The 58,715-nt window shown below is 53.3% G+C and overlaps 14 protein-coding genes across 14 annotated transcripts; 5 read left to right on the forward strand and 9 right to left on the reverse strand.

Moving 5' to 3' along the window:
- Window positions 1-326: 326 nt before the first annotated feature.
- Window positions 327-1,614, forward strand: N0V96_000336 (uncharacterized protein; the record flags this gene model as incomplete). The annotated part of the gene is made up of 2 exons (XM_053195472.2): window positions 327-533; window positions 601-1,614. The coding sequence occupies 2 exons, from the start codon at window positions 327-329 to the stop codon at window positions 1,612-1,614; spliced, it is 1,221 nt and encodes a 406-aa protein (XP_053047125.2).
- Window positions 1,615-6,059: 4,445 nt separating this feature from the next.
- On the reverse strand, window positions 6,060-7,619 carry N0V96_000337 (uncharacterized protein; the record flags this gene model as incomplete). Its single annotated transcript, XM_053195473.2, has 1 exon — window positions 6,060-7,619. One exon carries the CDS (start codon window positions 7,617-7,619, stop codon window positions 6,060-6,062), a length of 1,560 nt encoding a protein of 519 aa, XP_053047126.2.
- Window positions 7,620-8,521: 902 nt separating this feature from the next.
- On the forward strand, window positions 8,522-13,350 carry N0V96_000338 (uncharacterized protein; the record flags this gene model as incomplete). The annotated part of the gene is made up of 5 exons (XM_053195474.2): window positions 8,522-8,540; window positions 8,595-9,649; window positions 9,709-11,900; window positions 11,967-12,961; window positions 13,040-13,350. 5 exons carry the CDS (start codon window positions 8,522-8,524, stop codon window positions 13,348-13,350), a joined length of 4,572 nt encoding a protein of 1,523 aa, XP_053047127.2.
- An 833-nt stretch (window positions 13,351-14,183) lies between these two features.
- On the reverse strand, window positions 14,184-15,217 carry RPS2 (40S ribosomal protein uS5; the record flags this gene model as incomplete). Its single annotated transcript, XM_053195475.1, has 3 exons — window positions 14,184-14,441; window positions 14,514-14,771; window positions 14,948-15,217. 3 exons carry the CDS (start codon window positions 15,215-15,217, stop codon window positions 14,184-14,186), a joined length of 786 nt encoding a protein of 261 aa, XP_053047128.1.
- A 721-nt stretch (window positions 15,218-15,938) lies between these two features.
- Window positions 15,939-17,017, reverse strand: N0V96_000340 (uncharacterized protein; the record flags this gene model as incomplete). Its single annotated transcript, XM_053195476.2, has 2 exons — window positions 15,939-15,993; window positions 16,053-17,017. 2 exons carry the CDS (start codon window positions 17,015-17,017, stop codon window positions 15,939-15,941), a joined length of 1,020 nt encoding a protein of 339 aa, XP_053047129.2.
- A 993-nt stretch (window positions 17,018-18,010) lies between these two features.
- On the forward strand, window positions 18,011-18,462 carry APC11 (ubiquitin-protein ligase Anaphase Promoting Complex; the record flags this gene model as incomplete). Its single annotated transcript, XM_053195477.1, has 4 exons — window positions 18,011-18,152; window positions 18,205-18,236; window positions 18,291-18,354; window positions 18,419-18,462. The coding sequence occupies 4 exons, from the start codon at window positions 18,011-18,013 to the stop codon at window positions 18,460-18,462; spliced, it is 282 nt and encodes a 93-aa protein (XP_053047130.1).
- Window positions 18,463-19,002: 540 nt separating this feature from the next.
- Window positions 19,003-20,049, forward strand: N0V96_000342 (uncharacterized protein; the record flags this gene model as incomplete). The annotated part of the gene is made up of 1 exon (XM_053195478.2): window positions 19,003-20,049. The coding sequence occupies one exon, from the start codon at window positions 19,003-19,005 to the stop codon at window positions 20,047-20,049; it is 1,047 nt and encodes a 348-aa protein (XP_053047131.2).
- Window positions 20,050-21,327: 1,278 nt separating this feature from the next.
- N0V96_000343 (uncharacterized protein) lies at window positions 21,328-22,947 on the reverse strand (the record flags this gene model as incomplete). The annotated part of the gene is made up of 1 exon (XM_053195479.2): window positions 21,328-22,947. The coding sequence occupies one exon, from the start codon at window positions 22,945-22,947 to the stop codon at window positions 21,328-21,330; it is 1,620 nt and encodes a 539-aa protein (XP_053047132.2).
- Window positions 22,948-25,881: 2,934 nt separating this feature from the next.
- N0V96_000344 (uncharacterized protein) lies at window positions 25,882-27,371 on the reverse strand (the record flags this gene model as incomplete). The annotated part of the gene is made up of 3 exons (XM_065755910.1): window positions 25,882-26,195; window positions 26,249-27,031; window positions 27,107-27,371. 3 exons carry the CDS (start codon window positions 27,369-27,371, stop codon window positions 25,882-25,884), a joined length of 1,362 nt encoding a protein of 453 aa, XP_065615150.1.
- Window positions 27,372-32,194: 4,823 nt separating this feature from the next.
- MEMO1 lies at window positions 32,195-33,238 on the reverse strand (the record flags this gene model as incomplete). The annotated part of the gene is made up of 2 exons (XM_053195481.2): window positions 32,195-32,993; window positions 33,078-33,238. 2 exons carry the CDS (start codon window positions 33,236-33,238, stop codon window positions 32,195-32,197), a joined length of 960 nt encoding a protein of 319 aa, XP_053047134.1.
- Window positions 33,239-33,675: 437 nt separating this feature from the next.
- On the reverse strand, window positions 33,676-36,048 carry N0V96_000346 (uncharacterized protein; the record flags this gene model as incomplete). The annotated part of the gene is made up of 3 exons (XM_065755911.1): window positions 33,676-34,674; window positions 35,429-35,510; window positions 35,582-36,048. The coding sequence occupies 3 exons, from the start codon at window positions 36,046-36,048 to the stop codon at window positions 33,676-33,678; spliced, it is 1,548 nt and encodes a 515-aa protein (XP_065615151.1).
- Window positions 36,049-38,455: 2,407 nt separating this feature from the next.
- N0V96_000347 (uncharacterized protein) lies at window positions 38,456-38,962 on the reverse strand (the record flags this gene model as incomplete). The annotated part of the gene is made up of 1 exon (XM_053195484.2): window positions 38,456-38,962. The coding sequence occupies one exon, from the start codon at window positions 38,960-38,962 to the stop codon at window positions 38,456-38,458; it is 507 nt and encodes a 168-aa protein (XP_053047137.2).
- A 3,155-nt stretch (window positions 38,963-42,117) lies between these two features.
- Window positions 42,118-46,421, reverse strand: N0V96_000348 (uncharacterized protein; the record flags this gene model as incomplete). The annotated part of the gene is made up of 3 exons (XM_053195485.2): window positions 42,118-42,958; window positions 43,012-43,943; window positions 43,998-46,421. 3 exons carry the CDS (start codon window positions 46,419-46,421, stop codon window positions 42,118-42,120), a joined length of 4,197 nt encoding a protein of 1,398 aa, XP_053047138.2.
- A 9,634-nt stretch (window positions 46,422-56,055) lies between these two features.
- On the forward strand, window positions 56,056-57,325 carry N0V96_000349 (uncharacterized protein; the record flags this gene model as incomplete). The annotated part of the gene is made up of 4 exons (XM_065755912.1): window positions 56,056-56,073; window positions 56,142-56,211; window positions 56,259-56,744; window positions 56,808-57,325. 4 exons carry the CDS (start codon window positions 56,056-56,058, stop codon window positions 57,323-57,325), a joined length of 1,092 nt encoding a protein of 363 aa, XP_065615152.1.
- Between the last annotated feature and the right edge of the window lie 1,390 nt (window positions 57,326-58,715).

The following is a 58,715-nucleotide window of genomic DNA, read 5'->3' on the forward strand; positions in this document are numbered from 1 at the left end:
AATCTCACACGAGGAACTCGGTCTCGCATCATTTCGGCTTCTCATCCAGCCACAGTCACTCTTTTGCCGGACCCTGTTCGCTTTCAACACGCTCCTTCTAATACTAATATTCTAATCTCTCGGTTGCGCTATTCCACTCTTTCACAGCACCGATTCTGAAGACCTCTTTTTTTTTTTAACCGTTTCTTTTTTCACGTCCTTCCGTCTCCGACCACCAAAAAAAGCTTCCTGGAGAACTTAATCGTCATTCTTTCCCGTTTCGGAACTTCGACCCGTCAGCCAACCCCCCTTACACCCGCCCTCGTCTCACCACATCACAATTCAAAATGGCGTACTACCAACAACAACAGCAGCACTCCGATCCTACCTTCTTCACAGAGGACCACGACGAACCCCAACGGCCACGAATGGGCACTCGGGACGCCGCCAAGATGATCGCGAGGCAACGGCAGGAGATCATTGCCAGCGAGCTTTCCCGGATAGCTGGTGACGAGTACTTGGAGGATATCATGAAGCACATGAGGCACATGGAGGTAAGAATGAGAGGAAGGAGCCACACTGGTCTCGATTTGATTGAGCTTGACTGACACCCGACTTCAGGATGAGACGATGCCTGATGCCAATCTCATCGACATGCAAAGAGAGATCCAATGGTACATGAGACCCTACCTCATCGACTTTCTCATCGAAGCCCATGCCGCCTTCGCCCTCCTCCCCGAGACTCTGTTCCTTACTGTCAACCTCCTCGACCGGTACTGCTCAAAGCGTGTCGTCTACAAGCAACACTACCAGCTTGTCGGATGCGCCGCTCTCCTGATTGCCGCCAAGTACGGTGACAAGAAGGACCGTGTGCCCCAGATCCACGAGCTCAACAACATGTGCTGTGGCTTGTACGACGCCGGCATGTTCACCCAGATGGAGATGCACGTCCTCAACACCCTCGAGTGGACCATTGGCCACCCCACCGTCGACTTCTTCACTCAGCTCATCGTCGCTGAGGAGCATGACAAGGTCGAGGTTGAGCACATGGCCGCCTACATCTGCGAGATTGCCCTGTACCACCGCGACTTCGTCTCCACCAAGCCTTCCATCATGGCTCGCTCATCTCTCGCCTTGGCAAGAGCAATCCTTGGCGAGCCCGAGATCAACGATGGAGAGTGGGACCACGTTGAGAACGTTACCCTGCTGACTCTCTCTCAACACCTGCACAGCCCCTCCGTTGCCCTCGCGAGGAAGTACTCATCATCACACTTCTCTGGCGTCGCCAAGAAGCTTGCGTCCTTCATGGCTCACCAAGCTAGCATCGCGCGAGCCCAGTCGGGGGTCCCTCCGAGTCCGCCTTCTGAGTCCGCCTCAAAACACTCAAACATCTACAGCACCCCCCACAAAGGCCACGGAGCTGTCGCAGGAGTAGTGGAAGGATACATGACTCCCCCCATCACCCCCGATGGCGCCGCATACGGAGCCGTTAACAAGGACGCATACCCTATGCCGCCGAGATGTCCGGTCACCCCGACGCCGCAACCCAACACAGCGGCGTATGCGCAACAACAAGTGCAGCAGCAATACGCCCCCTTTGTACACCAACACACGACGGGCCACCACATGGCCTAAACGTCGACTAACACGAGTCGAACCCGTGACCGACTTGTCGGTCCGCCCCGCGGAGTCCCACACAGCGAACCAACGCTACGATACGGGCAATCGAAGCTTTCCCCTCATTATACCCGTGGCAGGGCAATTGAGCGACCTCCCAGGAAGTGGATTAAAAAGGAAAAAAAGATTGTTTGCCGCATGCATACAGAATGGTTTTTTCATCAACACGTCATGGCATCGAGCGATTTGATTTTTATGCAACAAAGTCCATTTTCACTCAGCAGAAGTGTCCCAAAAAAAGGAATACGGATCATACCCCAAACAACCCCCGAGTTATTTTTTTTTCCTCAACAGCATTCAGCGGCTTTTTATTACATACACAACACACACCCCAACGAAGAGTTTTTACGTTCGCGAGATGGTCACCCCAGGAAGGGTGAAGGATTGGAATCACAGCGGTCATCCTTCCCGGTAATTGAAGTTGGATCCGGGCGACGAGATATCGACACCCCCGACCCATTCACAACAAACCAATGAAGGGACACCAGCGAAGGTCAAATTGTAGGGTCTCAGGATGAGATTCGACCCGAATGGGAATTCTTGATGGAAGGAAAAAAAAAGAAGCAAAGTGGATTTTTTTCGACGGATTGGTGGGACCTCGATGGACTTTAACCTGATGGGAAAAGAACTCTCGGACTCGCTCAAGGAAGGGAAACATGCGGCCACTGAGCACACGAACACCTCCTGACCGGTTTGCTTTTTTCGCACCTTGGAATCAACCATTTCGAGAGTGGTGGACAGATTGTTTCCTTTTTCTTTGATCATTGTCGGCCGGATATCCCCTAATTGGCCGACAAAGAATACAGAGGGATACCCATGGAATCGGTTTCTGGTCCGCACGTTACTTTTGGAGACAAGGCTGGATTTTTTTCTCTTTCGATGACCAGAAGGAAATTTCTGGATGGAGAGAAGGAAATGGGGGACGACCATGATACGGTTTCCCCTACCCAGCTGGGGGGCGAGAGCCCTCGAGACTTTCGTATACCCGCATTTGGACTCCCTTATGTGTAAGGTAGTTGTACAAAGGCACAAAAAAAAGAGTAAAAATTCTCTGCTACTTTTTCGTCATATTCTCTGGTCTCAACTGTTGCGTGCCATGTCTCTGTGTTTGTGTCCTGTGATGAAGTCTCTCAATGATGAATATGAATATGGCTTGGCTGGTAGCCTGGTGCTGGGCCTCTGTGTGTGACACGGTCCGTGATGGTTACACACAATGGTGGGGGAGGGTCGAGCTCCCTGGAAGCCCACATGGGAAATGAATTGCCCACCCACATCCATCCCCCCTGCCCCCCTTCCCGGACTAATCATAGCTGTTGCATTAGTGGTTTTTCCCGCTGCACGCGGGATGGAGCGGCGGGAGGCCTACTATTGGACTTTTTTGTGATGATATAGGCTTATGCGTTGGGATAAGGCATGTCACTCATTATGCGAGTGATGTTGAATGGGGGGTTTTTTGTCACTTTTGTGTGTTGGGCTTGTTGGAGTACTCCGTACGCGATTATTACTTGAGTTGGGTGTAGGTGGTACGTGTCCGCCCTCGTGCAGGACCGACGTTCAACTCTTGACATGATGGTTTCCGTCAGTTGTGGATTATATGAAAATGCGTAGATAATCCATCGTTCACTCTGCTTTCCTCGGGAGAATCTTAAGGTAAGGTGTATGTTCATCTGAACCTGGGAAAAAGCTTGCTTTGATTGGATTGGATTGATCTTCGTCTGAAATTTTTATGAGTTAGCACATTTTTCGCTTGGTTGGGAGTGAACATGGCGAAGAGACATTCGAGGCGAGGGGCTAAGCCTTTTTTAGGGGGGAGGAGTGGGAGTAGATACCTGGTTGGAAGGTAAGGTAGGTTACTTTTGTACAAGATTACCTAAGGCGTTCAATGCAGGGAAATGGGAAGGTACGGAGGTACTTGTAGACTTTCCCATTGGGCTTAATTGGGGGCCGGGGGTCGGGATGTGAGCTGTGCATGGGGCATGGGGCATGGTTTTTCCTGGCTTCTGGTGTCTGTGAGGTTTGTTTGCTGGATGGGCTTACTTGGGTTGGGATTCTTGGTAGAAAGATAAAGGGGAGGTTGGAGATTTGAGGATACGTGGGATTTGAGTTGGGATTGTTAGGGTTTGCTTTGGTGTTGGTACCTAGTGGTGGTGGTGGTGGTGATGTTTCTCCCTTTTGTGTAACGGTTGGAAGGAACGTATGTCTCAGGGAGACCTTTTTTTTTTTGTCGGTGAGCGTTTTCTTCTGAAAAGGTTGGCTGAGGTAAGGATTGAAAAAAGCCCTTCGTATCCGTAAACTACTCGTGAATTCGATGGGCTGTGTTGCAAATGGTGAGAATTGTCATGGTTTTATCATTCCTGGGACTATCTTTCCCACTTGTCAGTATTGGACTCAGAAAGGACAACCAGAGGATATCCGTACAATGTTGCGAATAGTTACGAATACTGTAAACGCACCTTGACATTTCAATGTTCAAGATTCCAACCTCCCCCTTTTTTTTTCTCTCTCTGTCACCTTTCACGTCGTCGGGGGTTCGCCCTGCGACGAGAGAGCGGGATTATTGTTTGCGCATTGACGGCTTCTATGCAATGGGGTTGGGGGGAAGCAAGGGGGTGACTTTGAATGAGTGATGCGTTGGCTATGTGGCGCGGGATGTGCGCTTCGGGAATCCTTTGTATTCAGCCTGGACCTCTCATTGACTACCGACCGTTTTTTGGTCCTGGATCAACGCTGGGTTTGCGCCTTGAAAAATTTGTGGCGATATTCGAGGTTAGGTTAATGGTGGTGGTGAGTCACATTCGGGACATCATAGACATGACGCGGGATCCAGAAGTAAAAAATCTAATCCACCCGGGGCTGCCGGAGCGTGACGGCGGGAAGGGTTGGGGGGATCCCGGATTATGGACTCCTTTCCTTTTCGGGCCTTGGATCTTTGAGAGGTTGAGAGACTTTGCGGGACGGGGATATTCGTTGTTCAACGAGAGCCGTGCTGAACCGTTTTTACGGGTTGGACGCGCGTGAGATGAGATGAGATGAGATGATTGATGTGTATTTCCATATTTCACACATGGTTCGATCCCGTTCGTCTGATCTTATTGGACTTTTGTCTCTGGGTTGTTTTTTCATGCTATTGCCTTGAGAAGGCTGGGATCATCCAAGAAGTCTTGATGGTGGTGCTGTTTCTTCTTACTGGGAATGGTGTTTTGGGATTTTGACATGCTTCATGGGCATGGATCATGGGAAGACAGGAAAGCAGGGAAGGGGGGATTGGCTCAACTTGGTTTTGAGAATTCGATGTTGAAGGGATCGAGATTTCGTGATTGGGATGGGGAGAGATATTGGAGGGCTTGATATAGGGTGTGGTGGTAGGTGGTTTTTCGATAGATGGTTATGCGAGATTCTGCCTGTTTTTTGACGTCCAGCCGCGTTTTCACATGTCATCTTGGAACTTGGAGGTGAGAGGTTTGGACTTGATGCGGTCGAGATGTTTGTATTCGTCTTGATATTGTCTTGTAAGTTGAAAGTTGGTAGCACAGAGTCAAGTATGTCAAAACTCCCAGTCTTAGTTCGACAGTAGAGTTCTCAGCTGGCACCGAAAGATGAGGTAAAACATGTCGAGACTTGCGAAACTGAGCCTCGCGTGTGTCTTGACCAGGCTTCGTCAGCTTCACTGTCGTCTTCATCGCTGGTAATAAGTTGTACCTCATGTTGAGCGGAATATACGAGGGTTACGGGATATGGACGCTTCCAGCATCAACTTATCAAACTCTCCGTAATACTTACCTAAAGACCTACACAAACAATCTAACTTTCTTACGTTGCTTCTCTCGCTGCGAATCCAATGTCCTAGGCTCAATGACATGCCTCACCCTGACGCCCTTCTTATCCGTGACTGTAACCTCACTCCGTCCCTTCCACCCTTTCTCCTCAACATCAACCAAACTCGCCCCTTTCTCCCCATAACCAGAGACCACCACCGCCTCATCATGTTCCATACGAAGCACCGCGGGCCTCCCCTCATCATCTCGACAGAACGTCTTCCACACCTCCCTTGGATGACCCGGGTCGCACACCTTCCCCGTCCCTGGGGCCCACCGCATCTGCCCGGGCATCCGATGCGCACCCAAGACATCGCGCCGGTCCTCGCCCATCCAAATCGTCCGCAGACCAGGCGTACTCTGTACATAACACACTTTAAACGGCAAAAGCCCAGAAAGCCGGCCGTAATCGCGGCCCTCGGCGATATCAACCAAACTCGTCGCCTTTTCCAGAAACGTCGTCTTGCCGGCTTTGCTAGTCTCGGCTACCGCTCCCGCCTCCCCGTTCGGCGACGTGAACGACCCGGCCTTGGGTGAACCGCGCACCATCACCAGCGTGATACCACCGAGCATAGGCTCCTCCGCCGGCTAGACGGGCGACGACGCTGAGACGAGGGGCTCGCATGTGACCGTGTCCACGACGGCGACTTCCATCTCGTACAGCCAGGTCGCCACCGTGTCCGAGGCCGTCTCAATCGAGATGCGGGAGACTGCGGCGTAGGAGCCGCGCTCGATGCCCAGAGCGCGGGCGTCGCGGTTGTAGAGCATCGGCAAGGTGGCGCCGCTGTCGAGGAGGGTGCGGAAGTGGAGGGTTGGCGCGGACGGGTCGCGGGCCATGTGTGGGTGGCGCGAGGGGCGGTTGCGGCGGAGGGCGGATGGGGGTTTTATACCTGCCCGATAGGAGGAGGAGGAGGAGGAGGAGGATGGCGCGGGCGATTTGGGCCTTCTGACACAGCGAGGAGGGAAGCGCGGCAGGTCCGAGTCTGAAGCGGCGTCGAGGTCGTCGTATTCTTGGTTTTCGGCGACGACTGGCCAGTCTTTCAAGTTCACCACCGCCGCTTCTTCGTCGTTGTCGTTACGCTCCTCGTGCTTCCTCTTCTTGGACACGGCCATGCTCCTCAGCAGCGGCTTCGCCGCGCCACAGTACGCGAGGGACTTCATCCTGCGGAACGACATGGTGACGCTATAGTGGCCCATGTCGTATGCCGAGTCCGTCTCCGGGAGAAAGGTACTCTTGCGCGCGGAGAAGAACGGTGAGGGGCCGCCGCCAGCATCGCGGGCCAGGGGCGGCTCGATCCAGAGCCACCCTTTGCCGTGGAGGCAGCTATACCGGGCCAGGCGGTCGGCGCGGTCGGCAGTGAAGGAGGCGTAAGTTGGCGCAAAGTCGACGAGTTGGCCCGCGTAGATGAGGGCCCAGTTGGCCGAGTAGGGGATGCGGGAGGCGCGGTAGAGGGAGATTGCGGCGGTGATGTTGGCGCGCTCTGGCGGGAAGGAGGAGTCTGAGAGGGAGTCTGTGAGGAATTTGACTCTGGAGGTGATGGCTTGGTCCTTGTGTGCTTGGAGCGAGTTTAGGGGTGTTGTTGCTGAGTCTTCGTCTAGGTCTAGGGGAGGAATGTGTGTGTCTTCTTCTCCGTGATGCCGTTGTTGGTGAGCTGTGAGGGCATCGAGTTGGGCGCGGGCTTGTGTTAGTCCTTCGAGGATGGGGCCGGCGGCATCTGGGTTTGACGACAGTGTGGACTCGTGGATTGCTTCCCATTGAACGACGAGGCGGCGCGCGGCTTCTAAGACGGTGAGATTCTTGCCCAGCGGTGCGCCGATGACGAGAGGCGGTGTTTGGGATGGTGCTTGGGAAGTGTAGGGGTTGTTGAGACTCTCGGCTTGCATTCGGCGATGCCACATAGCCTCGCGTTCTTGCGTCTCCAGCTCTATGCGGATCTGCTCGTTGAGATAGCGTTCATGGGCTTCGACTTCCAAACGACGGGCAAATTCTTTCGGGCTGCACATATCGGCCTCCTCGTGATTGCCATCGTCGGCATGGGCTGAGCTAGGCTCTAGCTGTAAGGGCTGCAAAGTGGTGGCAGACGAGTCGCGAATAGGAGCATCCACGTCGTCGGAGCCAGAATCATCGGGACTCTGCTGACGAGACATTGTTCTTGTCGTCAAGGGGAGAAGGTTCCTGATGCGGAAGAAGGAACAAGTCTTTGCTGCATTGCTTTACTTGCAGAAGTCTGCGAAAGCCTTTTCTACTTTTGAGACTCTGCCATTTGGAAGCCCATTGCTCAGAGAAGATAGGAGAGAACTCAAATTTCTTGCCTAAACCATCCTCGGTAGATGCGACCTGTCAACATCCGAATGTCTGGCCTCAAAATTCAGTTCATAGTTGCCAGGGTTCGCAGCTTCGCGACAAGATCAGGTAGAGCTACTGTTGCGACAACTGCAAAACAGCCTGGCGACAAAGAAACAACCCATGTTGCTCTGTCGCAAATAGAAAACCCATTCTAGCGAGAGAGCACGACCGGAACAGGCAATGCAATATCACGTCCCGAATGCATTGTTGAAACATTGACCATTTATCCCTTTCCTCCCTCTGTAGGTTGCCTTTCTTTGTTGTCGCTGTTAGATATCTTTGTGGCCGCATGGAAAGCCCGCAATGCCTCCTTGTGATGCGCTCTTTGGGTCAGCCACAATGCGACGGGGTAAGTCATTGAGGAAATCCATCAGACTCTTTGGAAATCGTAAAATGGAAGTGTTTCGCATGTCTGGGTGGAAACTTGAGTCCCCCTTCAACTTTCTGCTTTCTCAAACTTCTTCGTTCCTTTTGTCAGGTTTTTCTCCCCAATGTCTCTGTCTTGTGCAAGGTGACCATTCTTCTCAAATAGTTGCGTTCAACGTCACAGCTCTTATTTACCTGGAAGCTTGGGCTTTTTTCTCTTCAGAACCGGCGTTCTAGTTGCCCCTCATCCTGGGTTGTTGTTCCCTTACCTTTACCGTTGTTGTTTCGATAAGTCTGACAATCGCGCGCTGAGTGACCACAAGCAACGGCAGCCAGGATGGCGCAAGCAAGGATGCGTAAGTGTTACCCTATGCCAGCATCATACTGTCCGCAATCTGACCATAATGTAGCTGAACTGGCCGATATGGTCAGGAGGCAATATCACAGGTTCCCTTCGGATACGTGGGAAGCTACACGGCTCGCACTCGAAAACCCAGAGCCCCATCGCCTCTTTGAACACATCGAGACGCTCATCTCCACACGCAAGATCGATGCGATTCTTCATAGCAATGTGGACTTCCGTGGGCTCATGGCAAGTCTGTACGGTCAACGCTACGAGTGGCTTCAAGATGCAGACCTCGGAGGCGCTCGTTGGGGTCTGGCCCAAGAACAGGGCGTCGAGGATCTCGCCGCGCAAGCCAAGGCAGCCGAAGAAGACAGCCGAGGATCAGAAGACTGGCAGAGAGATCTCATGCTCAGGAAGATTGTCGAAGGCGGCGACGATCTCGATAGGTGGGCCAAGGCCCTGGGCTTTGAGGGCGCCAACTTCTCCCGGGCCGAGATCGAAGCCGTCGCAGCAAAGATGAGAACCGAGTTTGGCTTTATGGAAGGCGAGGGCCGTCCCGCTTATGGTACAGGAGAAGAGAGAGAGGGCATTGGCGGCCCGGATCCCACTGGGTATCTAGACGGACCCCAAGGCACCTACGGTCCTTCGACGTACGCAGGTCAGTCGAGCCTCCTTGTCGACGAAGAGCCGGTCCAGCCTGAGACAGTACCACGAGCCCCTGCCGAGGGCGGAGAGGCACCCAGGAACCCCTTCACGACGGAGTGGCGTGCTCGCGAAAACCCTGGCAACTGGAAGTGGCCGCAAACCTTTGACCCTTATTACAGCAGCAACCAATTCATCAGGAGATCGAAGAAGTACAAGCATCCTGAACGAAACTCTGCACCAGACGACGAGGATGATGAAGAGGAAGACGAGGAGGAAGATAGCGAGTATGGCTCGGCTCAGGAAGGGGAAGGAGAAAATTCAGAGGGTGAAAGGATGCCCCCGAGTGCGTTAGCTGCCTTGGCCACGACTATTCGGACTCGGACAAAGTCTAAATCAAAGACAGTAACATCTACTCGAGGCGAGGGTTCTCGAAGCAGTCAGAAAGATAATGACCGAAAAGGTTCACGGTTACGCGTAAGTCGGATAGACCAAAGGAGTTGCCTTTGAGAATGAAGCTGACGCAGAGAGGTCAGCCACCCAAGACAAGCCGTCCGACTACCACCGAACGAATGCCTGGAGGCGATGAAGACGGACGAACTTCTGCTCGCTTCTCAGGAGTCACTGAGTCGCCTCCAAAGCCCCACGGTCCCGTGATACCTCCTTTCGTTCTCGACAGCAGGAGAACGCCTCCGCGCGATGAAACGACTGCCCCCTATACCACTGTCACCGACACATCATCATCCACCCCACATCAGATACCCGCAAATCGATCTGGAAGCGGCAGTCATCTCGTGAGAAAATCTGCCCTCGCACCGCCGTCGACACAACCCCCTCGCATCTTCACACCCGCTCGGGAAATCTATGTTTCCGAATCCACATCGCCTAGCACCGCATCAGAGGCCTCCGACGTCGATATGATCGACACCGAACCCGAAGATGCCGATAGTACTGCTGCCACTGCCACCGCCAACGACGGCGAGACCTCTGAAGACCTCCGCAGCAAACCCTACGACAGCCAGTGGCTCATCAACTGGTTCAGGCAAGACCCCGCCACCACGGAAGAGGACCTACGCATGATCGACTACAAGGGCTGGCGCGTCCACGCGCCCAAACTCCAGCTCGTCCGCATCAAAAACTTCCTCGCGGACGAGGACATTGACCGCACGCTCGGCTGGGAGCGCAAGTTTGCCGAGATTGGCGAGTTCCTGCAACACTGCATCCGCATGGACGGCGTCACCGAAAAGGACTGGTACGTTGACGTCCGCGAGGCGATTGCCATGCTGCGCACTCACGCGCTCTTCGAAGAGCACCACTACGGCAAGAAGAAGCTCGTCATCGATTTCCCCAAAATGAGCTCCGTCAGCACGCGGCTGCCGCCCCTGCTCGACGGGCGCGATATCGTCGTCGAGAAGAGGGCCAGGGATCCCGTGCGGCCTCGCTACCTCCTGCACCGCGTGCCCGAGTCCGTCCAGGACGTCGACTACCAGATCCCCGGACCGCTGCTGCGGATGGCGTTTCTCAAGTGGTTCCGCGAGGACGGCAACCTCGTGTGGGCGGCGGACCCGAACAGCGACGAGACGCCCGGCTCGGGAGACCGCGGACAGAGGTTCGGATACCAGCCAGACTTCAACATGGCGGTCACGGAAGACGAGTGGTTCGGCAAGTGCATGAAGGGAGGGCCCGAGACGACCTCGGACGAGCTCCACGGCGAGGCCAACTTTTACCTCCTCATGGACGAGTACGTCGGCGGCGAGGTCAACACGTACGAGTACGAGGGCAAGACGCGCAAGTTGCAGAAATTCTACCCCGAGGGCGAGACGCAGCAGCGCTTTGCCCGTTTTCGAGGAGCGAAGCGCGCGGCGCTGCAGCAGTGTCTCTCGCATTTCAATAGCGAGGAGAACGTGGCGCTCGCGAGCCCCTTTCGGAAACTGGTGCTGCCGCTCACCAAGAGGGAGAAGGCGGCTGCGCTGGCTGATGCGAAGCGGGATATTGTGTACAAGCCTCACTCCGTCAAGGCGCCGCCGCCGGGGACGAAGCTTGACCCGCTCGGTATCACGTACTGGCATAACCAGATGCAGGCGGCCCACCGCGACCGCGCGTATACGTTGTGGAAACAGACGGTGCGTACCCACGAGAAGATGCTGGAGGATATGGAGATCGACAAGGACTCCGTGAAGCTCCCCGAGCAGCTGTACGGTCCCGTCACACCCTGGAACTTCATGAGGAAGAGCGAGAGGGTGGTAATGACTGATTTCCATCACCTGCGCACCCTCCGCGAGAAGCTGACGAGGGCAAACAATAAAGACCCGCGGATGATGCTCGAGGGCGTGATCAAGAACATCGAGTACGGGTTCCAGGGGGCGCCCTCGTGGGACATGGAGGAGGTCCTCGCCGCGCATCGGGAGAAGAACGGCGGACACTGCCGTCCCCTCCAACATTGGGAGGGGAGTTGGCTGAAGTTCGTCTGTGGGCCCTCCACGACGGCCAAGGCTCAGCTGTTGGTGCTCCCGAAGCTGGGGCGCGACTTTGACGTGTTTGTCGCGCGGATGCAGACGTTGCTGGACGAGCCGAGCCAAGTGTGTCTCTTTGCGGCGCAAGATCGCAAGAATACGCTGCAGCAGGTTGCCGGGGCTCTTAATGCTGGGATCCGAACGGGCGATTATTACTTCACCGAAGATTTAGTAAATAAGTACAGTAAGGTGCTGGCCGAATATGGAAGACTCACGTAAGTTCAGCTCACCTCGTTTGAAGGCATGGAGAGACATGATACTAAGAGACCGAAACTTCTTAGGTACGAACGCTCAGAAATCGGCGAGGTCTCGATCAGCCGACCCAAAAATGACTGGCACCCAGAACACCGCATGAACTGGGACATAGGCACAGACTGGGCCCAAGAAACAGACTACAACAAGATCTTATACCACCGCCTGAACGTTCCAAACCCATTCGTCACGTGGGAATGGCCCTCGGCTTTCGCAAAGGTGGGCGAGATCGACCTGACGCGCACGCTGACAAAGGAGCTCCTCTGGTCCCTCGGCTACCGCATCGGCGTCGAGCTTGCCAGGTGTGTCGCGAACCTCCCCATCATCAACCAGCGTCTCAACCACGGCAACGACTGGAAGTACCGCAAGACGCAGCTGCAGGACATCTTGGGCATGTGGGGCAGCAGCTTCTCGCGGGACAGGGCCGGCGAGGAGGACACAGTCACGCCACGGGTGTCGTACAAGAGCGTCGTAAAAGCGGGCGAACCGGGGACATGGACGGAGGAGATGACGGAGGAAGAAGCGCGCGAGGTCGTGCGCAAGGGCATCATCGACGAGCTCTCGCGGGGCCACGGGACGCTGTGGCCCAGTCGGCCGCGATGGTTCCTCCAGCGCCAGGACGACAAGCGCTTCATGACGCTGCACCGCGAGCGGATCTGGGACTGGGCGTCACCCGGTAGGTGCGGGAAGAAGAAGCGGCAGTTCTTCTCGGTGAACCGGTGGCCGGTGCACCTGCAGAGTAGAGAGCGGCAGGAAGAGATCCGGCGGAGCGTGACGGACGAAGGGGTGCGGAAGCAGGCCGAGGCGGACGAGCTGCGGACGAAGATGGCGAGGCTCGCGGAGAGCGTGAAGCCCACTGCGGACGAGATCCGCCAGGCGCAGATGGCACAGATGCTTTCGGTGCCGTATCATGTTGGTGACGACCGGAGGACCGAGTTCTTCCCTGGTGTGACGGAGTACTGGGGCGGCGATACCGAGTCGCAGAGGCGGGATCTTGAGAGGCGTGTGGAGGCGATGATCAATGGTGAGTCCCCCTAATTGCGCCTACACTAATCACCGACATAAAAGTGTGATTCAATTTACTAATTGCCTTGTCTTGCAGAAGAGCTGTTTCCCAACGACGGCATTGCGCCTCGCGGAACTGGATGGATCAGTCGTGAGACGGTCCAGACGCCTGGCACCGAAACCCCTGAAGTGACGGAGATTGATCCGGACCTGATGCCGAGAAGCGTTCCGGCCCGGGTCCCCTCGGGGCGAAGGACGTCGTCGGCAGCAGGTGGGGCTGGCGTGGGGGATACTCAGCCGGCGCCGATGGCGGGCCGGCAGTCGCTGTTCCCGCCCCGGCATGCACCGCGGCCGAGACGAGTACGGTTCGACGTCGCAGCTCAGGAGAGTAGCGATGCTGAGAAGTAGGTTTCGTTGTTTGGGTCGGGACGTGAGGATACTTGTTCGTTCTTCGCTGGAGGCGTTTGGATGAGAGTTGGTTGAGTGTGCTGTTGTACTTTTAGATCCGGATGATCATGAACATATCCCATCGAACTTGGTTGAAGTGTGCATTCCAAACTGCGTTATGCTCTCCTCGGATGTTTTCAGTGAATCTAGGTATCGAGCGAGTGTTAGTACGCTGCATTGTGTATGCAGCGCCCATATTTGAAAAAAGAGCCAGGCTATCGTTCAATTCTGTCCCAGTATAGCTTAGACATTCTGGTCCGAAAAATGATGTTCTGCTGTACATCCGGAAGACTGGAGAACGTGGCCCAGTGAGGTGGTGTACAGCAAGGGACTTGCTGAGCAATTCGTCCAAGAGGAAGAGTGGTCGTCAAAATCTCACGCGCGGTCCCGCAGATCGTTGAAGTTCTTCATGTCTCTCAACCACGAGTCTTCGAAACGCTCAGTTGCCGGTGGTGCTACCGCCAGATCAATACTTCGATCCCTCCATTAGAATCGTGGATCTCTCTGCAAAATGGCGCTTCAACATGATATCACTCGGCCGAGGGGACGTTGTCTGGAAGGTATCGTAAAATTCATGCCCGTACTTATTGTTTTTTTGAAAAACCCGTCGGCTGCATTCAATGTTTGATCTTTATTTTCAGATCCGGAGCTAGTTTGCCCTTAGCCTTAATGTCATGCCCTGGCCAACCAACGATGCAGTGTAACACACGCAACTCCATGAAGAAATCCCGAAGCCGACACTTGTTCTTCTCATCTCCTCGCCGCCGACGTTCTCCCCATCATTCGCACATCCTCTAGTACTTCTTGCCCTCACGCAGGGTGTCCGCGTACTCCTCGAGAGGCGATCTGATGAGCTTGGTCTCCTTCCACAGGTTGGGGGTAAGGAAGCCGTAGGTGTTGGAGACGGCGGTGAAGGTGGCCTTGAGGGTGTTCTCGAGGGTCTTGGTGGAACCGGCGGAGGAGGTGTAGGCGTCCTCAACACCAGCGAGCTGGAGGAGACGCTTGACGGCGGGGGAGGCGACAAGGCCGGTACCGCGGGGGGCGGGAATGAGCTGTAGAATTCCATCTAGTCAGTTTTCCCCCTCTTCTTTTCATGCGCAGAGTCGATTTCGGGGTGTACATACACGGACGGTGACGGAACCGCACTTTCCAGACTCCTTGGTGGGCAGGGAGTGGGGGGCACCGAGGTTGGTTCCCCAGTAACCGCGACGGACGGGGATGACGCTAAGCTTGGCGATGATGATGGCAGCGCGAATAGCGGTAGCGACTTCCTTGGAGGTCTTGATTCCGAGACCGACGTGTCCCTCAGAGTCACCGATAAGGACGATGGCCTTGAAACGGGTGCGCTGACCGGCACGGGTCTGCTTCTGGACGGGCTTGATCTGCAATTGGGGAAAAGGAACCACGAATTAGCATTTCCCTCCCTCTCCAAAAAACAGAATTATATCCCAAATGACTCCCGAGAACCCAAATCTCATCTGCATTGGCGATTGTTGCGTCGTCGTCTGCGAAAATCGATTTCGGTTCCCGGTCGAATTGGAGTGTTGTGTGTGCGCACCTTCATGACCTCATCCTTGAGCTTGGGCAGGAAGAAGTCGACAATCTGGTACTCCTTGATGGGAAGGGAGTGAAGGTAGATCTCCTCCATGGAGCTGATCTTGCCGGCCTTCACGAGACGACCGAGCTTGGTGACGGGCTGCCACTCCTTCTCCTCGCTCTTGCCGCCGCGACGTCCGCGACCACGGCCACGTCCACGGCCACGGTCACCGCCACGAGCTCCGAAACCACCACCTCCACGGGCGGGGGCGCTTGCACCACGGTCAGCCATTTTGTGTCGTCGGGTAAGGTGTGTTGAGCGCGCGAGTGAAAGAGACTGCTGCTGCGGTTAGTCCGGTTGCGTGGTGTTTCGAAGGGGGAGGAAGTTATTTCGCGATTCGGGTACAACTTTTTTTTGCGGGGGTCTGTGGTGGCTGTCAGGGCCGGCTGAATATTTTGCGATTGTGCTCAAGGCGGGCTCATTGGACGGGTTTGGCGAGCCCTAAGAGGATGGCCTGAGCTTCGAGGCAGGAATTCAAGGTGAAGGGTGGGGGTCTCCACCTTGGTGTTTGCTCACCGAACCACACCGAACTGCAACACAGTGTGTCACGCGTGCAAGTTTACTGCGTTTGGGCGGTCTCGTACTTCAATTGGGGAGGGTGTTCTCGGCCATCAAATACGGGAGAAAATGCAGATTCGTCAGTTATCAACATACCCATAGTACCGGGACGTACCGATAATTCTTCTTCTCCTCACTCACATGCGCACTGCAAACTTTCAGACACAAGTTGTCCATAATCGTGATCCATTACCGTGGCCTGCTATGTACACCAGCCACCTACGCCCCTCCCCCAAACGACCAAAAGGCTGACGAACCTCTCCCATGCGCAATGCAAACTCCAAAGCTGTGATGTGCCGGATATCGTACATGAAAACCAGAGAAAACCAGAAGTGGGGTAGTGAGGGTATCGCAACTAGAAGCAACTCGACGCTGCACTCTCTCGCTCCATCTCTTACTCGTTCTTCCTGATGAGTGAGTCAGAAGGCTTGACCCGCTGTGCCCATTCACTATGAAATATGTCAGTTTCTCAAATGTTTAGGGATTGGTGAGAATCAATATAACTTACGTCCAGCTTCCATCGTAAACTCTGCGCGTCTCAGGAGAGCCCCATCCAGCCTCCTCGAGAGCGGTCTCAATAACACAGGCAGTCACGCCGGTTCCACAGCTCGAGACGATAGGTTTCTCAGGGTTGACACCCTTCTCCTGGAAGATTTGCTTGAGCTTCTCCGCGGGGTAGAACGTCTTGGTCTCGGGATCCAAGACGGCGGTCATCGGGATGTTGATGGAGCCGGGCATGTGGCCAGACGACAGGCCAGGTCTAGGCTCCGGGTCGGTGCCCGCGAAACGGCCGGGAGACCGTGCATCAAGAATCTGTACGCCCTCCGCGCCCTCCTTGTTGTGGTCCAGCGCAATCTCGCGCACCTCCTCGAACTCGGCGACCTTGCCCTCATCCAACTTGGGGATGGGGTAGGTACAGCATTCGACATTATAGAGCTCGCCAGACTCGGTAGGAAGGCCTTGCTCGACCCAGAGCTTGAAGTTGTTCAGGACGTGGACCTTGGGGTGGCCAAAGATCTTGAGGGTCCAGCCGACGCGCGGGGCGCTGAAGATACCCAGCTCCTTGGTGTCGTAGACGACGACGGTGTCCTCCTTGCGGATGCCCAGCTCGCTCATGGCCGCTGCAAAGTCCTTGGCAGAAGGCAGCATATGTGGGTACTCGCTACGGCGGTCAATGACCTTGTCGAGGTCGAAGAAACGGGCCTTGGGAATCCGCTGTTGACGGTAGACCTCAATGCCGGTGCGGCCATCGTTGGGAAGGAACCATGAGGCGCAGAGGGGGATGGTGCGCGGCTCGGGGCTGATCTTGGAGGGAGGGTTCTTCTTGAGGGCCTCGTCGAGCTCCTTGGGGGTGACGAGGTAGGAGGAGAAGGAGCGGCGCGCACCGAAGGTGAAGGTGGCCTGGAAAGAGCGCGCAGTGAATTGCGACAGCTTTGTGCCGCGCGCGGGTCGTAGAATAGCGATGGTAACCATCTTGACTGTGTCTGAATCAAATCAAACTGGTTCTGGTATGGGCGAGTGATGTCAGATCAGGTTGGGAGGAATTGCCGGGTCGGAAGGAGCGGTGTCGGTCGATATCAGTCGGTGACGACGGCAAAGGGCGGGAGCCCGGAACGCTGGGCCCTTTACCTTTCGGAAGGGTTAGAGGGAAAGAGGAAAATCACCACAAATGCTTGAGCCGCAGAGGCATTGCATGTGGTGGTTTTCAGTGCGGGGTTGGAGGTAATTGGAAGGTAATGTGGAAGAGGGGAAAGCTCTAAATGAGGCTTGCCGTCACTACCGTTTTTCCCTTTGGCTGATGGTTGTATGTTCTGTACGCCGCGGCCGGTGGTCACTGGTGGTGGTGTCGGACGGGATTTTTTGGAGAAGGAGCAATGTAGCCAGGCCGCAAGGATAGGATGGAATGGGAATGGGGTACCTCTACCTCGGAGCGATTGTCAGAGTCGCTGGAATTCGGGGGGCGTCCACTGGTTCCCAGTCAGTGATAAGCGGGAGGAGACAGAGGAGGTCGGGGTCCGGCCGGTCACCAGTGACTCCGTTTAAGTGGAGCATCGCTACAAACCGCCTGGGAAAACGAAGCAAAAATGACAAGGTGCGGTGGCCGACTGGCTGTACGTACTTCGTAAGTGGGAATGGTTGGCGCGAATGCGGGGAGCTTGGGCCATGTCGCCATCTGGTTTTGACATGATTGACTGGCTGCAGGGCCCTGTTGCCCCGCAGTTTTCACAAGGCCCACCTCACATGGGCAGTTGCCAGTCCGCCGTGGTCCCGCCTTCCCAACTCCAGCAAACAAAAGCACCAGGGCTAAAATCACGACAACAAGATTACCACTTCATGCAACTGGAGGAAACAGAGGGTCTCATTCAAGCATATCACTCTTTTTCGCAACTGCGTCTCTCTGAAAACACTGACGACAAACGAATCATATCCCCCAGATATCCAATCCTACCAACAACAACATCCCCGATGAAGGTCAAGATCACCCGGTGGAATACCGTCGCGACGTGGCGGTGGGATATCCCCGAAGACGATGTCTGTGGTATCTGCCAAGTCCACTTTGACGGCACATGTCCAACCTGCAAATACCCTGGTGATGACTGCAGCATCTGTATGTTCTTTTCCACATCCTACAACACCATTGCGTAACTAATAACAACTAGTGTCTGGCAAGTGTGGTCATAACTTCCATATGGTAGGTGCTTGTCTTTGCTTGTTACCGCATAGCCTTTACTAACACAGCTGAAAGCATTGCATCCTGGAGTGGATTAAGCAGGACTCAGCAAAGGGCCAATGCCCCATGTGCCGTCAAAGTAGGTTTCATCTCGTCTGTTTGACGACATTCTCTTTGAGTCAACACCAACTGATATATTCTAGAATTCGAGTTTACTGATCCAAAGAATGAGACAAATGAGAGCTAGGGGTTTCTCATGGAAATGATTTGACATGGTTGGCGTTTGGCGAACTGTTTTTTAGCGATACCCAAGGCCCTTGCGAAGGGTCTTTTGGACTGACGAACAGACCATTCGGTACTGTTGGCCATCCCGTCGCGAGCCGGAAAAAAAGATTTCCACATATGGTCTATTCTTTGGGTCAAGATTGAAAAAAATCATTATAGTGTTGATGGTAGTGACAAGCAAAGACTCTTTCAACAATCACGTCTCATTCCGTTGACCTGAGACCAATACCTGACGGGAAGAAAGTATGGCCCTAGCTTGACTGTGCATGCAAAGAAGAAGTCAGAGGATCATGAACTGTCATAGAATATCTTCTTATAGATATTTCTGACGGAAGCACCAAATTACTGTTGGAGGCAATGCGGTCTCTCGATCTTATTCCTTTACCTAAGGTATCGAACTGATGTTCAAAGTTGGAGGTTCGCAATCACATGCCAGATCAGGCACCCGCCGTCACGTGGCGATAGCGATAAGCCGTCCCCAGCAGCCTGGAACCGCTCCACCATGGCGCCCAACAGCTATCCAGCTAGCTCCCGTGCCACCCTGCAGCTCATCTTCGAGACCACCTCCGACCGCAGCTTCCATCCTACCCCCGGAAAAGATGACAGTCAGCGCGACGCGAGGGACACCGTCAATACCAACACCTCAACTCCCCGCCGGACGTCTCGCCCCCGACCACCCTGGGAATACATTCCCCCTCGAAAGGATCACGCGACTACGGAGGAACTATATCGTCTGACGATGGCCGACGTCCCGACGTCCCCGCGCCCCGAGGCCGAACAGCCCGCCCAGGCGCCTTTGTCTTCGTCCTTCTCACAAGGCCAGAAGGCCCCCCTTGCCGGCTCACCACCCGACAACAAGCTTGGCACCGATACAACAACGGCCATCATCCCCACGTTAGAAGCAGATGCCGCGGTTGAAAACGAGGCCGTCGACGAAGACCTTCTTCCGAAGCTCGATCCCGCCGGTTTCTTCACCCTTGTCTCCAACTCGACGGCCAACACCACCCATCACCCGACCGTCAAGTACATCTTCCTAGACGACGACCCGGATACCCTCACAACCGCGCTCGCAGCGCACCACTCCTCGAATCAAATCTCGACACCCTCGGCCTCGACCTCCAAGTCCGGGCCCGGAAAGAACCCGAACCCCAACGCGAACCGAGCCGTCCTCCTCGATGTCGTACCAGGCGAAGACGGCCAGTGGAAGGTTTCCTCCGTCGCTAGCCTCAGTGCAGACTTTGCCGTGACCGACGCCAGCATATCTCGTCAAGAGGGCGAGAAGGAGGGCGGGCTGGTGCTCAAGATTGAGGGCGTCGAAAGCGAGAGCGCCACGACGATGGTTGACAAGGAGAAGGATCGTGCAGAGAGCTTGCCCAGCTCTAATAGCGGTGTGGTCAAGTCTGGGAGCGAGGAGTATGGACCGCTGCTCGAGGATTTCGAGCGCAAGATGAGCGTCCTTCGACGGGTTGTCAAGGCCGGTGAGGGTCGCGCTGAGAAAGCGCGTGAGACAAGGCCTTCTGATGTTGAGGCTGAGCCGGCTGAGGAATGATGCTGCCATATGTGCACCTTTTGATCGAATTTCGGCGATTTACCAGCTACACAATTGGGCCTCTGATATGGTCCACGGAGGACTCGAGATTTGTAATATCAAGGTTAAAAGGTAAGAGCTCATAACACACGAGGACCAATTATGAATGCTGATCGCCTATATAGAATGACAGAGGATCGGCCTACTGTCAGCTCAGACTACGGCGACGGTGGTGGGGTAGCTGGACCTTTATACGATTCACGAATCACGAATCATGATGGGAACCCGGAGTATAGATGCTTTTCTCTACCAATTACCTTAGGATGGCAGCAAATATGCTCTACTTTTGAGACTGAAGCGACCATAGTAGTCCATAGCTTGGAATTTCCGTTAGTAGGCGACCCGAATACAAGATATGTATTGAAAAAGTGCATAGTGTTACACATGTTTTTCCCCAATTGATACTGCAATGGACTTTATATAGGCACCGGCATTCCTTCATATCTTCTATTTTCCATCTGCTTCCTGACCAAGTCCTGCGCAATGACTTCAGTCTGATTCTCAATAGAATTTTAAGTGAAGGGATTTCCGAAAAAGCGACTCATGATGGTCAATGATACTGTGAGACTCCTCTTTTTGGAAAGTCTGCCAAACACTTGCGACATAGACTCATTAGCTACTTATACTGACGGATATTCTCCTTAGAGCAAGTGGCCATGGTTGTCGGCGTATGCTTGAATGTTGAGCCGAGCCAAGAAGACGGCACCATAACAGTCAGCAACAGAAGCAGCTATAAATGCAGCAAAGATTACTAGCCTTTCCAACGTCTCACGGCCATTGTGAGATCTTCTTCCATGCCTGGTACTGACAACTCCCGCAAAGTTATCCACATCGCCGTCTTTAAGAAGGACATATTTTGCCAGCTGTACGATATCGGCCTCCAAAGTTAAGCACCACCGCATCCAGCCCCCACTAAAACGCATTGCTATTCGTCGTCTCCGTATTCGTCACCCGTCCTCTAATGCGAGAGGGTGACTAGTAGTGAACGATTGAGGGTCTAACGTGAAGCCAAAGTAAGAGAATAATGCACGTCAGGGTCAACAATGCAAGAACTCAAAGGTCCGGTCCCTCTTTCTCCCTCCCAGACTCAGAGGTCTAGCTCCATCTCTCTCGTCTCAAGGCTTTCACCGTCCTGAATGGTCTTTGAAATGATGAATTTCCGTTTATTCGACTTTTAGACATGCATCAGTGCTTATCATCGATACCTCAAGTCTTGGCTATCAGTAGCTTAAGAGCTACCTACCCCCAGAGAAACCCACCATCCCTCCTCCACAACCCAGCAGGATCATACCGCCTCTGCACCTCTCTCAAAAACCGCCAATTCTCCTCGCCATAACTCGCCTGTACGGGCTGATTTAAAAGCGCATAATTCATATACCGCGGGTTCGTCCTATAAAACGCCGCCTTCTCCGCCGACACCGCCCCATCCCCCTCCACAGCATTCGAACTCCTCGCCCCAGGAGCAAACGACGTCGCCAGCCGGTCCCCGTCCGCGCTGATACCCTCGACGAACCCAAACATCCTCTCGTCGTCCTTAGCCTCCGCCCACGCGAGCGTGTAGTCGACCCACGCGGCGTCCCCGGCGTCCGCCTCGAGCCCCATCACGTTCTTGACGCCGCCGAGGGCGGCCACGCGGTCGCCGGCGCGCGTGACGGCCGCGGGGACCGGGACTAGGGCCATGGAGAAGATGCGCGCCTGGTCACCCGCCGCCGTGGCGTTAGCTTTGTCGCGGAACGCCTGCCACTGCTGCAGGTAGAGATCTGCGCCCTGCTGCCCTTGGAGGTTGGGAAACGTGTGGCCCCCGATGAGCCAGCGCTTCAAGGGGAGGTTGCCGTTGTTATTGGACGTGATGAGGGCGGAAAAGTTCTGCGTGGCGGTGCTGTCTGCCGTGGGTTTGGCCGCGTAGAAGCCCGCAAAGGGGCTGGCGTCGCCCGCGGGCGGCGAGGAGGCGTTGTAGAAGACGTAGACGTTGAGAAAGTCCAGCTGCGGGTTCGCGCCGCCTCCCATGCTGAGATAGATGTGCGATTGGGGGTCGTATTTTGCGCTGAAGGCCTGCGTGGCGGCAAAGACTTCCTTGGCCTTGTCTAGGGAAAACGTCAGGATGCCGGCCCAGACCTGGTTGGCGTGCGGATACGTCTTGAGGCTGAAGCGCGTCACGATGCCGAACTGGTTTCCGCCGCCCTTGAGGGCGCGGAAGAGGTCCGGCTCGGAGGTCAGGTTGGCGTTGACGACGGTGCCGTCGGCGAGGACGACCTCGTAGTTGAGCACATTGTCGCACGCCATGCCGTGGAGTCCGCTGAAGTAGCTCATGCCTCCACCGAGGAGCAGGCCGCCGACGCCAATGGACGCGAAGCGGCCCCCGATGACGGTCACGCCTTGGGGCTCGAGGGTCTTGTACACGTCCACCCAGCGGGCGCCGGAGCCGACGAGAGCGTAGCCCTTGTCTGCTACGTTCTGAATCTCGCTGATGGCGTCCATTGCGACGAGGACGCCGCCGTCGGTACTGGACCATCCCGGAGACGAGCCGTGGCCGCCGCTCTTGATGGCGAGTCGGACATCGTTGCCGCAAGTCGAGAGCACTTTGACGATGGAAGCTACATCCTCGGTGGTCCTGGGACGTGTAATGCAGGCTGGGCTCAGACCTCCGGCGGTTTGGCTCCAGTATCCGTCCCGAATCGACTGGTAGTCTGTCGTATTCGGTGCCGTGAACACTTCAGGCGGTAGCGTGGAGGCGAGGATCAGGCATGCTTCAGCGGGCGAGGAGCACGAGTAGCCTTCTACTGCGAGAGGGGAGATTGACAAGAGGCCGCCCAATAGGGCCCTGGTGAACTGCTGCATGGAGTAAGAGCTGTTCAGCATGTCCACGAATCAAATGTTATGTGTATATGTATGCGAAGAGGAAGATTACGTGAGACAGTGTTGATCGCTCACAGGTGTTTACAGTTTGTGCGACTACGGCGAGAAGCTTTTAAGTACTGCATCTTCACCGGCTGCCTCGGACGTCCAGAAAGACGTCTTTGCTAGAATAGAGTTCAGAATGTAAAATTGCCCAGTGTGACATTGGGGCGGCAATTGATTGGAGGTATCCCACCGGCTCTCTTCAATGGTGTCGCTTACACCCGACAGAGTACGAGGTCGTCGGATATGACGTTGACGATTCGGAATAGGCAACTTTGGAGACTTGTCCTGTACAGATATTTCATCGGGAGTGACTATGTTTAGCCTGGTTCTAGCGCGTCAATATACTTGTATGGTTGACGGAGAAATGCTGAGACTGTCGAAAATCTAGAACTGGTTTCCAACGTTGATTTGCTCGAAAAGGCTGGAGGCTGGTGCCTTCAGAGCTTTCTTAGTTGGAGAAATTGAGACATGAATCCAAGTAAACATCACGATGGATTCAACTGCCCAGCTCTGATTAGCCCAGAGTTACCTATTGTCAAGCCCTCTTCTCCGTAAAGATTGCCCAGGTCTTCGACGTTATCCGCAAACCCGGTATTGGTAATAGTCACATTCCACTCAGCCATGAGCTTCGCGTTCTGGTCTTGGCACATCTACGAGGTAGGCCGGTACAATATCAATGCTCAATGTCTGGTGGACAACAGTGCATATTTTGATGTTCTCCAGATCTCTCCAAGGAATCAGAGGCTTACAAGTCGCGGCGAAGCAACCGCGCGCGCGTGATGCAACGTCTAAGAAAGTGGAATTGTGGGCCAATCTTGAGTGTCAATATCCAAGGTTGAATCTATCTACGCCAGGTGATAGTTGCTACTGAGAAATCACGCAATTTCTTTGGTTCCCGGAAACATGGCCTACCTGTTCCATTCTTGACCAAAGATGAGGATTTTATGGGAAACTACATGTACGCCACAGGAACTGAACAAAACACCTGTGCTATAGACAATATCTCAGATACATCACAAATTTGGGCAATGCACTTAGTTCCACAACGCAAAGAATGTCATGATCTCAACCTCGAAGTATCTTGAGTACAGATCATGCCGGAACATCTCCAGCTGGCCGAGCGGATGTGCGAGAACCACATTCGTCAAATAATTTTTATTTATTTTATTTTTTTAAATTCAAGCAACAACGACTTGATCGACACATTGAAAAGGTGATAAAACTCAAAGCATCTCTAACCAATATAAGCCTTTTGTTACTTACACAATACCCGCGCAGCGTTAAAGTGGCAGGGGCGTACGGATACCTCTACGGATTACGAAACACCCTGCCCGTAGAATAGAGGAACGAATTCACCTAGTTTTGCGCTAGCTAGCTACCGTTTTGTCTTTAGAGTTGATTACGCACAGGCCAACAGAAAACGAGTGTACGACCAGTCAGCGCAAGACCATTGTAAAAACTAATTCCGCCGCGACGCCAACCTCCACTTGCCTTCTTAACTTTCTTCGAAGGACCGTCGAATTCATCAGCTTTTACCGAGCAGTGGTGGTGGAAAGGATGAGTTATCGGTGTAAGCGTTTTTGAGCTTTATGCTGAGCTGTGTAATTGAGTTGAGTAGTGAATGAGCCATCCTCGAAGGTGTGCTTGTGTAACTTTGAAAAAGAAAACAGCAGACAGAGACTAGCGGCACATATATGCTCTCGCCCCCCCCGCCCCCTTCTCTCTGGCAGTGGAAGACTTAAAGAAGGCTTGCTTCCAGTAAGAACTCAAGGCTAGCTAATGGACTCGATGTAGTAGTCTGAGCGATGCCATAAAGTCGAAGAAGCAGTGAGAAATAGGAGTTGAGAATAGAAGTGGTCAGGTAGAGCGATCCATCTGCTCTATTATTTCAAATGCTAATGGACATACCTGTAGATGAAGTGATGATAATATGGTTTCAGATCTAAAGAAACCTTCAAAGCTGGCTTTTGTGTCTATACAAGGTAGTTGAGGAATAAAACAAACAAGGTAGTTGAGTATCGAGGTTTGTGAGTGGATTCATCCCAACAAGCACATATCTACTATTAGCTCTCAAGATAACTGAGAAGAAGTACCGAGGTTCTCTGGTGAGTGCACATAACTCGGATGCTCTGTCGCTGTGCCTCGTCTTGGGAAGCATATCAAATCCTTGTTTAGCTCGCACATAGAAGGAAACTCAGTAATAGCAGAGTTGACCCAGTTTGTTGATGATATAGTAAGATCCCATAGACATCACCAAGTCGAAAGCCATTCAAGTATTAAAAGCGTCAAGTCAAAAAAGGTGACTATATTTACGAACCACTCATGCCAACGCCCCTGATGCAACAAATAAAACTATAAAAAAGAGGAGCACACAATGATCAGAGTCGCAGGCAAAGGTAGCTAGCTAGAAAACGCCCGCACAAGTGTGTTCGATAGTTTTTGCCTCCTCTCGAAAAAGGAGAACCTTTCGAATCCAAGACGCAACACAGGAAAAAAAAAGGGTGGGAAGCACGTATGGTTATGGTTGAACAGTAAAGAAAGTCTGGTTATGGGTATACAAAAACACCCTACGAAATAAGTTTGTGGTCCATTTTGGCTTTTGCCTGGGGACCTGGGCTCCACAGGACTCTTTTTCTCAATTTTTCGTTTTTGGTTTCCCCCTACCCAGCAGCAAAAAGAGATATGAAGTTAACCTTCCATATAATCCGTCCGTCTATAAAAAGCGGCGAGAAGCTCTTAATTGGTAATGGTAGTGAGAAATCAATCCAGACGTCGAGTCGGAGGGACGGTATACTGGTGGTGTGAGAGAAGCCTCGAGTGTGTTGTGAGGCGGTGGATAAAGGCGGTATGATGGGTATTTTGTACAGAGTCGGGAATAATACGATAAGTCGTCTAGTTGCGGACAGCAGGCATGTCGACCTTGCCGCCGAAGCGGGCGACAACAGCGGAGTCTTGCACAGTGGCAGTCGGTTCCCAGGTAGCTCCCTGCTGAACCATGCGGCGCATGATACGGCTCGTCGTCTTCAGAATCTGAGGGTGCGCAGCGCCGGTATCGACAGGGACCGAGTTCGAGAAGTCGGGGAGCTCAAGCATGCCAATATTACGCTTCGCGCGAGCGGTGGTGGCGGGAGCAGGAGCAGCCTGGCCTGGCTTGATAATGGCGAAGTAAATCGCAACAATGACAGCGATGATGATGATGATAAGGACTGTAGACAATTAGCAAGATATCCCGACCACCCTACAGCAAATGTAGACTTACCGCAGATACCCAGGCACCACCACTTCTTCCTCTTGGTCGCCTTAGCGGTCGTGATTGCAGTTCCGATTTCTTGGTTGCCCTTGTCGAGGTTCTCAACGACCTCCTCGCCCTTCTGCTCGATCTGCGTAACGGCGGCCTCTTGCTGCACAATCAACGTATCCATATCCTGGAACAGCTGTGCGAGCTCATTCAACTGTTGCTCAATCTTCAGAAGGGCGGCTTGGCGATCCTGAACGGCGTTGAGCACGGCGTTGGCCTGGGCCTGGCGACCACTCTGCATCACGGCTTGCTGGAAAATCTGGGCGCCAGCACCAGCATCCTCAACTGCCTCGCGGACTTCGCGCTCGTCGGCGTCGGGTCGAACAATGCGGTACTGGCGGGCCATCTGGTCCTGGGTGCGCTTGCGGAAAGCCGACTCGACCTGCTGGTACTGCTGGATAGCACCCTTCAGGCGGCGATCGATACGGCCGACCTGCGGCGAGTTTCTGGCTGACTGGCCATCGGGCGAGGACTTGACTTGGCGCACGCGATCGGTAAGGCCGCGGTACAGGGTCATCGTCTCGGAGGAGAGGGCGTCGAGTTGGCGGACTGTCGATGAGTTTGCCGACGTGTCGGCATCGGTCAGAGTACGCTCCTGCAGCATGCGCAGCTGGTTCAGGTTGGCCTCAATCTCGTCGATTCCTTGGTCGATGGATCGGCACTCGTTCAGGATGGCGTTAGGATCCGATGACTGGCCGAAGCCGCTGGCGTTCTGGGCGAGGGATTCCATCTCCACGTTGGCGCCTGGTCGGACAGACAAATGTCAGCAAAGGAGCGCGTACGACCGTCGCGGTCAGGTCGTACCATATTGGTCCCTACCCATAGCTGGTCCCTGGTTGTATCCTCTGTTTCCACCACCGCCGTAGGGAGAAGGACCCGAGCCGAAGCCCTGCTGAGGAGGACCTCTGGCAGGAGCTCCTCCTCCGTATCCTCCACCGGGACCATCGTCCCGCTGGTCAAAGGGGTTTTGACGACCACCGTATCTATGCTCGTCTGTCAGTATTCCGCGTTCGGAGAGGTCGTACTCGTCGTCGTGTGTCCCGTCGGCTCCATGGGAGAGAGAAACATACCCGTACTGCGCCATTATGTTAGTTTTCTTCGACGGATATCGGTGGCAGGAAGAACAGTCGGGTCAATTAGGTAAGGAGAGGTAGGATGGATGAAAGGGTGAAAGAAAGCGTCAATCGCCAACAAGGAAGAGCAGTCGAAATGGGCAAATGCAACGCAACCAGGCTGAAGCAAGTATGATGATGTGCAAAGAAGGTTGGTGATCGCAGGAAGTCAAAGTTTGCGATGTTGCGGCTTTACGAAGAGTGTGTGGACAGCGCAACGGGAACGGGATCGGGAACGGGTGGACTTTCTCGACTTCGAGAAGGGAAGGGCAGCGCAGCAACGTGCGATTGACAAGAGGACGACAGGACGTAATGCAACGTCGGTAGGGCAGGGCAGCGTGCAAAGTGAGGGTAGAGCAAGGCGAGGACGGGCGGGCGAAACACCGGAAGTGCGAGGGTTGGGGTGAAACACTGACACTCATGTTGCTTCTGCGAAGCGCGAAGGCTTCTTCCTTGCGCGACGATGATGCGAGTTTGGTAGACGCTCAGGGGCGAATGCAATGTATTGTAGTATTGCTTTGTTGGGTGAACGTCGTCGTCGTCTCGCGCGCGGTGGCTTTGGTGGGAAGGAAGATGTGTAAGGCCTTTTTATTTGATGTTTTGTTGATTGTGGCAGAAAAAGAAGCAAGTTGAGTACGGGTAGAAAGGGCGAAGAGAAGAAGGGGGGGCGGCGGATGAGATGAATTGGCGTTGCGGTTGTAGCGTCGAAAGTGACGGTGTGGTCAAGTCCAGGTCCAGGTCCAGGTGCGACTTTCACACAGGAGTCACTCTCAGGCTTGGACGACAGAAGTCTCAGGCTCGTTTTTTCTGGGTCAATGGTCGACTGGAGGGGAGATGAAGCGAGACGAGGCGAATGGGCCACAATCCACAATTGCACAGGGCCTTGAACGCAGGAACGTGGGCGTCAAGCGTGTGGCTTGAAGCGCTTCTTTGTAGCAGAAATTCGAATTGTCTGTTCGGGACGGGGGCGCGGTGCTTGGGGTGCCCCTGGCTTGCGGAACGATCGCCGTTTAGGTAGCTTTCTGGCTCCAGTAGGAGAGATGATTGGAGGGGCCCCGGCTTATTGGCAACAACCACTCTACGGAGTAGAGAGCTTGTGTGTATGTGAGTGTGCTCAGTTGTTTTTTTATTTAAACTGGGTTGACGAAAGGGCCGTTCCTTTTTTTTAGTGTTTTTCTCGCCTGGGGTGAGTGTGTGTCTGTGAGATTGTGATTTCGTCGTTCGTCAACGGCGTCGTCGTCTTAGTGTCGGATGAGTAAGTTACAATACACACTCTTCCCAAAGAATGAGTGAGTGGGTGAGTGAGTGATGATAGTGAGAGTGAGACTGAGATTTGAGTGTGAGTGTATTCGTGGATGGGCGGGCTTGGCGAGGTACCTGCATGCGACGAAAAAAGGTCCCAATCGAGGCAGGGGCCGACGATGCAACGCGAGGGAAAGGGGGGGGGCACGTCGTTGTCTGTCACTCTCTCACCCACTGTTGGCTGTGGTGACACTGGCACACTGGTGAGGTGAGAAAACCTGAAAAAAAGCTGTGTTCAGGGCTGTGTGAGACTGCCTTAATTGTGCGTGAGAATGTGAGAACGTGAGTGAGTCTGGGCTGTCTCGACTCAGGCGGATGCGGTCGGCGGCAGGTGATTGGTCGAGGAGCGTCGAGGACTGGACCCTGAAGCTTGGACTTCTTGCCTTCTCTTCTTCGGGTGCGCTGTAACTGTAACAGGCGGCGGGCGATGAATGGAGGCGAATAAACTTGAGGCGCTGGCGGGAGATGGTCCAATGCCGGCTTCCTAAAATTAATGCGACTTTCTTTAAGATTGTCTGATGTTGGTGGTATTGGCTCGATGAATGCTCCGATCAAGTGTTCGCTGGCCGGTCGGTGCTGCTGCTGACTGAAGCAATACCTCCTTTTTCCACCCTGCTTATTCTGGAATTGGCTTCGAATGTGCAACTTGCTCCCTTATGCTTTCAAAGCGTCGCTGACTGTCCGTTCGTGCCACTCTCAGGACTCTCGAAAAAGGCTAACCTTGAATTTGGTGAAGGGGGCTGCCTCCTCTGATGATGCGGCGGGCCTCGTTCTGGTGGCTTGTGACGACCCGTTCAGAGGCGATTACGATGGAGTGTCGAAGGCTAGAGGTCGACAGGGATTTTGACGACGGGAGTTGTGAGCCAATCGAAATGGTTCCCTCTGAATCCAAAAAGAGTCCACACAAATGTGTATCGTGTCTCCTCTTTCTCTTGGTGGTGGTGGTGGCAGTGGTTTCAACTGCACCCAGCTCGACTGCGTTTCGTTGGCTGGTAAGAATAGAAGCAGCCAAAGCCAAAGCCAAATAGGTAGCGGCAGGCTTAGCTACTGTAGCTACTCGCCTCTCCTCGTCGTTCGTGGCGTCAGTTTGTGAGGTTGCAGCGCAATGGTTGCGAAATGCCAATCAAGCGTTCGACGATCCAGATCTCTCCACCTCGTGTTTCTTTTGCTGCCGTCTTCCCGTTTCTCGTTTCCCCGCTTTTTCTTTTGTTCTGCCTCCGCGAACACGGGATTTTCTTGTGGGTTGCAGTCGAATAAACCTGCCGGGGCAACCTGCTGGAGCGGCAATGTCGATCAATTCCACAGCAGCCGTTCTGAACCTGTCGCTAGGGTCACAGGCAATCGAGTCTGTGGCTGGTCGAAGAAATGACGCCGATGATCGAGTTTAGTGGTGTTTAGGTACTTTTTGGTACGATGCCTGTGAGAAGGTCGATGGGCCTTTCGTAGTAAGGTACTGCAGGTATCAAAAAACAAGCAACACCAAGCAATAGAATTGGAAAATTGCGAAGAAAGGTTCACGACCACAACCGCGAACCGGATAACGGGGATTTCAGCCTCTTAAACAGCTCCTAATCATCCCATCGCCCATCAACTCTAGGGAATTATCGATCCTTCCGGCCACTTTTCAACAACACCACCACCCCGCTCGCTCGCTTCTCAGCTTACGGTCTCGGAAGCGCGAAACTAACACATGCAACTGCAAGCCTCTTTTCCCCCTCCCTCACCCCTTCCTGTCTACGGCTGAGCTCTTTAGTCTCGTCTAGCGAGGGAGAAAGCAAAAACGGGCTTTCGGACTGCCTCGGGCTACTCTTTTTGGTTGCGGATTCTGCGGCGTGTAGTCGTGTCAGGAACACTCACTCACTCAACCCAAAGCTGCCTGCCCCCTCCCCCCGGCAAGGCCTCATCTTCCTTCGCCCCAATTAGACTCGGTTCCATGCAAGCCGTAAGCTCGCCATCAGCAGGCTGGGACAAGTTCAGCTTACCTACCGAGACAAGTCGGACTAGCAGCGTCATCCTACTATCCACTTCTTCAAAGCCTTCCATTCCTCCAAGCAAGGCCAGCAATCGGCGAATAGCTGCCTAACGGCTTCCTATGGAGAATTCCAACAAGAACAACTTTGGCAAAGTGCCAAGACCCCATCCACCGCCTCACACAGAGACAAGAGATCCATGAATTATAGACACAGAGAAAGAGGGGAATAACAAGACTCACTCAGCTCGCCAAGGAACCCAGCTGTAGAAAAGCCATCTAGCTTTTGACTTTTCGGCAACCCATCAACACAGCCTTCTCTTCTACGATCCGTAAGCCATCCCGCCGCCGGCTCGTTCTTGTGAACCAATCCGCATCCTACAGCACCTTCAGCCCCAGGATGACCATCCTCCGTTCTCCCTTGGAACCTCTCGGTTGATCACCCAGCAAAGAATTGGACTAGTCGAGATCTGGCTTATTTGGCTTCCGCAAAACTCTCCTCGCCGTCATCAACGGGGAATATCCTTCTCACATGATCACGGGCCGTTCAGAACATAAGAGAAGAAAAAAAGTCAATGACACTCCAGGCATTTCTTGGCTTCACAAGCAAACTGCCATATCGACTGCCATATCGCGCGGGGTTCATGTCCAAGAGAATCTGGATTTCACTCGGCAACCTTGCCGAACGACAACAAGAGCTTGGGAATCCAAACCCCCCCTCCTCACGTTTGAACAACAAGCTTTTTGGCCCTTCACATTCCAGCAGTAACACCTAGCTGGCACTGAGTAAAACCAGGCTTGGCTGCCAAAAGTGTCCGCAATGCGTTCCGCTTTGGGCGGAAGCTGACACCGCACCCACACCCACAAACCCACCGCCTCTGCCTCCCTTAGCGCCGCACCGCCAGCCGGTTCCAGGAAGACCGTAGGGCTGTGCTACCGAACGGCCCCAGGATTGACCCTCTCTCTCTCGCTGGAATCTCAGTGGTATCCGCATCTACATCATCCCGAATCGGGCGGGGGGGAGGAAGGTGGAGGTGGAAGGGAGGGAATCGAGAGAAACGGCGGCCCTCCTTCCGCTTCGTCGGTCCGCACAACATTCATGCTTTCGTCCGCAACAGGCCCGTTAGTTTAGTCGTGGCCTACTCGTCAGCAACATCAGACCTCGAGGATTTATGCATACCTACTGATATCTCCCTCCTCCCCAAGCATTACTCATCCAGCATTGAAGCCATCTGGTCACCTGGCTTCTGGGCCCGTGTCTTTGACCACCGGCACTTGGGACGGTGTTGTCAATGGTCTCCAATTCTAGAGCTACCAGAAGCTGAAGAAGCTTCTTTGCTTAATATCTCTCCCTCTGCTTTGGGAAATGATGTGAAACTCGTGTCTAAGCTATCAAAACTCCTCTTGTCACGCCCGAACTCTCTCGGCCTTCGCCCGGCTGCTATGAAATTGATACAGAAAAACGTCTCTTCCTCTTCCCTCGCCCTATCTTCCATTATCAACGCCGTAACCACCCGTCTGCGTTTATACCACTGCGTAAGCGGATACGTAGCTGACGCTGGAGTCCCTCGGGCGCGTTACTAGGGTGCTGCGATTGTATTGGATGAACGTGAACCGGTGGTCGCCCAGCTCTTCGAGCGCCGCCATTGTCACTCCGATCGGGTGTCTTCCGCACACCGTGTTCTTGGTCTGCTTGAGGTTGTCGTAGAAGCTGTTGTGTTTTCCCGTCTTTATGGCCTCGATCGCTAGGTCATCCACCATTTTGATCGTCTCGTGGATAGGTGGTCCGTCAGGCTTGGGACCATACTCGTGTAGCCTCTCCTTGCTATCGAGCGTCCCGTCTGGACAGTAAATTGTGTAGTCAAAATGGCCACCCCAGTGGCAGAAATCAGAACTGACGATGAACGCGTTCTCGGGGTCCTTGATATACTCGGCAAGCCACTTGCCCACCTCTTTCTCTTCGGCCTTGTTGTTATCGCCGATGAGGATCGGCACGACGGGCGGGAAGTTCTCGGGCGAGCCGAAAGTTTGTTCTAGTCGAATCCACAGATATGGCAAATGCATTTCTAGCGAGTGCTCTTTGATATCGTTCCGCGTTGGGATCGCGGGTATTTCGAGCTCGTCGAGGAGGCGGGCTGTGACCTTCTCGTCTACCCTGAGGTCTCCCCATGGCGTGCCGTAGTTTTGATACTTGCTGACTGCGCAGCCCGTAAGGTAGAACGTATGAGAAGGCCCGAGAAGGAATACGCGCTTGGCCTTGCTGAGGTCGAGGGCCTTATAGGCCCAAGCTGCCGTAGCACCCGAGTATGTGTAGCCGGCATGGCTAGACCCATCACAGTTCAGCAAATTTGCCATCAGAGGTTGTAGCCCAAGGTGAAGGGAGTGAACAGAGAGGTGTCGAACTCACGGGGCAATGATAATTCGAGCACCAGGGACCGGCAGGTCATTGCCCTCAATCTGATCGGGCACGTCAGAGAGGAAGTCGTTGAGCTGCTCCCTGAGTTCTGTTGGTTCGTCCAAGTACCAGGAACCTGCCTTTTCCTGAGGTCGGGTGTCTACTGATGCCATTGTCCGATTGTCCGATGTGAATGCCCTTCGGTCGAGGAGAGTTATGAGTGAGCGAGCCTCCGTAAGATATAAAGGGGGAGGGAAACCAAATGACAGTTACGTCTTGATTTGGGAATGTCAGCAAGACAGAGAAGGAGAGCTCAAGGGCTTTGGGCGATAAGGTGACGTGCCACCTGCCCCGCACTTGTAGTAGCTCCAGCGAGCTTCGTGCCTACTCCACCGGCAGCGGCAGTCAGCTCTGGAGGGGCCGGCGAGGGGTAGGTATGTTGCCCCACCATGATGCATATGTAACCCGGGCATACCTTTAGTGTCCGTACCTGGGGCCGATAGAACTGAGAGCATACGACGCCGGGCCCCCCTCCTCCCCCCTTTTCTTATATCTCTGATGGCAACATACAGGATCGTTGCCAAAGCTGTATCAGATCGATACTGAGAATTCATGCCTCAACCCAACTACCAGGCATGACTTGTCTTGGCCGATCAACAAGTTTCCAAAACTCGGCGGCAAATACCTCGAACTCCGGCGCCCACCACAGCCGCCAGTCTCTCAGCTTCGGCCCGTAATCGAAGCCAATCACGCGGATGGGAATCCAGTAAAGATCACTCTTTGGATGGATTTCGTCCACATGTTCCATCCATGATTCTCTAGTCTTGAGAGAGTTCCGCACATGCCTTCGTGAGTCGGCAATAGCACCAGCGCCGAACGCTCCTCTTAGGTCGGCGGAGGTGGTTGAGTTGAGTATTCGAGTCTCGTCTCTGCCATACTGCAACAGATCGACACCGACACTTCGAAGATCTCTCAGCCACTGTCTCAAAACCGTCCGGAAGATTTCGTCCCACTCATCCCATGGGAGTCCGGGTGAAATGCGGCAGAGAGCCCCGCCTATGACTGAGAGCAGAGGTGTGCCTGTCCAGACTGGAACGCGGTACCAGTCCCAAGGAACCACGGTCTCTACTCCGTGAAAGTGCTCTGGATTCGCGACCCTGAGAGTATCGGTGAATGCGTATCTCCAGCCTCCATTGTACGGATGGTAACGGACCATGAACTTCCTCTCAAATTCGTACTCGTCTCCATCTTCGTCGGCTTCGTCATCTTCACGACCAATGATGTCCCCATACAACATCTCTTCTGCTAATTTCTTCCCCAGCGCGGTAGCGGCTGAATGAACCAGCGAGAACCCGACTTCCACAGACCCGCTCACATCCTCGGACGTCACTGTCAAGTCTTGTCTCAACAGTCCTCTGTAAGTGTAATCTGTCTGCGCCGTGAAAACACCCAGACGAACGGCTTCTACGCGTTCTCGAAGTGGTAATTGGTAGTAATCTTGAAGAAACTCACGTTGGAAGACGCGCAACCAGTCGTCGTTGTACGTATTTTCTGCCACAAAGTCGAACATGCGCTCCATATTGATGGTTGGTACATTTGCGATGCGGGACTGAAAGAGAGAAATGAGATTGAGGTGCTTTTCGCTGGCTTGGTCTTGTAGATTTTTCCTGTTCCGGACCAATACCGTGAGAGGGCTTCTGTTGTGATGCTGGTTAGAAACAGCGTTACTCGGAATACAAGGTAGTCTCACTCCCATGATCCGCCATCATCATCAATGAGATCTTCCAGGCCAAGGTCTAAAAGCGTCCGACATACTTCAACTTGCTCGGAAAATGTGGCATGCTGCAACAAAATGTCAACTTCAAGAGGGCACTTGGATGTGGAGGCTTCAAACTGACATATAACAGAGACGAGCCGTTCTCGTCTCTATCAAGCGGCGATGCGTCGCCTTTGCTAAACATGGCCATCATACTTCCTACTTTACCCCTCTTCGCGGCAACAAAGATGTCGCTGTCGCTTGGCCTGACGCTGAAAGACCGCAGACTCTGCTGCCACCCACAAGTCATACTCCAACTGATCTGTATCTGCCAAATAGCTCGGGATATCCAAGCTGGGAACTGGACGGATAGACTCCATTCGCTGTGTTCTCTCGAACAGATGGCCGCGAGCTGGCCCCTCGCATGTGGTCGATATGACGGCAGTTTCGCTCCCGCCCAGGCTGATTTTGACCTGACAATGACGTACTGTTGACTTTCTTCCTCTTTTTCGCGATTGACTTCCGGTCTTTGCAGTTGTTTCACCAGTCTCTCTAGTTGTTCTGACATATCGTGCGATACTTTCTGTGCAATCCTTTCCTCGCTTACCTCGTGTAGCTTCCTCTGACTCTTGACAACCTTCGCCGCCATCTTCTCAGCTGTTCTGTCGTGAGATGCTTGTATCATCGCCCTGTAACACAAAGAAGTTAGCAAATTCTATCGAATCTTGAATGCGACTTCACCAAGCCGCCGTTTACTAACCTCTCATAAGACCCAACACACATAAGAACCATCACAACCGCCGAATCTAGCCTCCGCTCCAACTTAACCACATCATCACGTTTCAACCCAGCCCACGCAAGTCTCATCTTTCGCTTCGCACGACCGTGAAGACTCGCTTTTAGCGGTTTATGCGTAGCAGTCTGTAACTTATCGACCATGTCCTTGAGAGCGTGGTGCGCCTTAGTGGCGTATGCAACGCATGCCTTCGCATGTCGAGCCGGTACTTGGAGACTCGGATCCGGGCCGCCGTAGTCGTCACCTTCGGAGCTGGAAATCATGGTGAACATGTCTTCCAGGACGGGACCCAGAGCTTCGAGGCGGTCGACGGCGTCTTGGATGTCTACGGGGAGATCTTCGATCGAGTGCCAGAGATGGACGGCTTTGGAGATGCCTATGCACAGCTGGCCCAGGGCTATGCCGCTGGCAGCGGCACCGATAGCTTCCATTAGAACACCAAATGTAGCGGCCAGACGTGTTGTCTAGCTTTTTCAGGAAGACATGAGAGAAATGACACGGGGAACTTCCCATCTATGCAAATATCGACGGCTGTTAGCAGCGACGACACGTAAAATGAAAGAATCATGAAGACAGGAGAGCCTTTCGAAAGTGTCTACAACTGCTCGAGGAAGAGAAAAAGAACCAGCTATCCAACACTGATCAACTGAGGCCAGGGGATCGAGAGGGCTCCCATCCTACACCTCTGCCATAGCCCTGCGGCACAGTAACGGGTGCGGGACGACCCTGCTGCCTCGGCGGCAAACCTGCATGATTCGACAGGGGTAGTAACCACTGAAGACCAGACGCATGCGAATCGGCCGTTTTCGCGACCCAACCAACAGAATTCGGAGATAGACGGAATCTCGTCGCAGAATTCCTTACTTGAACTAGGCAAGAATCAGCTCCCCTATGCAGCTGTTCCGCTGATGGTCACACATTATTATGAGGCACCAGCTGCCGAGAGATCTTGATAGCCTTGGGCTTTACAATGGCTTGCAGTGGCCAAACAAGAGGAGCAACACGAAAGGTGCTGAGTTATCGTATGGGACAATGTTGTAGATCGCCATCTTGTTCTCTTTTTCTACGGAATATTGAAGGCTACATAGGCGCTTGAACTCTACGATACTCAGACCAAATCAACGGGAGAGGCTCCTTCGTTTCCCAGTCCCATAGCCGGTTCCATTCATCATAGTCATCCTCGTCTTCCCAATTACCCGGGATCTTCAGTTCGAGTTCTTTCTGCTGGACCATTGCCCAAAAGTCGCCTGCATACTCCTCATGCCCATCAGCCCACCAAAGCCTCCAGTTTTCCCTCGCTGGTCCAAAAGTAATACCAATGAGATGGAGGTGAATGGGCCGGCTCATATGTGATCCTGAGATGAACCATGAATGGCGAATGTGTGAGAGACCTTCTTTGTAGAGCGCTCTTTCTTTTCTCCCGTAGCTAAGAAGATCAACCTGATTTCGGGCCAGTGTATCCAGCCAAGCATCAATTCCACTGTAAAGTTGCGAATAATGCCAACCTTCTTCTTGTCTTGTTCCACGATGACACCTAGTATGCCAGTATGGAATTCTGGAAATCAACAGTGCGAAAGCGGTTTGATATTTAGTGTCGCAACACTGATTGCGTTTCTCGAGATGATGAAGACCAACAGGGTCAAGCTCGAGGGTGGTTTTGAGAAGTCCATACCATTCGATTTTGGATCTTGGTTTGGGCTCAGAGCCGCCCAGTCTTCCTACATTTTGAAGCATCATGCCTAACGCCAAGGATCGGAAGATTGAAGGACGCCCTACCATTCTTGAACATTCGAGAATGCCAATGGTGAGGTTTTTGGTTTCTGGAAGCATGAAGCGCAACTCTTCTGAGGATGATTGATCACCGGAACTGACTATTCGCCAGAAATGCTGCAGCCTTTTATCGAATGAAAAGGATTGATAACGGTGATATCCCGCATAATAGAGCAAATTCCGAAAGCCAAAATAGTTTTTAAAAAGGGTAGCATCGTCAAACGCTTTGGGGTCCTCTAGGAAATCGTCTAGACCATGACGTGACATTTTGGCCAGGGCCGTGGATACTCTCTCGAAGCTAAATCTCTCTGGGAAAAAATTCGCCCCGTATAGACACAGTATGGGCCATGGGTATGAAGTCCAGTTATCTCTATTCAGGGGCTGTTAGAGGATTTTGTCTTTGATGCTAGGTAGAGAAGAAGAGAAGAGAAGAGAAGAAAATTGACTCACCTTACTCTAGCGGAATTTTCAAGCACGACTGCCCCTAGACCGCAATCTAGCAGCGCTTGAACCAATCTGCAAGACCCGGAGTTGAATGCAAGCTATGCGCCATGTTAATTGCAAACTCGGTCTTGTGAATCGCTGAAGAGAACAGGAAAGTTACCTGCAGTAAATGAACACCCGACTGGTCGCGAATGAAAGGGGTCATTTTTCGATCATCCAGGTATCTGAAAACCGCAGGAGCGTCGTCTTCCTTGATTATTTCAAGCAATTCGTTTCCAAAAAAATTCACGACTTCGTAAGATCTGAGGCTCAGCTGCCATCCCCATAGGCTTCTCTGTGCTAGTACGGAATGAACCGATCCCGTAAGCCAGCTTGGTGGCTGCGCATGTAGCTGAAAACCAAAATTTGATTTATTCCAAGATAGACCTAGTCTGCCGATAATGGTTGGTTCGTGAGGAAAACTTAAGATCCTCTGTGCTTTGGCAACAGCACGTCCGTCGGTCCTTGTGTTATTATCGCTCGCAATGTCATGGGCTTCATCCAGACTTGCTACTTTTTCCTGGGGCATCTGAATTGACCTTATGTCAGATGACTGCTGAAGCTGCACCATTAATGAGTAGGACATCAGTGACCTATAGTGATGGCCATTAGTTGCATAGCAAAATGACGTGAAGGAGAAGCAGCATACGTGAGGTATTGCTCCCGCGCTAATTTGAACAGCTCTAATGCCAAATTGAGCTTCAAGTCCAATGCAGAAAGGTCCTCCTTTCGAAGAACAGCCTTTGTCGACGCCAGCCTTCTCTTGAACTTTCGTGGATCCGTGACCTGGATATACAGCTGGTCGACCATCTCCTGCAGGTCTGCCAAGACAGTCCGGGTTCTGGCAACATATTTCTGTAAGAGAGCACTGTTCCAGGCTTGTTTTGGCAGGGGACTGTTGGCAAGTTGGCTTTCGGTCTCCACCAGGAAGTCTTCAAAGTCTTTGAGTCTTTCTGACTTCTCAAGAAGGGCATCCGGGACGTTTTTGATCTTGTTCCATAAGCTGACGAGTTTGATTGAGGCGCCGGTTACCTTTGCGGTGATATCAACCACGGCTATGACGCTTGCTGCTAGGCCAAGAGCTTCAGCCATTGCAATCGGAGCTTTACGGCTGGCAATCTCTGAGGATTCAAGAGGTTTCGAGGAACGTGTAATGTGCTGAGGTGACTCGGTTGGGAGTGATGTTGGTAGAGTTCGAGCGGGGGTAAGCAAGCTGCAAGCATCGACAAGAAACGAGGGGGAATCTGAGAGATTATGGCAATAGAACTTAGGGGATTGTGTTTCAGTCATTGGCCGAATCACCTGCAATTCCCATGGTTGGTCTGTACGCGCCTCAGGTTGGTTCGCCCGTTGCCTACTTACTTGCATGGTGGTGTTGGCTCACAGTACGTACCAAGTATGCCTTGTCCTGCCACTCATGTTTTTGTTGAATTTTCACCCTGAATTCAAGTAAGCTCGTGGGCTCAAACTACATCCCGGTTGCCTCACCACCATTTAGACAAGATGCCAGCGAGGCTGAGGGCGGACCCATGCCGTTTTCTCTCCAGCCTGCATGATGCGGATGCACTTGGTCACAGCCATAGAATGCCTTTATATATGCACTGTCATCAAGAAGAATTCGTGCACATTGGAACATCAGAAAATGACGTTGTGTTCTTGTCCGGACCTGCTGCTCATGGAGTGCCGCTCCCTCCGAGAATGCCCGGACCTGAGTGCTCCACAGCGGCCCGGGTGGATAAACCCCGCAGGATGCCACCGGCGTGAGTCACCCCGCAATTGAGTCCGAGGACGGCATCTCTTCGGACTTGTCGCGCTGGTGCAGTTGGATTCCCTCAAATACCTTGGCATTCGACAGCCAACGCCCCGGTAAGGCTAAGCTCGCGCCTCGCAACCAGCATACGACAGTCTGTTCACGTAGCAGTCAAACACACCAACGATTGAAATTCTTCGAATTCCAGCCATGGAAACCGCCAGCGAAGATCCCCAGTTCGACAACCCAGTCGACGTCGAACCGACACCGGCAACCTCAAATATAATCGCAACAACATACCACTCCGTAATAGAATCTACAACACACAACAACCTCCCAGCAATCATCAAAAGATTCACCTTCCCCGAAAACCCAAGAACCCACCACCGCTGGCGCAAAGAAATCGAAGCCCTCAACCTCGCCAGAGGTCACGTACGTACGATTATACATCTACCTACCGACCATTCATCCATACCTTCCCTACTCCCTTTCTCCCCCATAACAACACAATCTGCCACCTAAACTCACTTCCATTCCAACTTACACTCCCAAACAGCCAAACATATCCCGAATCCTCCACTCCTCCCCCTCCCCACCAACAATAACCCTCCGCCACGAAGCCGGCCTCAGCCTAGAAAAACACATCAACCCGCAAACCTCCACCTGCACCCTCTCCCACTCCGACGCCCTCGCACTCTGGTCCCAAATCGCATCAGCCCTATCCCACCTGCACTCAACTTGCAACATAATCCACGACGACGTCAAACCAGAAAACATAATCTTCTTCTCCCCTCTCCATTCTACCCAAAGAGAAGAACGCCCACAACCCCACGCAGTCCTCCTTGACTTCGGCGCCGCCATCCCCCTGCCCCTCCTCTTCATCAGCCTCCCGCTCTCCCGACCTCAACATCTGGTCCCCCTCCGGCACACCCCCTACGCACCCCCGAATTCCTCCACCGCCACAAATCCCCCGCCTCCGACGTCTGGGGGCTAGGCGTCACCCTCCTCTTCTGCTTCAAATACATCCCGCTGCCCGCAGGCTCCTGGATCCTGCCCCACGTGTTTGAAGACGAAGATGTCAAGCAAGAAATGGTGGCGTGGTTGGATGAGATCGAGGAGCTGAGGACGTCGTTGAGCGGTAGTGGGGTTGCTGAGAAGGTGTTGCTGGGGAGGATGTTGGAGAGGGATCCGGGCATGAGGATTGGGAGTGGGGAGATTGTGGAGGTTCTTGGGTCGTGATGGTATGGGGAGGTGGGAGTCGTGATGAGGGTCAAGAGTAAGACAAGATCTAAATCTATCGTCCTTCCCGATATATCAAGATGAATATATCGTCATAAACCACACAATCCGCTCGAGTCACTCCACGGCACGCACCACCTCCCGTCTCCCCATGCATACATACGTACATCCATCCATCTACCTACCCCCTCACACCGTCCCAGCCCTCCGGAAACCTTCATCCCAGACATCCAATCCTTTCTTTTTTTTTCCATTTTTTTTTTCCAACTCTTACCCCCCTTTTCCTACATACCCATTTGTACACTCACCGACCCCAAAAAGCAGGTCCAATCCCAGATCACCTAATCCAGCACATCCCCGTAACCTTCAACACTCTCACACCATGCCCAGATCTCGGAAACTCTAATATTGCGTAAACAAAGAAAATCACCCGCATACCTACACACTGCCAGACGTTGACGAGTACCCCTTACCCATGCTCACCGGATCAGACTCCGAACTCCCCCCCTCCCCCTCCTCCCATCCCCTCCTAAATTCGGTCATCCCATCCACGGCACGCTCGGATACCTAACCTTCCACCACCAACAAAAAGGTCTAGATCCGATCTACATAAACTCTCACTCGGTTTCGCTTCGCTTCCTAAGGCAGACAGGCATCATTCCGTGAGAAAACAGCGAAGAAAACAGGAGAAGGAAAAAAAAAAAAAGGGTGAGGACCCAATACCTTTATACAACACCGTAACCTATTTCAAAATCAAATCAGAGACATGAGAGACTTGAAGAAACAAAAACATTTTCAGTTGTATCAAGTTTCGATTTTCTGTCATTATAGACTAGAGTTGTACTAAAATAAAGAACAAACCTGGGCTCGTAAGCAGCAGGCAGACAGAATGTCATCAAAGGACCCCTTCGACTCCCGCCCCCCTCCCATTCTATCAGTTTCCGAATATGTATAACCACAACCACGTCAACCGCGTTTTTTGTTTTCAGGGTTCCGATTCTTCCATTGCTTCATCAAAATCCAACCCCCTCCCTGTGCGCCGATCGAAATGCCAAGATGCAACATGACCTATTCGCGTGGCCCCCCTCCCCAGCGTTTCATCCTTCCCGATTTCTCTGCTTCCATATGTACGACTCTTCGTGTTACGTTTGTAAGCATAAATGCAGTGACCGGGCGCCATGCACCTCGCTGTGGTAGTGTCTCTTCCCCCTGGGAAGCACTTGGAAAAAAGTAGGATGCTGTGAGAACTCCCCAATGTCTATGACCTCCGCTTGTGTTCCTCCATTTCCAACTTTTCCACGTTTTCCTCCGTCAGGGAATCGCCGGCCACCACCGTCTGGAAGGATTCTCCCCGTCGAGGGAGCTTCTTCCCCCCCGCGGCTTCCATTAGCTTGCCTTGCTGTGCTTGCAGTGCAAGTTCATCAGTCTCGGAGCGCCTTATCGGCTTGATGGAGTCCGCCACATTTGGAGAGTCGAATGGTGACGGCTCATACGAGTTATTCCTGGTAAGAGGCCTGGGTGTCACCGGATCGCCCCGACTTTCACGATCCGTCTCCTGGCTTTGCTCTCGTTGGCGGCTCGAAGGCGCCACGGCCTCTGTTGAATCGGGAGGCGTAGGATCAGGATGATCATGTGCTACGCCGGGAATGTCGGCGTTGCTGCAGTGCGCAGCGGTATCTGAGCAATCGGACATGGAGCCATCTGATTCCTTGTATTTTGTGTGTTGCGACCTCTTCATCAAGCTCCATCGGACAAGCATCCTTTCCAATGTCTTGCTCTTGACTGGCTTAGCAAGATAATCGTCCATTCCTGCTCGGGTGCATTTCTCCTTGTCGCCTTGAATCGCCGATGCCGTCATCGCCACAATCGGTACATCTTGTACATAGGTCTTGTACGGTAGGTGGTGGCGCAGGAGATGCGTACACTTGTAGCCGTCAATGACTGGCATTTGCACGTCCATCAGAATGATATCCGGCTTGCTGTGCTTGCCTTGCTGAGCTGCCGACATGTATTCGAGGGCGTCTTTTCCGTTCCATGCTGCTGTTACCGTGAAGCCAAGTTTCATGATCGTCTTGGTTGCAATTTGCTGGTTGATGGCACTAGAAAATCGTTAGCATGGGCCGTAACGTGGCCAATAGAAATCGAGACTCACTTATCCTCGACGACAAGAACGCGAATTTTGGCACGTTCAGCATGTGGCAACAACTCCTCGTCGGAAGCCGGCGGTGTCCGTACTGAGAGTCGTCGTGACGGAGACTTATGTTTATCCGTTAGGAATTGCGAGGACTCTCCAGATGCGGGAGGCGTGTTCAAAAGCTGTTCAAACTCAGAACTGTGGCAAGAGACGCTCATTTCAGACTGTAACCTGTCTGGAAGAGAACCGATTTCGACAAGCGGCGCCCTTTGGTTCTGGGGCTTGCTGAAGGGGACCCAGAACGTTGCCACTGTTCCGTTGCCCAGGGCGGATTCCAGTGTCATCTCTCCATGCATCAACTCGAGAAGGTTCTTGCAAATAGTCAGACCCAAGCCCGTGCCACCAAATTTTCTCGCTGTCGAGGCATCTCCCTGGCTGAAGGGTTGGAACAGCTTCTTTCGCACCTCCTCCTCAATTCCGATGCCGCTGTCTTCGACGATGAATTTGACGACGATGCTGTCCGACGTCTCCTTCTCTTTCTGCACCGAAAACTTGACGTAACCTTGGTTGGTGAATTTGATACTGTTGGTCAAAAGATTCGTAATGATCTGGCGTACACGACCGGGATCACCAATGACAACCAGATCACTCTCGATTTCTTTCGATATGTCGGATCGGAAGTCCAGGTTCTTTCGCTCCGCAGCAAAACTCAGCATTTTACTGACATCCGTGACAATAACTGAGAGAGAAAACTGGACTTCCTCGATGTCGAGACGTCCGGATTCGACCTTTGAGAAATCGAGGATATCGTTGATGACCGTTAATAGAGCATTCGCCGACCTCTGGATATTCTCAACGTATTCGGTCTGTTCGGCGTCAAGTTCCATATCCCTCAACAACTCGGCCATTCCGATGACGCCAGTAATGGGCGTTCGGATCTCGTGTGACATCTATCAACTCATTAGTCCCTGATTCCATAAACTCCTATAGCCTACTTCACTTACGTTGGCGAGGAACTGGCTCTTGAGCCTGTTTGCTTCCTTTGCCGCCGCCTCGTTTGCCATCGCCTGCTTCTTCTCCCGAGATTCCTCCTCTAGATCTTCAACCTTCTCCTTGAGCTCACTCACGTCCATAATGACACCAATGACGCCTTCGATGCGTGTCTCGTTGCTCACAATAGCATCCTTCGTCTTCTTGCCGAGAATGGGCAAGAATCTCGTCCGATACCAGTGTCCATCCATGCCGTGCTCCGCCACCTCTTCCGTCTTTCCGCCTGCCAAGATATCTTCGACGGGGCGGAGGAATTTGGGGCGTTCGCCAGTCTTGAGCTGAGGGTTGAGTCGGTTGAAGACCTCGTACATGTTGTGGCCGAGGAACCAAGACGATTGGTTTGCGGCATTGTCATCCCCATTGCTGTCCCACATCAGCGCACCTTCCAACATGGTAAGGTTCAGATTGGTGTCGACGGTGAAGATGGTGACCTGGGAATGCGCAAGAACGCTCAGTAGCTGCTGTCGGGTTCTCCTGGCAGCGAGTTTGGCCTCGATGCTTTCGTTGACGTCGGTGCAAGTTCCAAACCACTTTTCTATCTCGCCTGTCTCTTTGTTTCTCTGCGGTAGAGCTCTACCCAGCATCCACCTCCATTCGCCGGTCTTACTGCGGCATCGGTACTCCGTCACGTAAGGGTTGCCGGTTTCCAAGGAGTGCTTCCATCGCCTAGCAGTTTCCGGTATATCGTCCGGATGGAATGGATGCTTCCATCCCAAGCCCATTGACTCCTCGGGAGTGAGCCCCGTGTATGAATACCACCGCGTGTTGAAAAAGTCATGGTAACCATCTGGTTTTGTCGTCCAGACGAGCTGGGGCATTGTGTCGCATATCAGCTTGAAGCGCTCCTCGTCCCTCTCTTTGATCTCGACGATTTCTTCCTTCATCTTGGTGACATCCCTAAAGGTGACAACCCCGGCCATGAATTCGCCGGTACTGTCATCTCGGATTGCCTCTCCGAGTGCGTCGTAGACAATCTTATTGTTCAAATGGTCAATCATACCAACGCGCATGTTGGTGAAAGGCGTCTCTGTTCTGAGTAAGACCGAAATGGGATACTCGCTCACATCCAACTCTCTCTCAAAGTCCTGGTCCCAAATCGTCCAAGCCGGTAGCAAATCGAATCCGTCTGCTGATTTTTCCAGGTCGCTTTCTTGCCGTAATAGGATTCGAGCGGCGCGATTCGGGAATGTTACGCTTCCATCCTTCCACATCGCAAGGATGGGCATTTCCGTGTTATCGAGCAAAGCGTCTTTCATGAGAATCATCTTTTGCAGAATCGAGGGCGAGCTTGCATGTACGGCGGTGGAAGGCGGACCCATCGGCGGGAACGGACTCGAGGAGAGAGACACAGCGCTCGGGCTCACGCGGAAAGATGGTGAGCTCGAGTCGTGGCTGGAACTGACGGAGGGCGGGTTCGAGTTGGATATCGTCTTGCGGTCTGCTTGCTCCAGCATATTGGGTCGCGCGACCGCCTTGCGGCTCGGTACTGGCTGGGAAGGCGGGGAGTTTGTGCTGGTGAAAGTCAGGGTGAAGTAAACTTGGTGATCCTCAATCTCCCATATCGTAACAATCATTTTGGCGTAAACTTGATGATCCGATCCCCAGCCCTTGGCCCGGGGGTCAAATCCCGGCTTCCCCAACTCTTTGCGGGAGATAATGACATCCACCACGGCATCTTTAACCAAGCATGGGCCCGTTGGATGGTCCGGTAATGGCGGTGCGAGCGAATCCGGGGTCGGCGTCGCCTCTCCACCTTGCCCTTGACCAAACATATCCGCGGCATCCTTTGACGTCTGATTTGCGCCCATTTCAAGGACGAGGGAATCCAAAAACGCTTCCCATCCTACCCAAACTGGGCGGCCTTCCTGAATCATGTCGATACCAACCTGGGATAAGGACTGCCCTCTTAGTCTCTCGGCAATGTATGAGTTGTCTTCGGCCGCATCGTTTGTCATACCAAGCATCCTCCCCATGGCTTCATTGGCAAGAACCACAGTCTTGAGATTATTCAGGACCAGTATCGGAACTGGCAAATACTGCATGGCGGAGAAAGCGAGCTGACCGGGCGTGATGAATGGCATCGATATGCGAAAGGGACTAGCTGAATGTGACCGCTTGCCTTCACCAGATCCCATCTTAAAGTTCTCGCGGAAGAAGCGGCCGCTACTGGTCGTACTCGGGGCGCCATCGCTGCGTGTAGGTCCGGAACCCTCTGGTGGTGATGGTGATGCATCGAAGTTGAAACCGCTCTCTCCGGTGGAAGGCCGTGATCCCGGGGGGCTGGGTTTCTGTGACGGTACGGCAGTTTTGAGAGGAGAAACTACTGGACCGCTGTCCCGGGCATGACTGCTGGTGATAACAGGTTCGGGAGGTGGCATTTCGGCGGTGGCCCACGCATGGGAAGCTGCGGCTCGCAGGTGAACCTCGGTATAGGAGCGTGGTATAGGTCAGGTTTACAGAGTAGAAGTTCGGCCGCGGTGGATGGCGAAGCTGCAACCCTCGTCAGGTGTCCGTCCACGGAGCCGGAGTAGTTGGGAAGAGGGTTGTCGGTGTGAGCAGTCAGGTAGTGACAAAGACGTCACAAGCGACGGCGGCAGAATGCTAGAGAATCGTGGGGGAGTAGAAGGCGGAGCAGAGCATGGCGCGGCGCCTTGTCTGCGTGGAGGTCGTGCGTTCTGGACCGCCGGAGTAAGGACCCGTCTCCAGATGGACGCTTCGCTTGGGAATGTGCTCTAATTGTGAGCAGTCGAGGCGCAGTTCGGCACTGAGGGATGAAGAAAAGCTCAAGCGCCCAGCTTCTGCTTCTTCTTGTTGTCCGTTAGTTCACAAGCCTTCCCAATTTCGTGCGGGAAGAAAAGCGGCAGCTACAAGCAGTGGTAGTGGTAGTGGTATGGCAGTGGCAATGGGTAGAAGCGACAACGGCGGCTGGAGCTGGCCGGGCCGACCAGAGCGCAAACAGGGCCAGGAAGCTACCTAGGCAACTGGGTACTGGGCACCGGGCAAGGCGAAGGGGAGAATATTGAGGCGCTGGTGTAGATAGTCCCGCGCGGGTTGAATTCGACTGCAAACGGCGGCTTCGAAAAAGAGGCGGCGAAGGTGAAAGTCGAAGGGGAGGAGAGAAAGGTGCAAGTGCAACAACAAGCAATAGCGGCCGGGGCTTACTAAGATGGGGCCTGAGATAGAGGGTGTGAGAGTGAGTGTACATACGTGTGTGCGAGTGTGTGAGTGTAGTAAGGTAGGTAGTCTCGGATGGATAGATGAGCGGACGAGAGAGAGAGACAGAGAGAGAATGAGATGGTCGGATGGCGGCTTGGATTCCGGAAGTGGTGTGGGGAGGTCTAGAACATAGCGCAGAAGAAGGTAAGAAAGGGCAAAGAAGGCTGCTTTGAAACGCCACAGCGAGATGGGAATGGCAGTAGCAATAGCAGATACAAAAAAGATTAAAAAATAAAAAAAAAAGTAAGTAATTAAGGAAGTATGTAGAAAAGCAGATGAGAGGTGAGGTAACGGGTTGGAAATTGACGAAGCGAAGCGGAGGGAACAATTGCCGCTCGTCAGCTACAAACGCCAGCCAGTGTGCAGTAGTTTGCAGGAGTCGTGCGCGCCCTGGGTCGTCTTGGCTCCGAAGGAGGCACTCGTAAATGGAAAAGTGAGAAAGAGCAAAAGCGAGTACCATAAGGTTGGTACGGATACTGGATCTAGGGTATCTGGGTGACGGAGGGAGGGGTTCTCGGAAGGAGAAACAACTAAGAAAGGGACGGGGGAGGGGATTCAAGCTCACTCACAATGGATACTGTTTGGACCGAGAGAATTAGATGCAGAGGGACGGACAGAGCAGAGCAGAGCAGAGACAAACCAAATGGTAATCAAGTCAAGCCAGGCTAAACAGACCCTGAATAGATGGGACAGACAAACAAACTGTATGATGGAAGATGGGAATTCAATGGGAAAAGACAGGAACCGAGCTGACTGGAGGTACGAAATGGGCAGTGAATGGAAGCGTGTACCTACTCCGAAAGGTAAGGTAGCGTGGGTAGGTCCAGTGCAGTCAGGATTGGCAGACAAGCAGGCGAGGAAAGGACAAGGGATGGGGGGCCCTCATAGTCCAAACTTTGTTTGAGTGATTATGGTTCCCCTACCTTACCCTGCCCAGTGGTGTCGTCGGTGATCAAGCATCAAGACGCAGGAGGAGTGGTGGTTGAACCCATGCAACGTCTGGGGGGCCCCTTGTAAGGTAGCTTAGCACTGCTTAGGTAGGTATCCGTAAGGTAACATGAGGCGGGGGGCACCAAAGCTGAGCTGGGGGAACAAGCCCGTACCTACTCCGTACATACAGTACCCTAAGATGGGACCGCGACCGGGACTGGGGGGATGGAAGGGGAGCATTACTGTATCACAAGAGGTGGTGGCAGTGGGATGGGCGGTGGGACAAATTGGGCCAGAACCGGACTGGACTGAGAGTGTGTGGATCGATGATTGAGCTCGTGGGTTTTTTGTTCATGAACGGACCGGAACAGTACTTCATACGCTACACAATAGTGACTACCTACTTTACACTCCGGACACACGCACCAAGCACACGAGGACAGACGGGCAGACCAGAGCAGAGAGGAGGGGAAGGGCCAAACATGGAGAGGCAAATTTGGACTGGGCAATGTTTCTGCTGGATGCGAATCATACCTTACCTTGGATCCCCCGCCGCCGCCGGCTCTTCCTCGCTCTCGTCTTTCTAGGTACTTACTGAGTGCTGCCGTTGGAGCATCCAAGTCTCGAGTTGTGTGCCGGCGGGCGGGGGGAGGCGGGAGGCGATTAATCAGAAAAACCTCCCACTGCCCATTCCTTCCTGTTGAATTTGATTCCATGCGCTTGGCCGGCGTTCCAGACAGCGCGTGCGACATATTAGGTGCTCAGGGAGAGAGAGAGAGAGCGATCGTCATGCTGTGACAGCGGCGGTGGCCAGACGCCAGGAGGGAAGGGGGGGCCGAACGGGACTGCGGGATTGGATGCGAGAAACGGGGTGCAAAGGGACGGGACTTGAACGGTACGAGAACTTGTGCCTTTCTTTGCTGCATATCATGTCAGGCATCCAAGTATCTCACACCCTCGGGTTTCTGGGTATCCTTGTATCCGGACTTGCTAGGTACAAAGGCACTTTCGAATTTCCAGGCAGGCTTTTTAGTTGGCCACGAGGTGGATGGGAAAGTGGATGGGGGATGCACAAGTTCAATCAGGAAGCCATCGAAATCTGATTCCGACAATAGGTACGTATCCCCAGCAATCTTACCTAATCCTGGTCTCCAAGTATCCGCCAGGTGCCTCATCGCCGCAATACACGGTACAAGACCATCTCGATGAACCAGGACAGGCACATTGAGCGGTCTGCCCACCCATGACGCCCTCCATATCCACTGTCCTTGAGTGGGCCGAACCCAGCACCCGCCCGCTGGGATTCTGGAAATGGCGGTACGGATACCTGTCCATCGTATACGGACTACGCAGTACAGTAGGTAGTCGAATGAATACCTAGGTACACAGCAGGTACAGAGTGGATCGCTAGCTCGCCCTGCGGTCTGCCCATAGCTGAGGCACGGCGCACCAGCCATAGGCGTTGGCAGCGATGTTCCTTACTGCCCAGCCCGTCAAACTGGTCATGCCCTGTCGCTCTGCCTTCTTTTCCCACTTCTTGATGATTAAAATCGCCCGACATTTCCAACATTCAAATGTTCCCCGCGAGGGATTCCCCTGGACAAGGAGCTGCTCGAGACACCAGGCACCGCGAGCGCCGACCTGCTTCCATGTTTCAACTCTGTCCAGACCCTTCCCGCGTGGGGATCTTCCCGTTCGTCTTTGCGGCCCAATCCATGCCATTCGTCTATTCGTCCGTCAATCACGTACCTCATCCGAGAGAGGCCGCAGATTGTCATTTTTTTCGTGGTTTGGTACGATACTCCGTGCTCTCCCAGTTCTCACCAAATGTCGGTTTCCGTGTAACATCAGAATACACCCACATTATGCACTAAACCGCCTCACATCTTCTGCACCTCCCCCTTCCAGGCGCATGGGACCACCTCCTCCCGTCTTGTTGCCGGCGTAGGTACGCCCACAAACATCCACAATGTTAATCAAGCCCGGACGACGGATTGAGGCTCCGGCCAGGTTCGTGTACGGCCTTGTCGATGTGTTGTCCAGCTGCTTCCCCACCCTGGAGAGACAGGCCAATATCGGACTGTGATGGATATCATGATCCACTGCTATTCTGCTGTCGTGCTTCCCAAACCGAGGCCCCCGACTGGGATGGAACTACACGCCGGTCCGATATTCGCCTTGCTGCTGCTGCATGGGCCGTAAAAAACCACGGTGATGACGGCAGAAGAGGATCCCCTCAACGGACGAGGCGAATTCGAATATGGGACATCATGGGGCGTCTCCGGATGGGTCAACTCGATAGAGCTAGCAAGAATGGAATTTTGCCCCAAGTCAAGTAAAGATAGGCGATCCATGCCGCTGTAGAGAAGGACCCTGACCCTAAGAGAGGCACAGCACACACCACCACCACCTTCTTCCTGGTCGACCTTCGGGACATTTTTTTTTCCTTTCTGTGAGCGACATTCTCGTTGTGCTGATCCCTTCTTTGTCTTGCTACGATCCGCGTGTCTGGCCGGGTCCGTCAGGTGTGTCGCTCGGCACCCCCAACCGTCGAGGAATTGGTTCAGCCACTGGTTGCTTCCGCCAATGTCTCAGTCTCTTCTCAATGTTTAAACAAAATGTTGCGCTTGTTCCTGTCAGTCTCAGTCTGGTTTCTAGAACCGATCCACGGTCAAATCGAGTCGACTCTCATCATCGAGGTACCTCCAAGCTCTTCGTCCCTTCGCGATGGGGTCCGACCAGGGGCCAGCAGTTGGTGAACAGGCATCGACAGCCTGATGGAAAACGTCTGGCGCTAGCTAAAGCCTGGGGATTAACGTCCGTGTACCAATTCGTAGACCCTGAGGAAGACGCAGCTCGGTTGCGACCTTGCAGTTCAGCGTGGTCTTGCTCATCACCCTTGTCGCAAGCTGATGTCTTTCTCGCCAATAATCGACTGGTGACAGATCGATTGTCGAGTCTGTCGCGCCGTTGAAACTCCGTTCGCTGTTCCCATCTGCCGCAGAAATATGAGGCCATAATGACAGACAAGGAGCTGACTGCCGCAACCTCCTCTATACCCGTCGCGTGCCCGGGCGATCCCGTCAGTTCGGTTTGACGCGTGTGACGTTCGCCTGTCCTCGTCCATACATCGACCTGTAGACTGCAGCTGGGTGTCCTCTGTTGGAAAGCGATCATGCTGTGTAGCCGGTGATGCTCTCCAATTGCATATTCGAGGCTATTTCGTCTTCGCCAGGTCCCCCGTGGATGCGGCACAGATCATCGTTCGGTGAGTCTTTTTCCCGCATTGGCTCATCCACTCATAAGCTCTCGATACTTGGAAATGATGTCTACTACGCTGGATTCGGATAAACGCAAAGACTTGGGCTTTGACTATCTCCGACTGGCGTTGTCGGTGACAAATTTGCCCTGCGTCTAGACCTCACGGTCTCCCCATCGATCGTAGATCTACAACTCAAACAGGTCTAGCCTACAGGCACTCAAGACGCCTAGACCGGGATGGCCACAGACAAGACCAGGGCCCTGGTCGTCTTCTCCATATCGGTGCGCCTTCAGTGCCACCAAAGACTCCAAAGCTGCGTGGTACAATGCAGATCATCTGACCCTGGCCTTGGTGGTGAGAACCAATCATCCTGATGCAGCGCCACCCTTGTTTTGACAGAGCTTTGCTGCCTGAGCGTGTCTGCTGCGTGTTTGCCCTGCCCATTGTTGACGTCATCTTGGCATAAGCAGCCTTGATTGGTCGTCGGCCTCTCTCCCGAACTCTCAAAACGCAACCAAACGTCGTCAAACCTCGTAGACAGAAGCAGTGTAGCTCGGGTGTAGCTTGAGTGTAGCTCGAGGGTAGCTCGTTCGTGCCACTGAAAGATTCCATATCATGGCGCATCTTTGTCTTGACATGTGTTGGGTGCATGCCACCCGTGTCCAATCCACACAATGACTCGACTTCTCCCCGTTTACTTTGCTTATAAGTTGTCAGCCATGTCAGCGCACCTAGCACTAGGTCATAGTAGGTTGTGGGTTGCGTCTCGTTTTTCGACGTCGCGAGATGTTATGTCATTCCGTCTCGATTTCGAAACGCAGCCTTACATCTGTCTCTTAAAGCTATACACGACATGATGCAGCGCAGGCATTGCAAAAATCCCTTCGCTTGCAAGGGTATCATCGGCCATTTCGTCATTTGGACCCTGAGGATCCAGAGAAAGGACCCCTTCACGTGCTCATGTGCCCTCCTCGTTCCTTTGCCGCCGGGGTTCGTCCATGTAATTCGCCTCTTCCCCGCTCGCTCAGAGTGAATTGTCTTTCATCACTCCACATGTCGAACAAGTCCACCACTGCCTTTCCATCATTGTCCCACAATACGAACATTGCCAGGTTAGGGGTTTCACTGGCTCGGGGCGTTGACTGTTGCTACCAGGCTTTCTACTACTACTACTGCCTCTGGGCGGACTACTTGTGAGATCGATGGTGGCAGGCTGTGTCGTGCTCTTCGCCGTTGCGGCCATTGATGCCCGTTGGCGTTCACGTTCGCGCTTTTCAGCATTTGGTGTCCACACTTGACGCTGAGGATCCTGACCTCGTTCTGTGCCGCACGCATCGCAGCACAAAAAACTCGCAGGATTGTGGAGGGTACAGACTCCGCATGTCCAGCCCCGTTGCGGAGCTGATTGGGGCACCGGTGCATTAGATACAACTGGTGGCCGAGTCTCTGGCCTCGGTACCGATGGAGGTCTCGTTCCTGGTCCTGGGATCGGCGGAGGAACACTATTGCTCCTGTTTTCGTTATCTCCCATGACGGATCCTCCACCGTTGCCAGTCGGGTTTTGCGCTGTTGGCGGAATAAAGTAACCACCGTACCGCTGGCGCTCTTCTTCTTGTACCAGTTCCCAGAGAGCTTGCGCGATCGCAGCTTCATTAGCCGCGTCTTCTTCGGCCTGCGTACGGAAGCCGTTCTTCGTAGCTGTCTCGGAGATTTGTTGAATTTCCCTATCATTGTGATTCGTATTACCACATCCCTGCAGTGTGGTGTTTCTGCGCTCTATTGCGCCCACAATGGTTCGCCGGATATCTGAACCGATGCTGGGTCCAGAGCCACCAAGACGCTGGCCTGACCCCTTTGTCAAGGTACGGCGCTTTTCAGCTGATGCTCTAGCAAGTCGTCGAGCTTCATGCATAGGTATCCGACCGCCTCCCAGGCGATGTCCATCTGATAAAAATCCTTCACCCGTATATCCCTTTCGAATGAGCGACTCGTGTTCGTCTCGAAGTTGGTTCCACAGCGCGTGGAAGTTGCCATCGTGTGGCCCAAATACAATGTGTGAAAGTTCGTGAAGCATCGTATCGACTACGTGCTCTATAGGTAGGAAGAGTGACCGGTCATTGGGATAACGTAAACGGACGAGGATTCTTTGGCCTCTGTTGATATTCAGACCTAAATACACCATAATTAGTAGATTGATGGAACTGTCAGGAGATCGACATACCGAGGAGGTTTGCTTGGTCTGGGTAGAACTCAGCTAACTCTCGCACCTTCCATCCTCTGACTCGCATGATGGGCTTGACCAAGGAGGCTACCTTCTTCAGCGTTTGTAGAGCATCGGGGGCGCGCGGGAAATCCGGCAAATGTGAGAATGATAGAATAAGAGCATCGTGTTCTGGCATTTTGTCGTCGTGTATCGCTGTGTGTAGTCATGTAGTTGTTGCGTGATTGTAAATGCGAAATAGGGAAGCGATAAAGACCCTAAATCGTCACTAGGAAAGAAATGAGAGAGAGAGAAAAGACGGCAGGAAGTCAACGAGTGACGGGGTATTGAAGGAAATCGCAGAAAAGAGCGACTCATTGATAGAGTTTGGTAGAAAAACGTGGAAAGGAAGTCATTCACATCGTAAGCAGTGGCTGACACGTACGAAGACGCGTAAGGAGACCTGATGCCTTTCGGTGATAGGGGGGGCAATGGTCGGGCGGTGAGGCGTGGTGAGTCTTGGACTGTCACTGCCTCTTGGCAAATTGCAGAAATTCAAGCAGACACGCGGGCAAGTGGGGTGGCGGGGTAGGTACGATGTTATGACTAAGCAGAACCCCAGCATTGTCTGGCTCGGGAATCTGCTTCCACCTTGAGCCTTCCACCTTTTGAAGATTGGAGCAGCTGTCAAGCCACCATTCATTTCACCTTACCCATGAACACATACACACACGCACATTGTCCTGTCGGTTCTTCGATCCCTGAATCATCGAAATTCCGATGAAATGGCATTGGCCAGTCAACCGAGAGCTTGATGCTGGATGGCCAATATCTGGCAAGATGAATGTGTCCTAACGGGATCTCGGACGGAAAATCAAGGCAACGACACCTTGAAGAGATTAGCTTGCAGAGATCGACCTCGCCAAGTGACGGCACTATCCTTCGCTCGGTTCCCATACCAATACATTTGACGACGCCTCTTTGATACGCCTTACCAACGGGCTGACTTCTTCATGTATTTCTAGTCGCAACTCAGGTCGGGCTCATAACCCATCGGAACCCGGCTGTTCCGACGTCAAGGAACGGACGACTTCTCCCACTGTCCGACCGGTAGTGCAACCACCGGCTTTTCTTCTTTGGAACAAGCATTGCCTCTCTGTGGTGTCAAATACTCACAACCGTCGTACATGTCCGGGGATTCGGCCGAAGACTCAAGTGGTGTCTTCCGAGTCACAACTGTCAACATGAGGATGAAGAGCGGTTTCAGTTTTGCATGAATCTCGTCACAGCTGGGTCACACCCTCTCTGACTCCCTTCTTCTCCTCATCTCTGTATTAGACTTTGACCGTCAAGATGCGTCGCAATCTATTTCTCCCGCTCTTTTCATCGCATGTCTCTGAGCAAACTTCAGATGATTGATCTTTATTTTTTTGCCTTTCCCCCATTACGGATGCCCTCGTTCAACATCACAAGTAAAGTCTTGACCTAGCTGGATGCGTTGCGGCTACAAACAGGGGTCTGGCAATCCAACAAGTTGTCACGGGAGTTCGGCATCGCGACTTGGTTGACCCTGCGGACAGGGGTCGCATGCCCGACTTACAGTGTTTCGGAAGCCAAGCATACGGCCATAGAGGCCGCCTCACAACTCCGGCGTACAGTGCCCGCGAGGAACCACGCTTTGAGTTGAGCTGAATGATCGACTGTCGCAGGTCATCTACGGATGCGCCTCTTTCGGAGACTGTCGACTCGCCGATGGCGGGCAGACTCGAACGATGCAGCCCCTGGCGCCTACATCAGGTCCTCGTCGCCAGGCCCGGAAAGTGGAATTTTCTCCTTCTGTCTCGCGATTCGTCATTGCCCGGATGGCGATCCAACTGGTGACTAGGTATTTGAGCATTTCGAAACGGCTGAGAAGGTCGATCTATGCGTTGCTACAATGGGAAGCGAACTTGGCAAAAGCTTGTGTGCTTATTTCCCCAGGGCGCTCCGCGCTTCCAAGCCTTTGGTTTTCCTTGTGTCACTATCTCCGTACTGTTCTTCTTTTATGACTGTTGCTTGTTGAAAGCTCTGTGAGCTTCCCATCTGGCTTCACTCCTTCGCCAGACCTTTCTCTTCCCCCAAGTGGCCATGCGTTTCACCAAACCAGCTGCAGTGGCAGCATTTATTCCCTTTGCCTCTCATCTAGTAGATGCAGCACCTCGGAAATTAGAAATTTCCACTCTAGGCGGCGCGGCCTTTCGAATCGAGCAGGCTCCCAATCCCGACTTTTACTATGGAAACAGGCGAGGGCCCATCGCACTGGCCAGAGCCTATTCCAAGTTCGGGCAGCAGATTCCCGACGATCTCCTAGGGCTCATCGATCAAATTCTCGGAGAGCTTGGGTTGCTGAACGGAGGCAAAGGCAATGGCGGTCGTAAAGGGGGTAAGGGTGGCGGCAAAGGAAAGGGTAAGGGAGGGAAAGGAGGCAATGCTGGTGCTGGTGGTTCCAAGGGCAATGGCACAACCACTACTCCCGGAGGTGGAGGTAACAAAGGCAATGGCACGAAGACACCTCCAGGTGGTAAGTTGATATGTCGGCTTCTTTGGGTTAAGCTTACAGTCCTGAAGGAGAGGTCGCGGCGATTCCCGCCGAGTTCGACAGCCAGTATCTCTGCCCTGTCCAAATCGGCACACCGCCCCAGACTATCCCGCTCAACTTCGATACCGGGTCCTCGGATCTATGGGTCTTTAGTAGCGAGACACCCATAACCCAAGTCGCAGGGCAAACAGTGTACAACATTAACGCCAGTACAAGTGCCAAAGTCCTCCAGGGTGCCTCTTGGTCGATCTCCTATGGCGACGGTAGCTCGTCCCAAGGTAATGTCTTCATGGACACTGTCACGATCGGCGGCGTGACTGTAGAGAGCCAAGCAGTCGAGTCTGCGACTCAAGTGTCGTCATCATTTTCTCGGAATAAGAACCAGTCTGGTCTTGTCGGGCTCGCCTTTGGCAACATCAACACTGTCAAGCCTGCTAAGCAGAAAACCTTTTTCGAGAATGCAATGACCAACCTCGCTATGCCACTGTTCACGGCAAACCTCAAGAAGGCAGCTGGTAAGTCATAAACTCTCACCTCAAGGGCCCTTCAAGACTTGTCGGCTAATCACATACCACCAGCCGGCAACTACAACTTTGGCTTCCTTGATTCGACAGAGTACACCGGCGACATCACCTTCGTCCCCGCCAACACGACGCAGGGCTTCTGGCAATTCACAGCCCAAGGCTTCGCCGTCGGCTCCAACGGCAGCGCGCCCACCTCCGCCCCTCACGCCGCTATCGCGGATACGGGCACAACGCTCATGCTGCTGCCCGACGCCATCGTCTCGGCGTACTACCAGCGCATCGCGAGCGCAAAGTACGACGCGACCAACGGCGGCTTCGTCTTCAACTGCAAGGACACGATCCCGTCCTTCACGGTCGACATGGGCAAGTACCAGGCCGTCGTCCCGGGCGACTTTATGAAGTTTGCGCCGGTCGACGGGCAGACGATTGAGACTTCGACGACGTGCTTTGGGGGTATACAGAGCTCTGCGGCTTTGCCCTTTGCGATTTACGGGGACGTCTTTCTCAAGTCGCAGTTTGTGGTGTTTCACGGCGGGAATAAGGAGTTGGGGTTCGCGAATAAGCCCCTTTAATGAGTAAAGGTAGACAGACGCTGGACGTTATCTGTTTCTGTGATGCTTGACGTGGTAGTGTAAGGCTGGATGGCTCCCAGCAGCGGCCATCATAGACGGCATGTTTTCTTACTTATTCGGTAGAACAGATTCGAAGAACGATTAGAAAGTAATTTCTACCCCTTGGTGCCCTGGACCTAGCAGCAGGCCGTCTTTGTTGGAACCTGGGGCTCATCTAGCCTGGCCCTTCCCTTCCGCATATTCACGCCGCCGCCCCTCTCTTCTCATCCCAACATTCAAGCCACCCTCACCCGGACGGTCAACCCCTTCACCACACCGCCCATCCCAACCCTTCATCTACAACATTTTTCTTCATATGAATACCTGCCCCGGGGGACGCCCCGGGAACGCATTAGCCGAGCGGTTAAATACAGAGCAGAAAATTCCCCTTGGGGGGTGGGGTTTTCATAGGGTCGGGGTTCAACACCCCTTCTCCGAACTTTTAGGAGAAATTTTCTAGAGATCTTTTCTTTTTTAGTGATTGGACCTTGATTGTATCGTATCCAGAAGTGGCGGAAATTAATGCCTATGCGATTATTTTTTGGGGTTTGAGAGAGGTTGGTGGTGGTGGTGGTGGTGGTGGTGGTGGTGGTGGTGGATGGTAATGGTGAGATGTGTTGTTATTCACTGGGTGGTTGTTATTGTTGCGTGTGCTGCTGTTGTCAGGGGAAGGCACACGCGGCGTGTGATGTTAAAAACATAGACTTCGCTCCTGCCTCGTATATGCTTGAGAACTAACGTGATGAGAAGATATAGGCAAGCTTCTTCCGTGATTTCATCCCTCAGCTTAAATGGAATTTGAATTTACAGGCAAGGCCTTCTTCCTCCTGGGGTCCACCCATTCCATCTCCTCACGCTCCCTCGATCAAGTATGTTCACCCTGCAGACGACCGTGGAATTCCCCTAGTACTCATTCAAAAAAATCTCGATATCCGCGGGAGGAGAGGGGTGGATCTTTTCACGAGGAAGATGGGTCTCGTCACCACGTCCTACTCTAGACTGAGGTTATGATGGAGAGCGTCACCGCTGAGCGAATCGCAGGGACTGAAAGGAAAGAATAACGCGGAATCAAAGGCTCAACTACGCACGTTCTCAGACATGGCGTCTCGGTATAAAACTTACAATTCCATACTCTAAGCTCAGTCTTGAGTATAGTGACGCATGATATCGCTCAATAAATATCCTGCATTGACGATTCGCTAGTGGGCGTTGATCTGTACTACACCACCATCACGGCTTCGATGATTATACATCTGCCAAAGCAGGAAGTTTGCCTACCACTTAGTTTCAGTTCTCTTTCACTTCCTATCACTAAGGCGACGGAGGGAAACTGGTTGCGGGGGTACGGGGG

The sequence above is a fragment of the Colletotrichum fioriniae genome (genome assembly GCF_027942845.1).
Source record: "Colletotrichum fioriniae strain IMI 355084 chromosome Unknown scaffold_1, whole genome shotgun sequence".
In the NCBI taxonomy this organism is placed as follows: Eukaryota; Fungi; Ascomycota; class Sordariomycetes; order Glomerellales; family Glomerellaceae; genus Colletotrichum; species Colletotrichum fioriniae.